A 72,089-nucleotide genomic window follows, 5' to 3' on the forward strand; every position below is an offset into this window, starting at 1 on the left:
ATAAAGTTAAAATTATCAATCAATGTAAGTAATGTTTAATTTTGAAAATAATTAAAATTATTAAACTTAATTTTGTTTTAATTTAGCCACCAATAAATACCCGTTCGTTTACTGTGTATAGTCAGAGAAAATTCTATTTACAATGTTGCTATTTTTAATTTAAAAAAGTTAATTATTTTTTATTTATTTTAAATAAATGGGTTTTGGAATTCTTATTGATTACGTAACTTAAAAATGTTTTTCCAACTTTAGAATATATTATTTTACTATTAAAAATTAACCAGACATCCCTTTGGGTAAAATTATAGTCTTTTGAGTTGCAAAAGTTAGTGTTCGGCAGTCGATTAATCCATGAATAAAATAAGCTCGGCTACATTTCAATATTTATTTATATAACCAATAGTTTAATAAAAATTGCAAAATGTTTAAATAATTGAAAGTGAATAAGACTATTATTTAAATAAAACAAACAATTACTTAAATAAATACCGCTTTTATTCATTGTAATTTGTTGTGTTTTTAAAATATGTATTGATTGTTTATTATGTCGTTATTGTATTATTTATTTATCTCCAAAAGTAAAGAAAGTTTCATTTCAACAGGGGTAAAACATAAGTTATTGGTCGGATATTGACCAATCAGGCCTATTGCAATTTGTTGTGTTTTAAAATATGTATTTTATTTCGACAGGGTAAGTTAAATTGTATTTTATTTCGACCGGGGTTATACATAAGGGGCTATATCTCGAGCGGATATTGACCAGCCCCATTGTAATTTGTTTTAAAATGTGTATACATAGTTTGCACCGAAGGGAGGGGCCTATGGTCTCCAAGGAAACTGGGAGGGCGATCAAAAATTCAAACCATTTCGCGCGTAGCTACTAAATAGGTAGCCATTTTGTTGATAATCTCGTCAAAGCTACAAAACTAATTAGATTTATGCTTTCAAATTTAAAATGGGCCCTAAACAAAGTCAGATAAGATTCTAAGGCCGGGTTATTTAAATAAAATATCAAATTACGACAGAAATATCTACGAAAAGAAGTTGACAAAGCTTATCAAAGTTAGGCCTTTGCGGTCATCCTTTTTACAATTACCTTCGCTATCGAATAAAATAAACAATTTTCGCTCTCCCTTGGTAATTGAACTACTCGAACAATTTTTAACCAGGCAGATAACCATTTTTAACGTTAAACTAATTTCTTAATCATTTGAAAATAATTAAAATCCGCAAACAGACGATTGAAACTGTTAACCCTCCCGTTTTACTAAGAAATCTACACCGGCAAAATGGCGGCATAGAACCTTTCATTCTAGCTCAAATTAAATATTTATTCTTGGTTCTTATATCTATACTTGGAACTGCGTCATTGATGACGTAGGGATGCAAACTATGTATTGATTGTTTATTTATTTATTTCCAAAAAGTAAATAAAGTTTAATTTTCAACAGGGGTAAGTTGGATATCACGTGATTGGGTGTGGCCAAAAGTTGCCAAGGCTATAAAGCGAAGGTTTCCCCATCTCGAAAATAACTAATTAGCATTTTAAATGTCGAAAAAACGAAAAAACGAAAAAAGTGACACCAAAAGTAAAAAAGTTGACGTAATCGGTGGGGTCTCATATTACCGCCGATATCTCGGGCCGACCTTGTCCGATCGTGACCAAACCTGTTGGGGTGATAGACCGAGGCTTAGAGGTTGTGGACAGTGTTCGAGCGTCGAGGTCAAGGATCATCTTCAAGGTGAAATTTGAGATTGAAAATATGTTTTTCGATTTTTCCAAGGACAAAAATTTTATTTTTTGAAAATATTTTGGGGGTGTCTTGGGGGGGTTATAGCGGCCATCGTGGCGGCCATCTTGGATTTACATGTTCATATTTAGTCCTTCTCTACGGCTTAGGGGTGGTAGACAGTGTTCGAGCGTCGAGGTCAAGGATCATCTTCAAGGTGAAATTGAAAACAAAAATATGTTTTTCGATTTTTCCAAGGACAAAACTTTTGTTTTTGGAAAATATTTTGGGGGTGTCTTGGGGGGGTTATGGCGGCCATCTTGGCGGCCATCTTGGATTTACATGTTCATATTTAGTCCTTCTCTGCGGCTTAGGGGTGGTAGACAGTGTTCGAGCGTTGCGGTCAAAGATCATCTTCAAGGTGAAATTTGAGATTGAAAAAAAAAATATGTTTTTCGATTTTTCCAAGGACAAAAATTTTGTTTTGCGAAAATATTTTGGGGGTGTTATGGCGGCCATCTTGGCGGCCATCTTGGAAAAAATGGTTCATATTTAGTTATCCTCTACTTAGGTATTTTTACTCGTGTTGTATGGTGTTGAGGAAGTGTAAGTAGGCTGTTAAAGAAGTGTAAGTAGGGTGTTGAGGAAGTGTAAGTAGGGTGTTGAATAAGTGTAAGTAGGGTGTTGAGGAAGTGTAAGTAGGGTGTTGAGGAAGTGTAAGTAGGGTGTTGAGGAAGTGTATAATAAGTGTTTGGGTGGTATTTAAGTGGAAGGTTGGTGTTCGAATGGTGTTATTCTAGTGTTAACAAGTGTAACATTGGTGGTTAAAAGGTGTTAAGATAGTTTAAAGTCAGTATTTGAAAGGTGTTGAATAGGTGTTTTTACTCGTGTAACTCACGTGGATAATAAATGGGTACACACGTGATTTAGGCGGACATGATCCATCGTGGACACACGTGGATGTAACACTTGAAATAAATTATTTCAAAACTCGTGAAAAACACGTGATTTTGCTACCGTGGTGGTGTGCTGTTTTGAAATTAAAGAACCAAGCACTAAATATAAAAGTTTCCAGAATGAATCAGAAAATAAGAAAATATATTAATGAGGATGCAGTTTTACTCTGACAAGACGATAGCTTGGAATTGGAAGAGATTCTTCGAGAAAACCCCTTTAAAGACCCTACTCAATTTCAGAAACTCCTATTAAACGAACAACTAAAGTTAATCAAAAACAAAAGGTCCAGGCCCCACAAATGGCACCCTTCTATCATACAGTGGTGTCTTTATATCAAATCGAAATCTCCCTCAGCGTATGAAGCAGTCAAAGAAGTGTACACCCTTTGTTGAATATTTGTACGATTTTAGGAAAAATTTATCATTATAATATTGACTCTAAATCAGTCTAAGAAAAATATTTTTGTTAGTACCCCATACAGGGAAATTTTACTTAAAATTGCTAGCTGGTTGGTATTTGCAAATCACCCCTTATTTGTACATGTACTCTTTCTCTCTAGTATTTTAAAAATTGGCCGAAATAGCGCGTGAGGGCGCGTGACGAGTTTTTAAAATAAGAATAAAAAAGGCCTAAAAGGAAAAAAGTTGTTATAAAAATTAGGCTCTGCAAATCAGAGTAAAATCTATAAAAAAACGCTGAATTTATAAACTCCAAAAGAGTTAAGATTGTATAAAGGAATTCTACAATTAAGATTAAATAGTTAGCAAAGATTTTCAGTCGTTTTTGATAACTTGATAGCTAAATCTCTCCCTAATTTAGTTGCGTATAGCAAAGGGCACAACACCCTTCCTTCACAACGTACGCTGTTTAATTAATCAAAGGAGCTGAATACTAAAAGTGGTTTTTCCGAAGAAACGCTGGAAGAGATGATACAAAAGTTGGATCCTACAAAGCTAAAAGAACATGAACAACATTTTTCACTCCTCATTGATGAGATAAGTATAAAGGAAGATCTGGTTTTTAACAGTACAACAGGAGATCTTGTCGGTTTTACTAACCTCAATTACTTTGGAAATGCTATAAAATATACAGAAACTAATTTAAATAGACCGAATACAACTGAAGAGCCAATAGCAAATTTATCAATAGCAAACCACATATTTCAATTGATGGACCGCGGTATAACGTCCGACTTTATTTCCTTATGCATTCTTCCCATGTTCTAAATTGCAGACTGAGGAAATCACGTCCATAGTATGGGAAGCGGTAGAAAATCTTTGTGGAGCAGGATTTAAAATCTTAACCGTTGTCTGTGATAAAGCGTCAGTAAACCAAAAGATAGTTCGAGATAGTAGTGGTAGAACTCAAGACCATTTTAATGATGAAATAGGCTATAGGTCTATTAATGTATTCAAAAGTTATGAGCCTCTTTATAGTCCAAGAGCCCATGACAAAATAAGCGACCGATAAGGCACACGATGGGTCTATATATGTTTGAATTACCATTACGAAGGGTAACCAATAAATGTTTGTCTTACGGGCCGGAGTGGGGGCTTTTGGAAGATATTGGCCATCGTCCGTCACTTTTCGGGACCTATTAGGCAACTTATTAGTACCTTATTTATTAGGAATTTGTGTGTATTTAACGAAACTATTAAGTCAGATGGACTAAGTGGGGCCATACGTCATATCAGACTGATTTCGTCACCGTCTGACACGCCAATTAAGCAAATTATAAGGTACAAAGCTGGAAAAGGTCTCATTCGATAGATCTCGACTTCTACTTTCTGAAAAATATCATTACGACTACCAAACTGGGGTCATATAGTAAATCTGACTGCTTTTATTGTACCCCACCTTATATTTTTCTTTAACGAAGCGATTTAGGAAATGGGGTTAAACATTCGTTCCATTTCTTCGTAATTATGATTAGTACCTTGATTTTAGTCAATTTGAGAGAAGCGATTCTGAATAAGAAGCTTTCCGGTTTCAAAAAAACTTCTTTATTTGACCAAATCTTATGTTTATACGGTTAATTTCATCATTTTCTTTACGCGAATTTTTATTGCAAATATGGTTAAAACAAACCAGATGTGATTAAAATTATTGACTTAAATTACAAATAAGGCTAGTTGTTGCCATCTACAACTTCAAAACCTAAAATATCAGAATTTTTATGATTGCGATACTATCAGTATGTCATACCTTTAGGGCCAGTTCCCACAAGGGCAAAAACCGTTTTCGCCGTATAAATTGACGCACGCGAATAAAATTTAATACGTAAATGTCCTATTGGTCGCTGAAAGAAATGGTAATTCTTCGGTGAAATTCGCCAAATGGGAACTAACCTTTACACATTATATTAATTAGTTCCTAGAGTTAACGTCACACTCCGTGCAACAGATTACAAAACTAATCGGGTTTTACGATACTGATTGGGTTATGAATTGATCTGACTACTTCAGAAGATTGTTACTTTCCTATAAATTTTTTTTTTAATATTTCTTACCAAGAGCTATTTGTAAACCTTAACATTTAGTGGTTAATAAGCGAAGCACCAATAACAAACTATGATTTTATTACACTACTTTCTAATCCTTAATAAAACAAAGGGTTTGAAAGTAACAAATTTTATTTTTCGGCTATTGTAACATGACACAAGAAACCAGAAATACCTATCAATCCTATTCTTCTTCTTCGCTACTCTCGGAGTCCCCATCTTCTCGATGAAACTCGTCTATTTCCAATTGCGTTTCGTCTATATCACTTGGTAGGTGATCTAGTGTTGAAGGAACTTGATCCCCGTCGAACCATTGGGGTTTAAATTGGCCTTTCTCCAAGCACCATCCATGAATGAGGGGATCTTTAAGCAAACTATCTACTTCCGTAGCTTTATTCCACTGTCCATAAATGAAATTAGAGCGCGTCAGCTTATTCTTAAGAACTGCTTTGCAGGGTGGTAGAGTACTAGCGTCCGTCCCTTTGATCTTTGAGAGAGGTGCACCAGATTTGGGTTTGTATATACTTATGAATTTCTGAAAACGAACGTCATTTATTCTTTTTAACTTTTTAAATCCATATATCTCGCAAACAAATTTTTCCAAAGTTTGTAAAGTTTCTTCTGAAACTGATTCGGAAAACCCCAATGAAGAAAATGCTTGTTGATATTCTTCATTTCTTTCTAAAACCTTCAGTGGCTGAATTTTCCCTTTTCGGGAAAACGACGCTGTATAATCGCACCCAGTGAAACTGTGAAACCCTGGAAGAGGGTCCGACAGCGAACTCCCCAGCTTTCGATAAAGCTTACAAACGTCGATATACCTTAAGGTATTTTTTGATTGAAGTCCCACTTCCAACCAAACATTTACACCCTTTTTAAAATATATGTAGTTTCCTAGAAAGATAACTAAGACGTCGGTGTCGTTAGTTCGAACAACGACATTTCCAGGCACCCTGCAAGCTAACGATATGTGATAAACAATTCGGGTGTCTGCTTCTGCTTGATAGCATTCAAACGACGAGTCTTCCCTCCTTTGTATTTTTCCATTTGTTGCGCTGTAAACGTAACATTTTTGTTTAGCTGTGAGATATAAAACTTTTGTACCAAAAACACAAGCTAAATCGTTTAACGTCCAATTCAACACTAAAAATTTAACCAACTCTTCCTTGAATTGATCGCTTCTCAGTGCTGCGATAAAATCCGAAGGTCTCTTCCTGTCTGGTCCTGTTATACTCCACTTTTGTTCTCGATACGTTGATAAATTCGCCGCTCGTTTGTTTCTTTCAGAATCTTTAATTGAAGGTGAAATTATTTGGTCAAAAATTAAGTGAATTTCCTTTCCGCCCATCTTGCACAATTTTATTAAAATCGTCCTTGCAACACCACCGAAAGTAGCGGGAAGGTCGAATAAGGTGTGTAGAAAAAAAACCCATCAAGGATTGTGAAATCAATAGTACGTGGTATCGAACTTGAAATTCTACTTTCGAGATTTCGCAATAAAATGGATTTTTCCGTACAATTCATCGTTCCATCCACGTGCACGAGAGATAATGGGACTGGGGTAAGAGGGTAGGACAGAACTAATTCCAAGTCAATTTTGTTATCAATAGCCAAGCATAAAAGCCTTCCAAAAAGGTTTCTATCCATTTTTGTTTCGACTATTTTGCCGTCTTTGTGTTTCTTACGATATTTGGTTCCTTCTGAAGCAAAAGTGAAATTTTCAATTCGTTTTATTGGACGATCGAACCGTGCTGGGTCTTCCGCACATTCTTGAATAAAATTTTGGCGTCCTTCATTTCCTATAGGGAAGACGTCCAACAAAAACTTTGCAGTATTGAGGGAAGTAGCCTTTCCGGTACTAATGTTATATAGATCATCTTTATCGATCCGTGCTTCAAAAAGGTTTAAACACTCTGCGTTGATAGTTTGTTCTAACGTCAAATCAATAGCTGTTCTCGAAAAGTTTTTACTCGTACGACGGATTGAAAAAGCTACGTTTTCAAACTGCTTTGTGATTCCTGGATGAGTTTCTTCCATTTTAAGGAAATTGTCTTCCAAACGAAGTAGCCATCTCGCGAAGTTTGGCTGATTGAAAGTAAAAAATAGTTTTGACATCTCAGCTATGCAGTGGATGAACAAATTGGAATTTCCGGTGTGAACACTACGTGCAAACTTCAAATAGAGGCGAATCATTTTTTTGTATATATACCAATACTGGGCAGTTTTACCGTGTCCTCCATTTTCGGTTATTTGACAGTAAGTCGCGTATTCTGTTATTATGGTTCGAACGTTTTCGCTGAGTTCGTGTATGTCAAAAATTGTGTTCAAATAATATAAGTCACTGATGTCTTGCGCCAAGTTATCTGGTATTTCAAATGTTGAACAAAATTGTCGAAAATGAAGTATTTGTAAGGAAGTTGCTAAAAGTAAATGGGCTCTTTTACATCTGTTGTAGTGTAGTCCTCCAATAAAGGCATTTAGAGATCCTTCCGCCAATATTCCAGACTCTCCTAAAATATGTGTTCCACCAGATTCTTCTAAATATTTTCTTACAGCTTTAAAATACGCCATACATATATGAAATGGTCCTAACATAATGAAAATGTTGTCGAACTTCGGACTCTCTTCAGCTTGTATGGTCAAGGCCAATTTCGCTATTGCCAGATCGTACGAAACGATAATATATTCTTGGTCGCATTCTTCTGCGATTTTCAAAGATCTTTTCATAGTTTCGACAACTACTTGAAGCGATGTAGGCGACTGATTTATCTGAGGTTAATAACTTATGACTTCTTCAGGCTGTTTATCAATGAGAACGTTAGAATTCCAGCCACACCACAGGGGCGCTCCCTTAATTTTAAAAGCTAACGAAATCATCCAAACTGTGTCGAGAACTTCGAATGTTTCAATGTCGAAAGGTATCGATAACCTCTTTTCATCGTTGAGAGGAATGAACCCGCTTGTTTTTTCACTCGAGGTGGTATTCGGTACGGGGATAGCTCCAGCCCAGTGCACTACTAACGATCTTCTTTTGCGGCCATTTTGTCAAGAATCTGCATTTATTATCTGCTCATTCTCAAGTATTTCGTCACTTTCGAACACAGATGTGTCGACATTCTGAAAGCAAATTCCAACGGTGTCATGTAGTGTAGACTTTCCATCAGTAGTATCAACGACTGCATCGTAGTTGTCCCAGGCTACTCCAGTTGATAAATTTCCAATTAGCTTTATACCTCTCGGAGTTACTCTTTTATCTTCAAAGGATGAAAACGCTAGTTCGGTTTCTATTTCTTCAGCGCAACTGTAGTTGACTGTTTCTCCAAAGCGGTTCATCACCTCAAGAAGTTTTCTACTCCCACTCAAGCTCTTAACGGCTAGACCTAACTGTAGATGTTTCGAAGGTTTGACGCGACCGTTTGTTACGGCGTAAATTAGGTCTTCGGAAATTGCAGATATTCTGAGATTATTTCAGCTCGTATTTCCTCGTCTATTATCGGGTCCGCTTATAAGAAAAGTTAAAAATTCTGTAAAAATTTCAGGAATTTTCGCTTCTCCTTTCAATACATCGCCTACTGTTAAATTTGAGGGTAACGGAGTCCTTTCAGTTTTTACCTCTCCGAGGGGACTTTGTACCCTAGGAGGGGTTATACAACCACCGTGTCTGTCTGTGGGTCTGTCGGTCGGGCCTGCGAACGCGTTCGCATTTTCGGAGCAAAACGTAATAACTGCGTACCCAGTTTCTTAGAATCAGGGAAAAGGTTTTTCCAAAAGCGCCCTCTTTTTTGTCATTGGGTGAAGTGTAATTTTTAATCGGCAGGGATTCGAACCCGAGCCCTCTTGCACGACTGGTGAGCGTTCTACCGCAGAACCACGGATACAGTTACGCTTCACTGAAAATTAAAAACTCTTCCGAGGAGAGGTATATTTTGGCTTGTCAACTTGTTAAAATTGCATTACGAAGTGCATACGCGACATCACGGATGGCCGATTTAGATTTGTATTTTTCGTTAAAATCCATTCTCAAAGCGTTCCGGAGGTCCATGCTACTATTATAAATAATGCTTCCTCTTCTTCGGTTTCCCTGGATATTGCGTCTCCAAAATGTTGAAACAACTTAGTTTCTAAAACCCGAATAGAACATTCTTCTGCTAAATCCAATGGGTCACCGTTATAATACTCGTTAACAAGTGCAGAATATTGAATGTTTAAATCTTTCAACAGGTGAACTTCTTCGTTCTCAATGACTGATTCTTGAATATATGTGCATAAATTCTCAAACGCTGCTTTGTGAGCCAATCTTAATAAATGACAGGTTGAGTTTTTTGGTTTTTCTAAATTGAATGATTCCGCTTTTTTTGATAAGTTGTCCTACACATTGCATGGTACTGGGCTCCTTTTGCGACTAAATAAATACCGTTTAATCTATCTTACATTTCCTTGTCATTTAATAAAATCGCAAATTTATTTATATTTTCTTGGAAGTTTGAACTTTCACATTTAATCAATTTCTGTTTCACTCTGTTGTGTTTTTTACCTATTTGTCCGCAAAATAAACAAGTATTTTCGAAAGCATTCGAACTTGAGTAAGAAGCATCTAAAAGATAATTTCCATTCAAACTTGTTGACGGTAATAACTCAGATTCCTGTTCTTCGTATTGAATTGCTAAATTAGCCGTTTTTACAGCTGTAAAGCGTTTGTAACATTCTCTGTGGAATCCATCTTTTTCGTTTGGAAAATCTGGTAACTTTACTGATATATACTTAGAAAATTTCATCTGCTGCCTTCTAATTAAACATTTTCTGGCAGTTTCTAATTGTCTCAACTGTAAAATTCCGTATGTTACCTAACTATCCATCACTTTCGAGGTGAAGAACGCATTTCTTTGAAGACTCCATTTGACACTTTAGGCTTAACGTTAAACCGTTTCAGAATGTGGTTTATGTCGATTTTATATAATAAAATGCAATTCTAATAAGATAAAAATCCTTAATTATAAATATTAACAAGCAGAAATTTTTAATTATAAGCATTTACCTTCAAAATCTACAATAATACTTGAATTAACAAGCTAACGAAGATTCCAAAGTTTTTGCGTCTCCTGGATCGAAACGCCATCTAGTAGAGGCTACATAAGGACTACGCACGCACGCTTATTTTCAGGATTACGAAGTATTGTGCGTATCGCGACACCTACGCTGCAACAACTAGGCTTATTTATAATTTAAGTAAATAATTTTAATCACATCTGGTTTGTTTTAACCATATTTGCAATAAAAATTCGCGTAAAGAAAATGATGAAATTAACCGTATAAACATAAGATTTTGTCAAATAAAGAAGTTTTTTTGAAACCGGAAAGCTTCTTATTCAGAATCGGATCTCTCAAATTGACTAAAATCAAGGTACTAATAAGGTGGGGTACAATAAAAGTAGTCAGATTTACTGAATGACCCAACTTTGGTAGTCATAATGATATTTTTGAGAACGTAGAAGTCGAGATCTATCGTATGAGACCTTTTCCAGCTTTGTACCTTATAATTTGCTTAATGGGCGTGTCAGACGGTGACGAAATCAGCCTGATATGACGTATGGCCCCACTTTGTCCATCTGACTTAATAGTTTCGTTAAATACACAAAAATTCCTAATAAATAAGGTATTTTTCAGTCATGTACTAAAAAGTTGCTAAATAGGTCCCGAAAAGTGACGTAAGATGGCCAATATCTTCCAAAAGCCCCACTCCGGCCCGTAAGACAAACATTTATTGGTTACCCTTCGTAATGGTAATTTAAAAATATATAGACCCATCGTGTACCTTATCGGTCGCTTATTTTGTCATGGGCTCTTGGACTATTACTTCATATCCGACATATGCCATCTTAAAAAAACTACCAGGAACTGCCTTGAGAACAGCGGAAAAATTATAAAACAGAAGAATGGTTTTCTAAAACCAATCAGACTAATAAGAAAGAAAGGGAAGTTCATAATTTGGAAGCACTTCTATCAATTGTTCCTAGAAGACAGTAGAGCCATTCTCAGAGGAGTTCCAAAACTCTCATATAACCATGTACATCTGACTGCATTTTCCCGAATGAGGGTAAAACTTGCCACTCAGCTTTTAAGTTCTTCAGTGAGAAGTGCAATGGAAGAATTGATTGGCGAAGAAGCTTCAGAAACTGTGAAGTTCATAATAATTTTTTATAAGTTTTTTGATATTTTCAATATAAAAAGTCTCCTGAAGAAGCTTATAAAAAAACTTGAGTTGGAACCCTTCAAAGGCTTAGATGATTGGCGGTTTGATGTAAGTAAAACTAAAAATTGTTGTATCTTATTAAATCTAATAATTTTTTATAGTGGTTAGAAAATGAGTTCCTAAAGTACTTATCAGATTGGGAGAAAGAAATTGCAAATTTACCACCAGATATTGGTTTTGAAAAAAACCGAATGATTCTTAGTCGGAACACACTGGCACACTGGCAGGAATTGAAATTACTGGTGTAAAAAAATTGTATTGTAAAACATGCACTTAAACCATTAAACTAAAACATTGCTATCTAATTTCAGTATTTTCAACTATGGCAGCCATTAAAATCTTAATAAAAAAGGCGCTCCACTCCTGCTAACAAGTAAATTCAACCAAGATCCACTAGAACAATACTTTGGTAAACAGCGGGCGGCATTAGGATCTGGAGAAAATCCAATAGTGAAACAGTATGAACATAATGTTAAACGACTTAAACTTATGGGGTCTGTTGCATTAAGTGCTAAGAAAGGCAACTGCACTACGATTAAATCGAAGAGCGGAAATGAGGCGTAGATTGAAACTTTAAAAATTGAGGAATATTTGACAAATGACGCAATATAACATTTGAGCAGTATCACAGCTTCGAAATACTTTTATGTCCTACAATTTCGCTATGGATAACGTTAAACTTCTTTTACTACTTATAACTTTCAATTCATTTCTGATTCCAGATGTCGTAAAATTGGTTCTCTTGCGTTCTTGAATGGCATACCTAATTTGGTTTTTAAAACCTTTTAGATAGCAGTTTAACAAAAAAAACAGGCATTTTTTTAAGGCTTGTTTGGATTTTAAGTTATCTCCCCATAAATTATTCCTAGTCTTTGAAATGTCATTTCAATCTAATCATTTCATTTCTGTTGTGGTTTTATATTAGGGCTTTTGACACCTTGTAGTGGGGCATTAAAATTATGTGAACTTTTCTAAAGAATTCAAAACCTTTCTCATTTAAATATAATAGGCCTCCCTGCTCTTGGATCAAAGACCATTTCTGATAACTCTTCTTTGTTTCTGATGTTTTGAGAAGAAAATTTTCTACTGGCTCGTAGCCGTACACTCTGTTTAAAAAGTCTTCGACAGGTGAAATTTTTGCCCTCTTTTTAATTCTGCTAAAAAACCATAATAGATAGATCGATGAAACCAATTGCAAATATTATTTATTTTCCAATATCTTTCGTTATTTATCGGTTTCGTCCACCAAAAATTAATAGTTTTGGCAGCTACCGTCAAAACTCATTTTTGACAACTTTTTAAATATTGGTTCTACGGCACTGACTCGATCGTTTTTTAATTAACAACGGTCGATTCATATTTAGAAAGTGGAAAAAATTTCCCTCTACAACCAACGGTTGAGAAGTTATCGCGTTTACAAACTTTCGTCGAAATTGGGAAACACCTAAAATGCATCAAGCGATTATTAATAACGCAACTTCGAATTCAAAAACGCGCGAGTCAGTGCCGTAGATCCAATATTTTAAAAGTTGTCAAAAATGAGTTTTGACGGTAGCTGCCAAAACTATTAATTTTTGGTGGACGAAACCGATAAATAACGAAAGATATTGGAAAATAAATAATAGTTGCAATTGGTTTCATCGATCTATTATAGTTTTCTAGCAGAAATAAAAAGAGGGCAAAAATTTCACCTGTCGAAGATTTTTTAAACAGAGTGCACAACCCTTTTATTTGATTTAATGCGTAGCCCGCAACATAATGTATAATTTGAGGGTTCTCCACATTTGTAGTTTCACTTGACATGTTCTGCCTTTGTAGATTTCATTAAAATATCGGACCAGAAATAGCTGGACAACGGTGTGTTGGCGTTTTTTGATAAAATTTTAAAAGTAGAAAGGTGCTTGAAATTTCCAATAAATAGCTGAACAAATTCTTTGCCCATTGCTCAAGTCAATCTGTTTTTGAAAAAATACGTTCTGTTGAAGGTTTCATTGCCATCTCCAAATATGCCTAAATATTCGGCAGATTCTTCGGAGATTGAAGCTATTTTCACCAGTCTAATTTCTTCTAAACAATTCTATATAAAAATTATAATAATTATTATTATTGAAGATAACGGTAGATAAATGTATAAAAGTATCTTACTTTGATCTCAATTGGCCGGCCAATTAAAGAGAGAGACTGTAAATTCGAGGCTTTGATTAAAATATCATGAACCTTAATTTTAAAGTTCTCCCGGTTATAGAAGACTGAAGAAAAAATTACTAAGAGATCTAGTTATAATTATTAATGTAATTGCTCTTCCTTTTTGAAACTTTGGCTTTAACGTAGCTATGGTTCATAGTCTTTTGAAACATAAAACCACAACGAACGCGTTTTTGTGAAATCAAATATCACGGACACGCAGTACAATTTTCGCAAAATAGATGGCGCTTAAATCGTTCTTGTTCCGTATTCTGTCCTCCTTGATTTTACCCCATTGTCGGCCCCCCGGAGTCTCGGTTGCCCTGCTTGGACATATTGAGCGCGTAATTTACAACTCCTTATCCTCCCTGCTCGGTGAAATCACATTTGGAGGACGAGTCGTTTCTGGATCAAACGTAATCGATCTCGATAGCTGTCGAATCAGAAACGCTGTCAACTCTTTACGTCACTTCAACCACGCCTACCCAACAAATTCCAAAAGTTGCTTTTCAATCGTAATTTGAACTTCAATTTTATTTAATTATTTAAATTTATTTTAAAGAAAATGGCCAAATTCTAATTTAGAAAGTATTAGTCTGATGTTCATTAAATATTGCGTCGGTAACTCTTTAACTGAATAGTGAAGGCTAAACAACGGCGCTTACCTCAAAATATAAAACCAACGTAACCATATTAATGAAAATGTATCACACATTTAAAGCTGATAAGAAACACGTTAAATAAATAACGAAGTTAGTAGTAAAGAAAACAAAACGAAAAAAGCGCATTGTATACCCCTGGCAAAAACTCCCAGGTCTAGTAAGGTAAGCAAAAGTTCGTATAGAGAATTTCCCCTAGAACTGTCACGCGCAACTAACGTAGCGCTACCTTCCGATATTTAGCGGAAATGAAAATGTAAGAAAATATTACTGCCTACCGACGTCGGGTTAGTTTGACATTACTATATTCAGCAAAATATCCTGCAGAGGTTTTTAAACGTATAACTTCGTATGTTTTAGTATCTGAAGGTCTGCTTGAAATGTCATTTATCTTCTTCTTCATTTAATAATTATTCTTTGAAATTGGGTTTCAAAAATATCTTCAAATTATAAATAACTTCGGCAAAGCTAGGCTTAAAGGTTAAAAACTATTTATTTAACTTAATCTTTAAAAAACTTATCAATGAAGTTAGTTTTTAACCATCTTACTTAATAAATAAGTATGTATGCTAAAATTGTTTTATAATAGTTCTAGCTAAAAAATCATTAAAATGCATTTACCATTTATCAATGAAACCTCGCTTACTCTTTTGGACGCGGCCATATTTATGTGGTGAATTTACAACTCCAGAGAGGTGCGCTAGATGGCGCGCTGTTCGATTAGCTAGATGAAAACGGGTCAATATTTGTATGCTTGCCTTATTTCTCGATGGTATACCACTTGAAATTGTATTCATAAATGACCCTAAACGGTTCAAAAGTACCGATTGACCAAAAAATACCCTTTAACCCTCTTATCTCTGCTGACTGCGCTAAAACAAGATTTGACCTTTAAAATTTCATACGTAACAAATGTAGACTTTAAAAACTATTAATAAACTCTTCCGCTTAAGCTGAGCTTATTATATCAAAGAACCGAAACATGTCTCATTGATTCTGTGGTAAGACACTCGCCTGTCATTCAAGAGGGCTCGGGTTCGAAACCCGCCCGATGCGATCCTAAAATGATACTATGACGTATACTGCAAACATTTGGTGGAAACCTTCCATTTGGACGTTTATTGTAACCCTCAGCACTCGGTCCGTCCCAAACGTCGAAGATTATTCACGTACATTCCCAATACACAAAAGAAAATTATAAATGCACCCAATGACAAAAAGAGGGCGCTTTTGTAAAAACCTTTTCCCTAATTCTAAGAAACTGCGTACCCAGCGATTACACTTTGCTCCGAAAATGCGAACGCGTTCGCAGTCCAGACAGACAGACACACCCACCGTCAGACACGGTGATTGTAAAACTCCTCCTAGGTGGCTATGTATCCTCGGGGTCATTCCAGGACAGATTTTCCCACTTGTTCACCCGACCATCGCCAAATTTCGTGAAAACTTCTATTTAGGGTTATTTTGGCCGTAGAAGTCGATTCTGAAATTTTCAGAAAGATTGGAGGAGTGGTTGCTGAGATACAGTGTAGTCACATTTTTGAAAATGACATTGAACCCATAGACATAATAAAGAAATAGACACCTTACGCGGAGTTTGATATGCCAAAAATATACGGGAGCGATAACTAGCAGACAACCGGTATTTGTTCCGTATTCCTGTGGTACCACGTTTAAGCGACGCCTGTCGATTAGGCGAGAAAATACAAAATCATCACGTGACACGTCACACATGTTCGTGTTTGTAATCTTTTAGGTACTCTGACGTGATTCGCGAATTTTTTGGCTGTGAGAATTTAAAATAAGGTAAATTTTTATTATAATTTTTAAATAAGTCAATTAATTCTTTCAAAACCCAAATAAAAAGCAGCAGATGATCTTATAATTAAAAACAAAAAATTCTATTTGCGAAATTATATTTTGTCAAAGGCTTAAGTAACTATCCGGTTTGTTGTGGAACTTGTGGTTATGGCTTGTTATGGGAATATTCTGAGATTCTAAATTGTAAACAAAAGTAAATGGAATTTTGATGAAAAGGATGATTCTACCTTGGATTAATAATGATTCTACTAAAGGTATGTAGCTATTGTCCTTGAAAAAAAATTAGCTTTGACAATTTAAGTCTGATGGCTTGACCCTTCATTTCTAGATTTTGGTCCTTCGCTAATTTGTGGAGTCTGAGCTTGCAATATAAATTAATAACTTTCTTAATGATGATGTTCGATTCCAACTTCAGGATCAAACATGTTCGTGGTGATCTGGTAAGATGTCCATGCCAACAATATTTCGTAATACAGCAAGTTCTAGCAAGACTACATTTCTTTTATAGAGAGAGGAATATCTCTTCATAACAACTAAACAAAATTGGCTAAAAACCAAGGAAATCTTACTCAAATTATAATAACATAATTAAACCTACACGAAATGATCCTTGGTCAAAATTTAAAGGTGAGAAGTTAGCATCACCGGTTTTTTCTATTTCACTTTCAACTGGATGTAATTTCTTTAAATTAAATAAAAAAATTATTTTGACTATTTTTACTTGTTTTAATTCTATGGAAACCAAACCAGAGTTGGAATGGCTTTTGGTGTGACCCACCTTTTGCCATTTACAATTTGTATATCCCGTTCTAAAAAGTGATCATTACAAATTAAATCATGATTTGAATGTGTCGCGATTTACAGCAATTGTCCATTGAGAAAGTATTGTAGGTTTAGATAAGGGAAACCTATAGTTATAAAAAGATTTTAAATAAGAATGAATATTCATTGAAATAATATGATAGTTTAATCCTACTTATAAAGCGCCACTAAACTTAAGTGGCGCTTTGGACTAGGCGCCCACTGGCTCTCTGTTTCGTATCCGTCCTGCCTTCCACAAGGCATTGTCTCCGTTACGAAGCAAAGGCTCGTGGAAGCCAGGACAGAGACGTTACGAGGAGTAGTGAGCGCTTGGCCTAGGCCATGTAGTACCTAACGCTTAGGAATATTTATCCGGTTTAAAATCAGACGCAAAAACTTTAGGGATGAATTTGATTAACGGGTAGTACTTTTATGTTAGCTAACATGTTTCATAATTCGTTTTGGTGATTTTTTTTATTAAAAAGTTATAGAAAAAGTGTTTTCTACTAAAAATCTTGTTTTTATTTGGTAAAAAAAGGTTAATTTTAGTGTTTTTACGCATTGCAATAACAAGTAAAACAATATCGGAAAAGGTTTCATTCCATAAGTAGGATAAAATTATCATATTATTTCGATGAATATTCATTCTTATTTAAAATCTTTTTATAACGAAACCTACAATACTTTCTCAATGGACAATTGCTGTAAATCGCGACACATTCAAATCATGATTTAATTTGTAATGATCACTTTTTAGAACGGGATATACAAATTGTAAATGGTAAAAGGTGGGTCACACCAAAAGCCATTCCAACTCTGGTTTGGTTTCCATAGAATTAAAACAAGTAAAAATAGTCAAAATAATTTTTTTATTTAATTTAAAGAAATTACATCCAGTTGAAAGTGAAATAGAAAAAACCGGTGATGCTAACTTCTCACCTTTAAATTTTGACCAAGGATCATTTCGTGTAGGTTTAATTATGTTATTATAATTTGAGTAAGATCTCCTTGGTTTTTAGCCAATTTTGTTTAGTTGTTATGAAGAGATATTCCTCTCTCTATAAAAGAAATGTAGTCTTGCTAGAACTTGCTGTATTACGAAATATTGTTGGCATGGACATCTTACCAGATCACCACGAACATGTTTGATCCTGAAGTTGGAATCGAACATCATCATGAAGGGTCAAGCCATCAGACTTAAATTGTCAAAGCTAATTTTTTTTCAAGGACAATAGCTACATACCTTTAGTAGAATCATTATTAATCCAAGGTAGAATCATCCTTTTCATCAAAATTCCATTTACTTTTGTTTACAATTTAGAATCTCAGAATATTCCCATAACAAGCCATAACCACAAGTTCCACAACAAACCGGATAGTTACTTAAGCCTTTGACAAAATATAATTTCGCAAATAGAATTTTTTGTTTTTAATTATAAGATCATCTGCTGCTTTTTATTTGGGTTTTGAAAGAATTAATTGACTTATTTAAAAATTATAATAAAAATTTACCTAATTTTAAATTCTCACAGCCAAAATATTCGCGAATCACGTCAGAGTACCTAAAAGATTGCAAACACGAACATGTGTGACGTGTCACGTGATGATTTTGTATTTTCTCGCCTAATCGACAGGCGTCGCTTAAACGTGGTACCACAGGAATACGGAACAAATACCGGCTGTCTGCTAGTTATCGCTCCCGTATTTACCCCCCGTAGAATCTTGGGTCTATTTCTTTATTATGTCTATGATTGAACCCTACCATTAACCATTTTTTATCTCAGCTTCTACTTAACACAAAAATTCGAAAGAGGGCTCATTTTAAAGAAATTGAAGAGCGCAATGTAAATAAGCACTTATAATAAATCAAGTTTTAAATAGTTGACCTTTGACCCTGAAAATAGCTCATTTTTAATTTTCAAAATTTAATTTTTTTCCGCATTCCCTATACGCGCTTTAGTTGCAGTCTAAAAACTGCGAGGGTAATATTTTTGTTTTCGAGAAAAAAAATTATTTCGTATACCCCTCCTTAAAAAATATATAGAAATTTAAGATTAGAATACGACACACGACCTTATGGTTTTTGGGCTAACATTTCTCGGCTTCCCATTGGTCAAATAAGATCGGTTCAAAGTTGCTTGGACTTAAAATTAAACGTAGAACACATTTCTATTTGGAACCATTTTTCTAATCCTAATGGTTCTCGAGATAAAATTTGAATGACCTTGAAGACCCGGTTCAAGGTCATTGAAATTTTCATTGACATTTGTCCCCCTGAACCCTCTTTGTAACCTGCAAATTTAAAATTCTAACTTAAAACACATGTTGAGTAATTGGCTCTGTATCGTTTTTTAGTTAACACCCTGCATTTATTTTTTTAAATTTCTATGTATTTTTTTAAGGAGGGGTATACGAAATAATTTGTTTTCTCGAAAACAAAAATATTACCCTCGCAGTTTTTTGACTGCAACTAAAGCGCGTATAGGGAATGCGGGAAAAAATTAAATTTTGAAAATTAAAAATGAGCTATTTTCAGGGTCAAAGGTCAACTATTTAAAACTTGATTTATTGTATTTTATATTATATATAGCATGAACCTTAGTGCTTATTTACATTGCGCTCTTCAATTCCTTTAAAATGAGCCCTCTTTCGAATTTTTGGGTTAAGTAGAAGCTGAGATAAAAAGTGGTTAATGGTAGGGTTCAATGTCATTTTCAAAAATGTGACTACACTGTATCTCAGCAACCGCTCCTCAAATCTTTCTGACAATTTAAGAATTGCCTTCTTAGGCCAAAATAACCCTAAATAAAAGTTTTCACGAAATTTGGCGATGGTCGGGTGAACAAGTGGGAAAATCTGTCCTGGAATGACCCGTCGGAGAGCTAAAAATCAATCCTTGAACACGTTCTTGCCACACTCTCAGGTATAAATGTTCAAAGATTAGAACGTGTTCAATTTAAATGTGTTCAAGTTTTGAACGTGTTCAGGACCATATGCGATCAAAGTGTGAACGCGTTTTTATTGGAAATATTCAGCAAATGAACATGTTGAAAATTACTCTCTTCACTGGAAGGCTTTCTTCTAATCTTCTGTTGTTTTGATGTATATTGCTTCATTGGTCTATGTATGCCTAATACTGCACAGATAACTGAAAATTGGCCTTTCAAACATTAATTAGCATTTAGAACAATAATTTTAACTCGACTGAACCTCAGAATTCTTGGTGAAGTAACATTTCCCAATAAAAAAAGTAGCTGTGGGAGGCCTTTTCAAACGTTTTTTCGCAAATATTTCACTCTGGAAGAATAATGTTCACAGGACTGAACATCCGAATTCTTGGTGGAGTAACATTTCCTACTAAATAACAATTTCACCACCTACTTCAAACAAATAGAGTTGTTCGTTTTTTAGATAGCGATGGCGCCAGGGTAGAAACGGACCTATAAGCAATTTGTTCGTACTTAGGTGGTTATGTTTGCCAGGAAGATAAGATAGTAGATTTTATTTAAGTATTTGGGGTAGAACTTCGCAAAAGAATGTTCCACACTGAGTCTCTAAATTAACGCCGCATCCGGTCAAGAGGCACGTGTGCTCCAAGTGCACTATTGTAAATAGTTTTAAGGGTGAACTAAATTTGGGACAAGAAGGTTTTCAGCGGTGGTTCATGGAAAGAACCAAGTTATCTCCGACCAAGGTACAATTTATTAAAAACTTGTTTGAAAAGTGGTAAGTACTATAATTTTACAAACAAGTTAGTAGTAGAGAATAATCATATTTGAACCATTTTTTCCAAGATGGCCGCCAATATGGCAGTCAAAAATAACCCCCCCCAAACAACCCACAATTTTTTTTCCAAAAACCAGTTTTTGACCTTGGAAAAAATCAACAAAATATTTTTGTTTTCAATCTCAAATTTCACCTTGAAGATGGTCTTAGACCTCGACGCTTGACCCTGTCCACCACCCCTAAGCCTCGGTCTATCACCCCAACAAGTTTGGACACGATCGAACAAGCTGGGACCGAGATATCGGCGGTAATATGTGACCCCACCGAATACTTACGCTTATTCACTTTTGGTGTCACTTTTTCGTTTTTTCGCCGTTTAAAATGCTAATTAGTTAATTGCGAGATGGGGAAACGAATTCACGACCTTCGCTTTATAGCCTTGGCAACTTTTGGCCCCACCCAAAATACTTTAAATAAATAAACTAATATAAATAAGTTTTTCATTTTTTTCGCAAATATTTTAATAGTTTTATTATTTTAAAACAATGCTAGTTTTAGTAAAAGTAATGAAAAACACAATTAGTTATTATAATATTTAATAACTATGATATTTCAAACAATATATTTTTTTAAACACTTAACAACATATGAAACACTACAAATATAACTAAAATATAATCTAACAAATTAAATTAATAAATAATAAAGAATTAAAGAGGGGGTATAAATAATTTGAAGGCTAAAAAATATAAAAAACACAATGTTAAAAATATTTTAAGTGTATAATTAAAAATAATTATAATTACATCAATTCGTAGAAGGTATTTTTCCTCTTCGGTACAAAACAACATGTCGGGTTGGAAATTCGGACTAGAATTTATAAATATAAATAAATTAATCTATTAAAAATGAATATATCTAAAAAATATTTACCACTAGAATTCTTTAACTTTTTTTGTTGCTCTACCATCGCACGAATAAAAACACTGGTTTTGGTCTTAATCGCTTCGGTAGTATACAGTTCGAGAATGTCTGAAATAATTAAAACAGATCGAACGTTATGTTGTACAGTGCCAACATGTTGAATTTGATCTAACACGTTAAGTTCAGACTCAAACTGTTTTAAATTCTTGTGATTCCACCACGAAATTTGACTAGTATTACAAAATATCTGCATATATTTGCTAGATAATTGAAGAATTTCGTAGCTAAACCAACCGATTAACATTACCCTACAATGGAATAATAAATCATCGTACACAATTCCTGGACGATAACATTTGAAACTTTTATCATGCACAGAAAAAGAACAAAAGTTTTGAGATTTTTCAATTCGCGTTTCGTAGGGTGCGACAAAAAATAAGGGATTTAACTTAAAGGAATATTTAAAAAAGGGGCATTTAAACTCAATCAAACCATTTGTTTCGATTATTGTTTTAGATTCTAGAAATACAGTTTTTAAACAACGCTCTTCGAATTCTCTACAAATTGTTTGTTTTTTAAAAAGATTATACATTCTTACTACTCGAAGAGAGAGAAATTTTAACGATCGGGGCAAAGAAACTACAGGCTTTAGATAGAATTCACCAGACATCTTGATTCTAGATTTCTCCTGGTAAAAATCCTTTACATTGAGATTTTATAGTTTAAGCCTGACCTATATTTTTAAATTTAAAAATATTGATTTTGGGAATAATTATTAATTTTATAATACATCTAAGGTTAACTAATTATCCCTATCCTTCTCAAACAAGTTTTTATAAATTAATAAAAAACAATTATATTTACTTTTAAACGACCTAGTACAAAATGTACTTATAAAATTTCATTTAATATATTCAACAATTACCAAAATAAACATATAAGAAAATCAAACACTATAGTTTAAGCACGATATTAGTATAGAAAAAAGTATATAGAAGACATGAAAAAAATCAAAAAAATAAGAATAATAAATGACCAATGGGTAGTTTGAAATGAGCAATAGATTGTATCCCAGATGAACTTTGTTTAAATCAGTTTTAAATAATAAGTTTTCAAGAAGTTTTTTAAATAATAATAATAATAATAAAATAAAATATAAAAAATTCTAATACTAATAAAACAAAAAAATATTTATATAACCCAATTAATTTAACCAATAAATTAGATACCTGTCAAAAAGATAAGAATAATACAATTTCTTGAAAAGATGAAAACAAAGGATGTTTAATATAGAAAAAAAGGGCTTTGCACCAATCCCAACATTAAATTAATAAAGCTAGTTAAAAAAGAAAAAGTAGATTATGAAGTATTAAAATAGCCTCCACCGCCTGAATTAAATTAATAATGCTAGTTATTTTCGAAAACATCTTTAAAAAACACTTAAACTCTTTAAAAAGAAAACATTTTGAATAAAAAATATAAAACATTTCAAAAATTAGTATCACCAAATAAACAATAAAAAAATAAAAAAACACAAATCAAGTTTTTTAAATAAAAAATGTCTAATTTACAAAATTAAAATTTTATGAGATTTGAGTCCTATTTTAAAAAAATAAATTTAATTTTTTAAAATAAATAAATAAAAAATATTGTAAATACCTTGAGTCGTAGTTGTAAAATTCGCCGACGATCGTTTAAATTCGAATTTGGTGGAGATAATTTGCAACTAAATAAAAATATTTATCTTAATTATTTTTTAAAATTAGTATTCCCTACTCTAAAGTTGTAATTTTTTTTTTCGAAAGAAAGAAAGTTGTTGTAATTGATAGAGAATTAAAAGGTCGTTTTGAAGGTTCCTACGATTTCTATGTTGTCGAAACCATGGGATCTTATTTAAATTTTGATACAATCGCATATGTTTTCCAATTATACGTAAAATTTCGTAAGGAAACCAGCCCTCAAGAGATGTTTGAGTGTGGAAAATTAAACCGGCAAACTCAAAACCATCGTGGGGACAGAAAAAATTATTAGAATGAACGTCAAATAGACAAGAATTGTTATTGATTCTTCTAGAAAAAACTGAAGCAAAAACGGATGGAGATAATTTTAAAGATTTTTTTATAAAGGGGCACGCAAAAACGATTTTTTAGAAGGTTCTACTAATGCTTGACACTCAAGAAAGACTGTTTTCATACAGTAATTTTCCAGTCTAATTGAAATATCACTAATTTTAAAAAGATTATAATTCTTAACTTTGCGTAATGCTAGATATTTGAGTGAAAAAGGGTTAATAGCGAGAGGATGCGAAATCTTACCGGAAAAAGTCAAAACTTCGCGAGATTCCATGGTTTATAAAACGAATACGGTAAAGACAGTCTTTTTATAAGAAAATTTTTAGAAATATTTAATTTTTTACATCCTGTTTTAACCTGTTTAAAATCAAGTCAAAGACAATTTTTTAATCAAATACACCCTGCAGAAATATAATTTTTATCCCTTCGCTTAAAATTTTATACCTCGCAGAAATATATTTCTTCCCATAGAATTTTAAAACATCCAACCCTGTAATTAACAAAATTCTTACATCTGTAATCGATTTTTAAAGCAAAAATATTAAAACCCTTAGGGCGTTTTCTTTTCTATCATGGAAAATATTTGATTCAATGATAAAAAACTGATAAAATATAAAGTCCTTCAAAAAATAATTAATAATATTATATTTTTATACATATCTATATTTAAATTGACATTCACAAGCAATTTTAAATACCATTTACATACCGATAAATTATAACTAGGTGCTATCCTTGTAGTATTAAACATTTTAATATTCAAGGTTTTATATTTTTGAAAAAAATTAATGAAAAAATAAATACTTTTGGTATAAAAGGGCAAAATTTTACTATTAAAACATAACAGACTAAAATGGCTTCCACAAGCGATAGTCAAAACTACGCGAGTCAAGCAGTTTCAGTTTTTGATAGGCCTGAAGAGGAGATGTTATTAGATTCGGACGAATCGGATGTAGATTTTATTCAAGAGGTACGTCGTATGTCAAATATCGAAGAAGTCGGTATCGAACAATCAGTGAAAGTGAAAAAAGAGGAGTTTCTTACGAAACTAAAACTCCGAGAAAGAAGGCGAGCGATAAGGGCATATATCTAGATATTCAAATATATTCGTATAAAAACATTAAGCATCTTCCTCAAGATGAGCTCTGGAAGGGAGATTATAAAAGAGTGAAATTTTAGCCAACACCCTATCCCTGGACGTTGTTCGAATCATAAACTCAACAAACAGGCTGAAAAAAATAATTGATTAGACGGAAGGAAAAATTGTTTGCCCACCCTCGAAGGCAAGTTAAACTCATTGCTTAATTATTCGTAATAGTAATTAGAATAACATTTTAGACCTGGAAACGAAATTAGAATATGGAAGACTCCAGTGATTACGATTCGGACTCTGAATTAGACTTTTCATCTATAAACAGTTTTAATTATAAAAAGTTTTATAAAATTAAAAAATTGAGTCCTAGAAATTCAAAAAAGTGGAAATGTAAAGAACTTGATATTGAATTAGAACTAATAGATTTAAACGAAATCCCCACACATTTATTTTTACAGCATTTGAAAAGATTCTGTCCAATATTATCAAATACGTAAAACAAGAGGCACCAGGTTTCGATTTCCTCAGATTTGCAATTCAATCGGAAAATTTAGAACATCCAATTAACATTAAATTTATTAAAATTGATCAGTTAACTGTTTCTCGAATATTTAGCCATATAGCTCGCATTGCTCAATCGAAAAAAGATTTCTTACTAGATGGAGAAATTATATTTAGTATAATTCTTTTAAAATCACCACAAAAATAGGTAAAATGTTTTATCGTTAAAAAACAGAGATATTATCGATCTTGATGCTTTTTTAAAAACTAAAACTAATTTTTACTATATAAACAACATAGATAATTTATGCGTAGCGAGAGCCCTCACAGTCGGACAAAAACTCTGTCAAATTGCCGAATACAAAAAGAATATCACTCCTTAACACTCTTTCGTAGTAAATTACAAACTAAAGCCGCTAAACAATTGCATAAGGATGTAGGAATTACACAAGGATCTGTAAAAATTGTTGATATAGCTAAATTTCAAATATTTTTAGCCCCAAAATATCAGATTATAATATTTAACGCAGCGGAAATTTTTTAAATTTATTTCAAAGGTTTTCCGCCTTCCGAAAACCAAATTCTACTTGTAAAAATTGGCACGCACGTTCATTTAGCTAAAAATCTACATTATATTTGGGGTGGCGTAGCTTCGTTCTTAAGACTGTGATTTTTTTTATTCCACCACACACAGAAACAAGCACCACTGCTTTGCCACTAGAAATATTAAATTAGAAATTCCTTTAATTTGTTGTAAACTTTGTAATAGATATTTAAAACAAGGTGAATGTTACAATTTTCATTTTAAAAATGAAACTTGCAAGCTTTTCCACAGATGCGAAAAATGCTGTGTTCAATTTGAAACTATAAAAACTCACAAATGTGAAACAGCTTGCAACTCTTGTAAAATTGAACATCCTCCTAACCAGCATTATGTTAAACAGTCGACCTTTAAAAAGAAACAACGTTCATATGTGTATTTCGATATTGAAACTGTAATCGAGCATGATATTCATAAAACTATTCTGTTAGTGGCACAAAATGAAATCTTAAATCAATCACCCTGTTGAAACCACGGTTTTTGAAGGACAAAATTGTGTAAATAACTTTCTCAATTTTTTGTTTCAACATGAAACTATTTTACTTATTGATGGGAAACGGAAAAGAAAAACAATTAGACCGAAATTTACAAACCTCATCGTAATGGCCCATAATTTGAGATCTTTCGACGGAAGGTTTATTATTTCTAAATTAATTAAACATGTCATCCCCGAGGTTATTTACGATAGAGCCAAAATTCTTACTATTTATATTAAAGGGGTAGACATTCGTTTTGTAGATTCTTTAAATTATATTAATGCACCACTAAGGCATTTTCCTAAAATGTTTTCCTTACCTAAATCTAAAGGATATTGTCCCTATATTTTTTGGACAAAAGATACTTTAAACTATTCAGGACCAATTCCGGACGAAATATTTTTTGAGCCCAATAAAATGAAAGAGTTGGAATACCGAGAATTTAAAAATTGGTATTCACACAAACAGCTCGAACCGGTATATTGTATTAAATCAGAATCGAGAGCGTATTGTCTTTTAGATTGTAATTTATTACGGTTAGCTATGCAGAAATTTCGGGTCTTATATAAAGTACTAATTGAAATTGATATTAGTAATTATGGGGGTATTTCTCTTTCTGGGGCACTTAATAATGTATTTATCGACAAGTTTTTAGAACCATGTACTATCCCGGCTATCGGTTTGGCAAGTAGACAGAATCAAAGTGAGATTGCATTAAAATATTTATCTTGGTATGAGAAGGAAAATAATTTAATTTTGCAAACAGTCAGATCCCCGGACGGGGAACAGGCTGTAGGTCCGTATTTCGTAGATGGTTACTGTGAAAATCCACCCATAGTAATTGATGTTATGGGTGATTTCTGGCACGGTTGTCCAAACATTTTTCTGGCTCGAGCTTTAATCCAATTATCGGAAAAACATTTAAAGAAATTAGAGAAAGAGAATTAGACCGAAAATAATTTATTGAAGAAAATTTACCAAACCACACATATATTCAAATTTTTGAATGTGAGATATTAGACTTGTTGAGAAAAAATAATGAAGCGAAAGCTTTTTTAATACAATTAAAATTATTCCTAAAATTAACCCTAGAGATTCTTTAGTTGGAGGGCGTGTAGAAACAATTAAGCTGTACCATGAAATAGACCCCTCAATTGGAGAACAAATCCGATATTTTGACTTTTGTAGTCTGTATGCGTATTGCTTACAAAAAAAAGAATATGGTTGTAAAAGTGTTAAAGTTATCACACACAGCTCTGATTATGCACCTGACGCCTATTTTGGAATAATTAGTTGTCGAATCCTCCCCCCAGAGACCTCTACTTACCCGTTCTTCCTTACCGATTTAATAAGAAACTTTATTATCCTTTATGTGGTAGTTGTGTGATAAATAATGATGAAAAATGTACCCATAGTATTGGCGAACGAGCTATAACGGTGGTTTTACCTTCGGTGGAAATCTACTACTCAATAAAAGAGTGTAAATACCAGCTGTTAGAAATTTTCGAAGTTTACCATTACAGTAATACCACTAATTTTTTCAAACCATATATTGACCATTTTTTTAGAGCAAAAGTTAAAAATTCAGGATTTCCACCTAATATTAAAACATATCAAGAACAAAAAGAGTATTTATACGCGATATACGAAGCGGATGGAGTAAGGTTAGAACCCGAAGAAATTGTTGATAACCCATCCTTAAGAACCTCAGCGAAATTGGCGCAAAATTCGTTATATGGAAGAATGGCCTTAAGAATGGATAAATCAACAACTAAAATTATCCATCGCTACTCCCAATTAACCGAGATTATAGCAGACACAACGAATACATTAACAGACTTTCATTTAATCAACAACGACGTTGCCATGGTAGGTTATAAAAAAAGTGAGTTGGCACCAACATTTCGCAAAGGTAATGTAATAATTGCCGCCTTTGTCACCAGTTATGGGCGTATTCATCTGCATAAATTAATTAATAAGTTGGGAAAGCGAGTAATTTATTTTGACACAGATGGTGTTAAATTTACACATCTACCAAATGAATGGCTACCCTCCCTCGGTGGTAATTTAGGTGAACTTACGTGCGAGACCCCGAATACATATATAACAAAATTCGTGTCCACCGGGCCAAAAAGTTACAGCTTTCAACTTGAAATTAATCAGAGAATTATAAAACTAAAAGGGATAACTCTTACCAGGGAGAATTCAGACATTATTCATTTCGACGCTTTTAAACAGATGATTTTTGTGCCAAATACCGATTTTAAGGTGAAAATTCCTTTTAACGTAATAAAAGATAAGTACAAAATGCTTTTACGTGTTGGAACTTAAGTAAAACTTTCAAAAAAACATTTTGTAAACGTGTGCTAAAAGAGAATATCTCTAGTGTGCCCTACGGCTATTTAGAATATGAAGATGGCGAATTGTAAAATAAAATTGTCATATTTTAATTATAAGTCTAAAAAACATGTAACAAAAAAACCCGCAAAACAGGTTTCATTCAACCACATAGTTATCGTAAATGAAATCTCTTCCGAAAATCGAGTAAATACTTCATTTTTAAATAACCTAAGATTTAAACTTTTAACTTCCAAAATTGAATTTTTACTAAAAACGGGAATTAATGTATAATTTTTTTATGATTTATTTTTTATTCAAAAATGTTATTTTTGTATGTTATTTTCAAAGTTTATATAATTGGTGAAGGAATGATTTTTGATAAGAAACATATTATACTTTAATAAAATAATTTTTTAAATTTAAAATGTGTTTGTTGATTTTTACATATATTCTATAAAACAGTCAATTTACTAACAAACTACGTAGTATGTTGTCTTTGTTTAAACAGTAATGTCTTATATAAAATTTCATTCACCATTTCGAATGATGGTGTCAGGGCCTACTATGTCAGGCAAATCATCATGGACGAACTCACTAATTAGAGGGAGGAATGAATTAATCGATAAACCTCATATTAAAATTATTTATTGTTATTCGGTTTGGCAATCAGGTTACCGTGATTTATCTCAGTTTTTAACCGATATAGAGTTTATTCAAGGACTACCTCCAATAGACCAGGGATTCATTGCTCCCGAAAAAATCGAACGGCCGCTAAGTCTTATTTTAGCGGTATCAATTTCAAAATCGTTTCAAATAATAACTGGTACCCAACTCCGAAAATAATATTGCCGAGCCCATCCGCATGGTCCCAACACTAAAAATTTTACGGATATTGCAAAACCCTTCCATTTACCTATATACCTTACAACGGATGTGTTAGTTACATAGTTAAGTAAATATATAATCAAAATAAATAAATTAACAAAATAAAAATAATTATCCATTGTCATAATACAGCTAGGGTGTTTTTTTTCAAAAACTATGTTTTCTAGAAATTTGAAATTTGTACTGTACATTATACGTGCCGGGGACACTTTCTACCAACATTGCATCTAAATCGAAAAATATTTTCACGTTTTAAAAAAAAATACGTTGTAACCGCTAGAAGCTACAAGAAAATTGTAGAGCATCACAGAAAACGTACAAATAGCGTTGGCGGGGGAAAAATATACGTCTTTTTCACTGAAAAAATACGACTTAAAAAAGTAACAAGTTGGGCAAACTAAAATAACTGTTTTTGAATTCCATTGGGAGAGTAGTGTAACTTTAGGAAAGTCAGAAATTTGTTTATCTGGTATTTAATGCAATAAACACAGCGGAAAAATCGAGGAGACAAAGGCGAAGAGGGTATTACACGATTTAATTTCTTAGGATGAAAAAAACAAAGACATTTTATTTATCTACTTACAAACAAAATTTATAAGTACGTTTTGAAAATACCACCTTCGGCTGCGACGAAGGCTTGGGCGCGAACAATCATATTGTCGAAGGCGGCTTGAATCTTTCCGGGGTTACTTCCCGGCAAGCGCTTACAATTCATTGACGCAGCTCTTCAAGGGTCTCAACCGGAGTGGCGTACACCTTGTCCTTGACAAAGCTCCAAAGAAAGAAATCCAACGGAGTAGATCGGGTGACCTTGCTGGCCCGTGTACGGGACCGTTTCTCCCTATCCATCGTTGTGGAAATTCGTTGTTTAGGTAATCTCTCACGGCACTGTGGTAATGGGGCGGGGCACCGTCTTGCTGAAACCAGTCTTGCTCGTTGCGCCAACGGCAGTTCGTAAAGTTGTTGTTCTAGCTCATTTCTCAAGAAATCTAAATATCTCTGGCCATTTAGATTTTGCGGTAAGAATACTCGGCCAATTAACCGGTTTCCAACAAGACCCATCGAAACATTGAAGCGCCGAAAATGAAATTGGTGACGGTGTTCATATCCACAGTGTGGATTTGTGTCTTCCCAAACAAGATTATTTTGGTGATTGTAAAGGCCGTCTCTTGCAAACGAGGATTCATCCGAGAATAGCATATTGCGGAGGAATTGCGGGTCGTCGTGCACGGAATTTAGCAGCCAGTTGCAAAAATCCAGCCGTTGTTGAGCGTCTCCATCTCGTTAACCGTGTTGAAACGTTGCTCTGTAAGGATTTGAGTTGGTATGTATCCCTATTTTGGGCATGATAAGCACTAACTTCACGTATAATTTTCAAGCCAGTAGGTCTTAATTTATAAGGTTTGTAGATTTACAGTCAATAATCACCAAAGATAAATAAATGGGCAAACGACCGACCTTAACATTTCAGGCAAAAATAAAAACGACATTTATTGCAATAAGATAATAAAAATGATAACAATTAAGGAAAAAGTATATCAAATAGCGTACACGCAGAAACCATATTTTGGAAAATACAACAGCTGTCGTTAATTATTCATTAATTCAGTAAAATTTACGCACATTAAACATCCACAAATTCTTCGTTTCGAATTTTTAATATCAAAATGATTAGCGAAAATGTTTGATACGTTGGGTGACTTGTATTCAGAACAGCTGTGGCTACATTTGGTCGGTTGCTTCACTTCACCTAATTTTTAAAGATCATAACTGAAATTATTTTTACCCTTTCTTCTTCGACGTGGAACTAAACAGGCCACAAAAAATAATATTCTACCTCAAGTGTCTACGAAAATGTCTCAAATATAATTCAAAAATATCCAATATAACGGTTCTATTTAGTTTAATTACCAAATTTATTTAAAAAAGTTAAATATTTTTTCGAGTACGTTTAATGCACACACTGAGGCAGTATGCCGAGCAAATAGCAAAAAGAATTTCGTTTAAAGAAAGAAATTACCAAATATTTTAATTTATTTTGAATAAAAACATGTTTTTAGTCAAATACGTTATACTTGCAATATGAAATATCTTTAATCGCTTACCGTGAAGTTTTAATTAATACATTAGTAAACTTTGATTTTCTATTAAAATATGTAATATTTGTATCACTTTATAAATGATTTGAGAGAAAGGTATCTTAAAACATTGTCATTCAGTAATACAAAATATTTATTATTTTAATTAAATGTAGTGTTTGTGGACTATTTTACAGCTTTGAAGAACACGCCATTAATACACGCAATCGAGAACGATGAATATAATGAAAGTCTCCAAACTATTTAAAAATAATACATACATGTACTGTTTAAATCCGATTCTAAATATTTGATAATTGAACGATTTCTAGATATAATCAATTGACTATTTGATTTAGTATGTAGCTGAATAAACGTTTTGAAAAATTAAATTTATAATACAATGATGGTCGAATACTTGACTCGATGAATCGAATATTAGATTAGCTATTTGATAGAAAATTTATTATGTGAATTAAATATTCTATAAATTATACGTTCAAAATATTTGTTTTGAGATTTTTAATTCTTTTGTAGTTTAATATGCTAGAACTATTTCTTCTAACCTTTATATATACCGCAGCAAGTCTTATGACACATTTTGCTTCCACACCAACAGTTCTTTTCGGAGTCTTCTAATGCTTTATTATCCGAGCCCTTATTTTGTAAAACAACCAGTGATTTACAAGATTCCTCTTCGGCGTTACTACATCGAGAAACACTTTGAAGCCCTTTTTATATTTAAATGGTATAGTGAGAATGGGCCCCACGTGGAATATTAAGAAAAAAGACTGAAGTAAAACAAAAAAATCATTTTAAAGAATACAACTTACTCCGAAATGTGTCGGCATTTTTAAAAGAGGTCAAAAAAACGCCAAGTGAAACCAAAAACGTTATAGTTGTTTTTTTCATTTGGTTGATATACAGTGCTGTTATAAGAAAAGCGCATATAATTCTACAAGCAAATAAATAAAAAAAATTATACCATATTTTCCAAATAGCATATCACGGGTCCGCTTAAAAATTGTACAAGTGTTTACTGTTGGAAATAAAACGTTTTCAATTTGTAAACGAAGTAAGAAGTAAACTATACTTGAAACACAGTTGTATAGTATCTTGTTTCAATAAAATATTTAAAACTCGTCCGATAATAAACAGGGAAAAGATTTTGAAACAACACAGTGGCTTAAACATTCAATTTGAATTTGGAACGCCCTTTAATTACTTACCTTGTTGTTTTTGAACGAATTTGTGGTCCTTTTAAATTAAAAATCATCTACACCTTTTTAGAACAACTTGTTCTCATGAACTTATTCCGTTAGATGTGGAACTAGTTATGAAGTTTATGATGCAAAGCCCGTATTCTTTTAGACGTACTGATGTTAGCATTTTATTGTAAACCAACGCTTTACACGGTCTAATTATTTTACATTTACACATGCAGTCTTTGTTTTAGTCTAGTTTAACGATGACGTATGGCTACTGCGTCGACTTGTCACAGGGCCGTCTAGACAAAGCGAAGCACTTCAGATACAGCGCCACTGCGCTTGCGCTCAAAGACAACTACTACATTCTTCTGTTTTTTCGTTGTTGCTCTACAACTGACACGTTTTATCGTACATGTAAGAGTTAAAGCTTGTTAGTTTTTCGGACTTATTTTGCCAAATTGTTCTCATTTGTGCTCAATCTAAGACACCTGACTACTAAATTTCGTGAAATATAGAAAAGATGATGGCGATGTTACGTGCCCTTGCAAAAATTATCCGTAATTTATAAAAAAACAAACACAAAATGATTGAAATGGCAAATTTATATTACCAAACAATAGTGCTCCGCAGATCCGATATCAGCTGCGAGGAGGTGTCAAAGCCGGAGCCGGATACAAAATCCTAGAGCCGGAGCCTGAGCCAGGAGCCAGCTCCGATTGCACTAATTATTTTTAAGCGCATGTAAATATTAAGAAAACACTAATATTTCGGTGAAAGAATACACTATTGTGTTTCAAAAGCTAATCAAAGCCTTAAGTAAACTTCACAGCATCATCATTCATCAATACTAATAATAACATTGTATTTTATTTTATTTTTACACAAGATAGAAAACAAAGTTACCAGTGGAGTGTCCCACTGCTATTTCTAGGACTTAAATAATTAGTATTTACCAAATTATCAGTGGAGTCTGCTACTGCTAGCACTCGTAAATTCATAACAAAAAAGGGAGCGTCCCTTAATTACGGGAGGCGATTTTGGTGATTTTTCAACCCCCCTCCTGCCTTGGTGAGATGTCGTGAGATTTGGCTTACCCCCTCCCTCACTCCTAATATCACTTGAGATTTTACAAAAACGTATTTTTAGTGTAAATACGTTAATCTGTGTTTGTTTGTGTTGGATTTATTTAAGGAAAAAACATAATTTGCTTAATTATTTATATTTAAGACTAGTTAAGACTAGTATTTTAGACAGAACGTAGTCTAGAATCACTGAGAAAATCGAACAATAAAATACTTAAATTTTAAGTATTAAGGAACTACTAAATTTCGTAAAAGAATATTCATTCTAATTCAATCCACGGGGACTCATGTGTGGTCTCAAGAGTGACTACTGGAACCAACATGTCCATGTGATTTTCAGTAAAATCATCTGCTCCTTCAACCTAGCTCTGATTTAGCCACTTTAAACCGTTGTTACTTGCACACAGAAGCTCACTAATTAATTAATTTATTATGGAAAAATGTTAATCAAATATTTTTTCTAAAAACGATTTGTTGATTTACTTAAGATCATCGCTACATTTACATTAGCGTCAACGGGAATTGTAGTTTAATTTTAAACAAGTTACTCGCGAGCTCGCCCCTAGAATCGCTGCTCATCAATCGCTCGTACTTGTTCTGTGGAGTTAGTTTCTCTTGAGAATTAGTCTAAATTAGTTCAAAAACCAGGTATCTCAAAAAGTGAAATTAAAATATTGAAGAATAGCATTATGCATACCAATTTTTTCACTTTTTAAAAAGTAGATATTTTTTAATAACTTTTGGTACTGTTTTCAATATTTTTATTGGCTCTTATGTTTTTTTAGAGCGTATGTTTTGCTTGGACTACTCCTTACTCTATTGGACATTACCATACTTAAACTTGAAAACCAGGTATCTAATTTTTTAAATGTTGGAAAATTGCATTACGCCTTAACTTTTAAAAATTGAAGAAAAAAAATGTAATTTTAAATCTCTTTGGGAACCATTTTAATATTTTTATTGGTTTTATTACGTTATTTAAATCTTTGGAATTTCTTTAGTTTCAAAACCAGGTATCTCAAAAAATGAAATTTATAAGTTATTTAAATTTTGGAAAATGGCATTGAGTAGTACTTTTCGAAAATAGTAAAAATGCGTAATATTGAATATCCTTTCGAAATATTTACAATCATTTTAATTTTAATTAAGGGGTAAAAGTTCTTTTAAAACCCAAGCCAATAAGCGTATCTTGATTTATCTGGTTTTGTACTAATAAGGTATCAATTAGCTTTATTTACAGTTAAGATGGATAATATTTCAAATACGATCTCTGTGTGAAATCGGTTTGGAAAGAGTTGAGAAGGAAAATGACAATTTAGGGTCATCTTCGGGTTTATGGCTAGTTCAAAATTAAATGATTGATAACTCCATCGAACCACTACCACCTCCAGCTCCACCAAATAATTTAGAGTTGAATCTGATAGTCACGATAGTAATACAAGTAATAGTGATTCTAGATTTACTAGGGATGTCAGCTCTGTAACATCAACAAGCTCTTCACAGATCCAGCAAGACCTTAATTTATCAGCTGATATTAGGCAGTGGGCTTTGGAACACCGTGTATATGCAGTAACGTTAAATGGTTTATTAGGTATTCTTCGCCAACATGGCCATGATTTGCCTAAAGATTCACGGGCATTACTTAAAACACCCCGAACGACTGAGGTAAACAAAATTCAGAACGTTGAATATTGGTATGTAAGATTTACTGATGGCATCAACAATATTTTAGTGGAAAAACCAGATTATTCAGAAATATATTTCGTAATAAATATTGATGGTTTACCTCTATACCATAGTTATGTCACAGATTTTTGGCCAATTTTAGCGTCAGGCTTCAGTTTTAAGGAAGGAATGATCGGTGAACCTCTTGTAGTTGGGGTATTTTGTGGAGACAATAAACCAGGCAATTTAGTAGAATTTTTAGGGCCACTTGTAGAAAATTAAAAGACCATGGTCACAATTTCAATGGGAAAAATTATCCATGCAATTTTCGTTGCCCCTTAATCCTTGATACACCTGCACGTGCATTTGTTAAGCATACAAAGGGTCATACTGGCTATCATTGCTGTGATAAATGCACTATTTGCGGGAAGCGAAATAAACACACAACACTATTTTGAGAAGAAGATGAGGACGATGAAATTTTTTAAAGAACTGATGCGTCATTTAGAGCGCAGGATAACAAAGAACATCACTTAGTGGGTGATTTATCCCCATTATGTAAATTAAATATTGAAATGGTTCAGCAATTGCCGCTGGACTATATGTATTTGGTAAATCTGGGCGTAACTAAGAAGATGGTTAAATCCTGGTTGAGTGGAAAGCTAGCTGTTAGGTTGAACACGCATTTAGTAAATAACCTTTCTAAAAATCTAGATGATATTAGAAAGTATTTTCCCAGTGAGTTTTCTAGAAAACCTCGATCAGTTAAGCACATTGACCGTTGGAAGGCTACATAGCTACGTCAGTTTTTATTGTACATTGGTCCAATTGTGCTAATAGATATTCAGATCCCAGATGAACTAAATCATTTCAGACTTTTTAAGTGTGCCATTTATATTTTGACACACCCAGTTCTACATAAGACCCATTATAACTACGCGGATCAGCTACTTAAAATTTTCATAAACACATCTTGTGATTTTTATGGAAATAAATTTATGGTAATAAATGTACATGCTCTTTCTCATGTGGTGAAAGATGTAGAGGTTTTTGGATCATTAGATGCCGACAGTGCATATCCCTTTCTTTAAAAACCATCTACAGTACATTAAAAGAAATATTTAGAACCCCAAATAAACCACTACAACAGCTCATAAGCCGAATGAGATAATTAAATTCTTTAAAAAAGGAAGAAATTGCCAAATATTTATCTTAAAAAACATTTAAATCTAATGAAGCCCATATTCCACCAAATACTATTTCCTACAAAAAAGTGCACACTCCAAAATTTGTAGTTGCGATAAATTCTGCTGATAGTTGCTTTAAACTCGAGTCTGGAGAGGTGGTGGTGGTTAAAGGAATTTATCAGATTCCAAATGAGGAAGTTTTTGTGACCGCGAATACTTGTAGTTTTCATAAATATCTTTTTGGATATCCGCTTAAATCTCACAAATTAGACATATTTGTAGCAAACGTCTCTCAGCAAATCAAATGTTATCCTCTTTCTATCCTTAAACAAAAATGTTTCCTCACACCAGCTGATGGTTCTTACTTAAAAATAATTCAACTGTTACACTACTTATAAATTTGCAACTGCTTTCACAAGCAAATTATAACTTAAATTCAAATCTAAAACAAATTTTATTGCTTACCTCTAGAAACCTAATTGGGCCAAAATAAATGAGAAAAACAAATTAATCAGTAAATTTTAACTGTAATTGAAACGAAACTTTAGATCTTCCCTTTTCATATATTATTAATGCTTATATAACTACTATTTTCTTGTTATGTATATTTTGTGAATGTCCCAGTATAATTTATTTACACAAATATAGTCGGAAAGATTCTATATAAAGTCAAAAAAATGAAAATAAAATAAAATTTGTGTGGATAAGATTTGTAAATATCATTTTGAAACTAATAATTTTCACGCTTCATTTAAGTCAAGCAAATGGGTCAATCCATGTCAAATCGAGAGGTTGGGAGGTACTACCTCACCGATTTCTACATCAAATTTTGGTGCGTAAGTAGCCTTGAAATAATGACCATTTCCAAAATTTTGGCCCTCTATCGATAAAATTGGTCATTTTATGAACAATTGAAATTTTCCCACACCAAAGGCTCCACCGACCCAAAAATCAACATGTTTGGCCATATCTTCCAGCGAAATACCTGTAAACTATCGTAAATTTGTTTTCTAGGTGTATTTTGAAAATTTGAATTATATGGCACTTTTAGTTTCCGACTTATTATACCTGAAGTGTTTGGTCATAGACATTATTCATTTAGAGTTAATATAATTTCGAAATAAACTCTTTACATTGAACATTGTTCAGTTTATGATAAACAGACATGGTCCAAGAAGACGCACTTAAGGGTCAATGAAACTTTCCGGGCACATTAACCATTTAAATCCTCAGCGATAATGTAAATTTTGATGACCTTTAACACCTTTTTCAAGGTCATTCACAAATTATATCTTTTATCAATAGAATCAAAAATGCAATTCGAACTAGAATTTTTTTATAAATTTTTAAACAAACATTTCTCATTGTTGAAACATTAAATGTGTGCTTCTTTGGTCAATAGCTAAAAAATATAAAAAAATGAAAAATCGAAGGTGACGTCATTTCCGTTTTTTGGGGGTTTCTTAGACCCCCCCGAAAACGTTAATATCTTCCTAACCAATATCTGCAGGTAATTTTTGAAGCAAGAATACGATTCCTTGTCAAAAATATACCTAGAAAACAAATTTGCGATAGTTTAAAGGTATTTCGCTGGAAGATATGGCCAAAAATGTTGATTTTTGGGTCGGCGGAGCCTTTGGTGTGGGAAAATTTCAATTGTTTATAAAATGGCCAATTTTATCGATAGAGGGCCAAAATTTTGGAAATGGTCATTATTTCAAGGCTACTTACGCACCAAAATTCGATGTACAAATCGGTGAGGTTGTGCCTCCCAACCTCTCGATTTGACATGGACTGACCCAAATACATTTTTAAAAATGAAAGACGTAAAACAAACTAAAATTTTTTAGATATTGTAAATATTTTTAGACAATCTGTAAATATAATTTTAAAACTAATAATTTTCACGCTTTATTTAAGTCAAGCAATTACATTTTTAAAAATTAAAGACGTTAAACAAAATAAAAAAAATTAAATATTGTAAATATTTCAAGGCAATAAAGAAATTAAGAAATGTTTTAATTAAAATATAAACGAGAGTTTCCCCTTCTTGTGACGTAGTTGGATCCCAGCAAACAAACGTCGCGGGAAAATATGCTTTTAGCTCGGCTGCAGCAAAGTGCCAGGTCTAACTTTGGCTAATATTGTCCACTTGGGTAAGAATATATCTTATTTTACACCGAAAGTAGTTAAAATTAAATGTGTATTAAAGTTTCAAAGTTAAAAGTATTAAGATTTTATATCCATATAAATCTTATTGTATTAGTAAGTTTTTTAACATTAAATTTTGAGAGTTCATTACGAAATGATTTTGTTTTCATTTGAAATAATAGTTAAACTACTTAAGTTTACTGAAATAGTATTATCAATTTATTTTTAAGGCTTTTAATCATTCCACAAGCCAGTGTGATATTTTTGTATTTAAAGCAACTACATTTTTAATTGTTAAAATAATATATACGTTTCTCAATTTATTAAATCAATACTTAATGGACCTAACTTTAATTTTAAAATTACTCCATAAACCACTTTTACATTTCATGGAAAAACGTGCAAAGGGCAGACAAAGTTTTGAGCTATGTAAGACTCCCGTATTTCGTCGAAGTTGGGATCCAACTACGTCATCCCCTGAGGCACGTAGAGGTTTCGCTTTTTTCTGTGGAGAGAGAAAAATATTCCCGCGAATAATCCCCCCCTTGAAGAAATACTACAAAATTTAAAAAGGTGGAAAAATACTTCACATTAACCATTATGAATTTAATCTTATAATAAATAATTACCTATACGTCCATATGAACCCTCAGGTACCCTAATGCTTATATCCGTTTCAACTAAAATTATCTCTCCGGCGGGTTCATATGGACGTATAGGTAATTATTTATTAATGGTTACTAAAATTATTCCCCTTTAATTTACTCTATAGTACATGTATCTTTAGCTCCACGTTCAGATCTAGCAATACGCAACGGCGTTGACGTTATGGCCTAAAGTCCATTTTTCAGGTATTAGTAAGTATTTCATACAAACTAACTTCTAAGTTTGAAGAAAATATGTATTTCGTTTGTAAATAAAATAATTTTATAGTACTTTGAAGGACTCTTAATACGTTTTGAACTTGAATAAAATTTAAAACAATAATCTAAGATACCCTTTAAAGTTGAATTCCTTAAGAGTTTATCAGTAAAACCACTTTCTGTAAGTATTTTTTCAATCCCTTTACCTATATTTACATATTGGAATTGTTACAAAAGGTTCTTTTAAACGTAACTTATGTTCAGAAAATTAAAAATACTTAATTAATGTACTATGTTTTACATTTGGTTCTACAACGTTTTCACATACACCATTTCAATACATTTTTAACTTATTCCATACGCTATTTAAAACACATGAGATAAAGATAACGAGGAAAAAATTAAAGACAGTTCTTACCTTTTCTATGTCATTTCCTAGGTTATAGTCCTTCAAAGATAACAAATGTGAATTTTGCAACTTTAAATAAAGTACAAATGGCCGAAAAAATCCAACCGTTAAAAAGGCTGCTTCGAACTTTCTTGAAATGAGACAGCGCTTTCGTCTTATACGTAGAAGATCAAGTGAATCTTTTAAGAAACCCCGGATTGGGTTGAATGTTTTAAATAACACCCAAATACACTTAAAAGTGACTAAAATTGTGTTTTTAATTTTAACTAAGAGTTGGGTCGTATATCTTGCTACAAAAGGTTTGCCCATTTTAAAATATCTAATCGACAAAACCCAAAGTTTAGTTATTTTTTACTAGTGATGGGTTAAATATATTTTAACTATATTTTTTAACCCAACCATTTTAAGAGTGTACGGAAAGGATGTTGTAAGATTAAATTAATAATGGTTAATGTGAAGTATTTTTCTACCTTTTTAAATTTTGTAGTATTTCTTTATGTATCGGAAACGTATTTTAACGAATCGAACGTAGAGTAAAGAGTTTTTTAGTATTTTCTGTCTATATTTGCGTATCGGAGTTGTGTTATGCCGTATTAAAAGTGGAAAAAGGAATTTTTATATTATTATTCTACTTATTAACATATCGGAAATGTATTTTATCAAATTTAAAAAGGGATAAAATCCATTTTTCAGGTATTAGTAAGTATTTCATACAAACTAACTTCTACTATTGTAGATTTTAAAAGATATTTTAATTAAAACATTTCTTAATTTCTTTATTGCCCTAAAATATTTACAATATTTAAAAAATTTATTTTGTTTAACGTCTTTCATTTTTAAAAATGCAATTGCTTGACTTAAATAAAGCGTGAAAATTATTAGTTTCAAAATGATATTTACAAATCTTATCGACACAAATTTGATTTTATTTTCATTTTTGTGATTTTATATAGAATCTGTCCGACTATATTTATGTATAAGAATGGTATTTTACCGTATTTAAAATATAGGTAAGTTGTTTTTATCGTATTTTTACCGATATTTACACATTGAAATTGTTATTATATAAATTGGCATATCATTTTCGGCTCGTCTTACACAATAGGTATATATAAATTTATCAGGTCCTCATACGTGTACAATTACAATACTTGAGATATTTATTTTAACAAAATGCTTGTGATGTTGGCTAAAGCACTACTTTGGTATATAGGCACTTAATGATATTAAATGGAGTTTATAATTAATTTGATTCACTTTAACAAAACTCTTGTGACGTAGTAGAAAGAAGGGTCTTTCAGACGACCTAAATTTTAGCATTTCTGAACTTTTTATATTATGTTTTATTACTTATGACCATATGGATTTCAATACAAATGAAGAAGCGGGTAAAATAGTGGAAGAGTATAATGAGACGTGGTTAGATGTGCAAGACATAAGAAAGCATTGGGAAGAAATGGAAAAGCATATTGAAGAGTGGAAATTTAAGCTTGATGAAGCTAGTCAAAGAGAAATTGTACTGATAAATAAAGTTAAAGATATAAAAACAGATATAATTGGATTGAAAATATTTGAAAGAGAGCAGAAAACTACAAAGCGTGTTTACAAAAGGTTCTTTTAAACGTAACTTAGTGCATTAATTAAGTATTTTTAAATATTTGAATATCGGAATTGTATTTTGTTGCATTAAACGTATTGAACGTAGAGTATATACATAAATATATATTTGTACATTGGAATGCAATTTAACGTATTCTTATAGCCATTTGAAATGAGCTAGTCAAGAGCTTTTTTATTTTTATCAACCCCTCACACGTCTTGTAACCAAAAATGGACCAAAGCGGACCGAAAGTACCCTGGGCAATCCGCGCCTCCCAGGTTATCCACGCACGCGTGCGCGAACACTATCTTCCCGCCTATGTTATCACTTTTTACATCATTTCAACTTATTCCTTACGATAAAACGTGATAAGATATACGTTTAAGTGTCAAAAAAAATTCTACGTTACTTTAACAACGAATATTCCGTGACGTCAAAACACTCCCGCAAAGTACTTAACGATTCTATCTTATTGATTAAAATAGACACTTAATGACATTGAATGTTGTTTAAAATTAATTCATTCTACTTAAACAACGAATATTCCATGACGTCAAAAAACTCTTAAATTCAAATTAACCGCGCCTCCCGGGTAATCCGCGCGCGCGCCGCCTAGGTTATCACTTTTTACATCATTTCATCTTATTACGTACGATAAAACTTGATAAGATATACGTTCAAGTGTCTTTCGAGATAAGCGGAGATAAATGAACAATCTGGCCTGAACACTATGTTGATATACGAAAAACAAATCGTCGCGAGAAATATCATAAATACATTGTCTTTTTGTCGATTTTACCCCCATTTCACCCCTTAAATCCCAGATCCTGACTATCCCGACGATCCCGATCCCGGGATCAGCGTCTCGCCCTCACTTTCCTTCTACTTATTAAGCTTAAATATTTCAATTAGTGCGGTGATATTAAATAGTATTATTCTCAATTTTATGGTATAATGTTGATACGTCTAAAATTGTACAGATGTTTGCTGTGGTGCTTTTCGTAAATAATGATGGGGTACAGTTTGTTCCATCTTCCTGGCTTGTCGGAAAGTTTTGTCTCTGGCCCAATGGACTTAAATCAAATGACATTTGTAAGTTAATTAACCCTTGTAAGCCACCGGAAAAAAATGTACAAAGTTCAAAGTTAAAATTTTGGCTTATGATAGTGAGGAAACATTAAATTTAATCGAGTTAAAGCTTCAAAGGGTTTATTTATTCTGAAAACCTTAACAGTTGAAGATATTTCAAGAGCTCGATATTTATGCAAAAAAGCTGAAGATACGGATGATTTAACCAGTGAAATTGATATTAGTAGACGAAAAAGAAAAATAAAAAAAAAGGAAAATAGATGAAAGCCATGAGTGTCTTTCAGACAGTACTGAAAACTCAGAGGGTCCATCTTCCTGCGACACTGATGATTTAGTGAATGGCAATTTGGAATTGACTTAAACTGGAGCTGTTTATTTTATAGACAAGAACAATCCAAGAAAGAAAAAATCCAATAAGAAAGGACCGAAATCACCATCTACAAAACCAAACCGCAGTAAAACTTAAAACTATAGCTCTTCCTGATCCACCAATCTTCGTTTCAAATGATATTGCCAAAAACAATAATACCGCCCCAGTTGATCCGCTATTAAACGAAAGTGCATACCCTAACTCAAATGAGCAAAGCGTCCAATGTTCAGGTAAAAATAAAATTAAATGAGCATGAAAACCAAGTCCGTTTTAACTCATAATATTAATAATAATCAGGCCAAGTCATCTAGTGACTTATAAGGCTTTTTAACCCGTGCCAGGGTTATAATGCGTGGGAGGGTGGTGGCAGGCCTGGCATGCCACGTGAGCTAACCGTCAGCTCCTTAAATACCGTTAACATCAGTAAGTTTCTAAGGGAAGAGGAAACCGAAGATCTTAGGGGAAACCCCTTTAACCAGAGCGAATTGAGCCTAACTGTGATACTCCCCAAATTCCTCGATCAGTTTATGGCCCCTGAAAGCCCAATGCTGTTTGCAACTCCAGGTATATGAAATTGTGAACTTGAAATAATGTCTGTACTCATTAGGGGACCTAATACTTTCAGAGACTCATCGAAACAAAGATATCCTTTTCAAGAGAAACGTGGTAATTCATCTACTCTTAATTTATTCGGCGATGATACTAATAGCGGGAAGGGCAGTTCTCGTACAATTGAGCCAACAAATGAATATGGTAATAATTAATAGGCTACATCAACATAATTTACGATTAATTCTAAAAATTGCTTAAAATACTTGTTTAGAAAATAAAAAAATTCAAAAGACAGTCATGATGATGCTATCCGACTTAAACTGTGAAACAACAAAAATTTTACAATGTTTAACGCAAACCAAGACTGTAGATATTCAAATAAATGGAATGTCCTCTTTGGCGATATAATCCAAAGCCAGTTTAGGTGAATTCGAAACCAAATTGTAAGTTAAGCCAGAATTATTAATAGTTCCATAACAGTAAATAAATTTTAAATCTTTAGGTAACGTTAATGGGATCATGGGGAGGGAAAAATATAAATGACACCACAAGAAGAGTTCTAAAAAATACCATTGCCCATGATTTGGCCCAGCAATTAAATTGGAATGGAGCAAATGGGAAAATAGCATTCAGAGATCTAAAACTGAAGCCTGCTGTTATTGGTAATACGTATTATTCAAAATTATGATGAAAATTTATTATATCTTGTTCTCTTGCATTTCAGACGCAGTGCGACGCATTCCTAAGCTTAATTCTGCAAAAGAATATGATATTGAGCATGTTATAAAAGCGTGGGTCAAACATGCAAAGGATCGGGAAGGAGGAAGAAATGAGAGAAAAAAAGCGACAACAGAAAGGGAAGAGATTTGATTAAATGCGTAAATACCAGTCGATCTATAAGACAAGACTTAAACATCATCTCAGTGCTCAAGGTTGCATTTTGATTTCATATTTTTAAACTTTTCATTTTGTTTTTAAACTCCAATTTAAAAGTAAGTATATAAGAAAAAACTTTAAAATCTTAAATTGTATCATTGTTAAAGATATTTTATTCGTTTTTGTATCAATAAAAACACTTAAATTTTACAAATTGTTTTCCAAATATAAGTGTTTTTTTTTAATTTTAATTACACCTGTTATATGCAAACTCTTCTAAAGTTTAGAAGAAATTAAAATAATTTTTTTAATAATTAGGGATACTAACAATTTGTGAGTTCCTAATTTTCAATTGACCTTTAAAGTTGAACATGCGTTATATAAATACCTAATAGTTCATATTTTAAAACTACAAGGTTGCATTTTGGTTTTCATAAACTTTTTGTTTACTGTTTTTTTCAACTGCAATTTAAAAATGAGTGAAGAAGGAAAATTCACTTTAAAATATTAATTAGTTTCATATTGTTAAAGGTTCCTTTTTAAATCAGTTTTTGTATAATTAAAAACCCTTAAATTTTGAGAAAAAAAATTCAAAATTTTTAAGTTTTTTTTTTATTTAATAACACCTGTTAAATGTTAACTCTTTTAAAGTTTAGAAGAAATTTAAACTACATTTTTTAATATTTTGTGATACTAAGTTCCTAATGTTCCTTAAAGTTGAACATGCATAATGATAACTTGGATACAAATGTAATGTTTTTAAAATGATTACTCCAACCAACGAAAAAATATTCATAGCCCATTTATGATAAGTTTTTACTATTCTATTTCCGCTGCATATTTTGAAAGCTAGCTAATTCAAATATTTTTTGTTGTGATATCGAGAGACAAGACAATCTTATTTTTATATATATCTAATAAAAGTATTTTATATTAGAAAATGTTATTTCATATAATGTACGTAAATGTACGCTAAGAATTTAATTCTAATTATATAGCTTACATTTTAGCTAGAAAATGCCAACTTTCAACTGCAATTCGAAATAGGGTCGGTAGGTAGTCTGGTCATTTTCAATAATTGAAAAACATCACTCAAGAGGCCCCAGAACAAAACGTCACCTCTACTAGTACTGTAGGCCGATATAATAATTGCTAGTTGGAAAGGCGACTTTTAAAGGCGACTCTTCGGAGTCAGCCAACTAGAATTCCTATTATTGATATTTTTCATACTATTTATTTGGTCAGGAAAACACGGTCGGGTGTGGTGTCCAATTAATAGCAAATAAACAGTCGGGATGTCCTACCGAGCCTACAGTTGGGAAGACTATTTTAAGTCATACAGCTATATGGCTTCTTTTGCGACTAACCATTAGTATGTCTGCCCTACAGTCAGAATGAGCCTGTTTATTTACCTTGAATGAATAGCTTCCTTCCGACTGTAGGGCCGACGTACAAATTGTTGGTCAAGGAAGAGACCATATAGCCGTCGGCCGGCTGTATGACTTACAATAGTCTTCCCAACTATAGGTTGGGTAGGACATCCCGACTGTTTATTTGCTATTGATTGGACACCACACCAGAACCCGCCTTCCCGACTAAATTCGTAGCAGTCAGGCCGACTGATCTGTGCTTCATGGGCAGTTTAGCATTATTTACTTTACGACCAACTGGTTTTAAGTGTGAAATTTTTCGCCGTAGTAATTCCGACCTAAAATATGATGAGGAACAACTTTCTAATTGGAACGGAGTTTCAAAATCTAACGGTTCTCGAGATAAGTGTTCAAGGTCGTCGATGTTATCATTTTTCACAGTTTACCTAACACGTGTTAAGTGCCACAAAAATTTGAAATTAGTACAGGAAACGGTTTTGGTGTTATCGCCATGGATAGTTTTTAAATTGCACACCCTTTTTATTTTCATATATCTATTTAAAATCTGTACAAAAAATAGAAAATAGGCTAATATCGGCAACGTTTTTATCGATATTGTGATAAATGATGAACATACTTAAATCAAAAATTTTAACTAAATCTACCTAAATTCATAACTAAAAGTCACATTAATTCTAAAAGGAATATACTAGTTGAAGACCATTAACTTCGTTTTCCAGAATTCACACTATTTGATCTACGCGCCTTTGTATAATAGTTTCATAATCTACTTGGTATTGATATTTCCAAAACTAAAGACTGCAAAAAATATCTTTACCTTTTAAATCAAGCCTGAATGTATACCAAAAACTATGCAAAAACGACTACTTAAAATTTAAAAAAAATCTATTACTTGGTGGAAAATAAAATTTAGCAGTCAAAAATCAAACACCGTTTAATTATGCGGTTGTTTAAAAAGAAATATTATAAATTAAAATAAAATTCATACCCGCGAATTATTATTTTTTTAACTTTTGGTCAGGTTTGGGCTCTGTTTGCCTCACTGTGCGTCGTCAGCATCTAATAGACCTATTACTCTTCTATATTGCCTGAAAAATCTGTTTGCTAAAATAATAGACAACCGTCTTAAATTTGCATTAGAATCCTCTCATTTAATCGGCTGTGATCAGACTGGGTTACGCAAAGGCCGTACGTCCTTGCTGAGGGCCGTTGCTGAGGGGTGGTATTTTTGGATCTCAAAGACGCCTTTGGGAGCGTAAGGCCCAAAGTGGTATTGGAACAAATCCGAAATAAAGGTTTCCATGGTCACATGCTCTCTTGGATAAAAAACTTCCTTCCCCCCGCAAAGTCCAAGTCCTCCTAAATGAAGTCTGGTCGAATTCGTTCGTTCTCAAAAAAGGACCTCCTCGAGGAAGTCTCTTAAGTCCGACACTTTTTATTGTCACTGTTGAAACCTGGGACATGATTTTCCGTCATCCCTACAAAAAGGAAAACACGCCGATGACGTCGCCCTTTGGACAACTCAAGCCACAATCAAAGACACAGAGATAACTTTACAAACGGGACTCAACCTCACTTTCTTTTACGTAGAGAATCACAATCTACACCTACAGACGAATAAATGCCACTATCTCATATTCTCCTCCAAACGGCGAAAACCTGAAAACATCTTGCTCCATATTGACGGAATCCCCCTCTCCAAAACACAGCAATACAAATACCTGGGGTTGTGGCTCGATAATAAACTTAGTTGGAAATATTACATAACCCAAACGACCACCATATGTAGAAAGCGACTTAATATTCTAAAATAAATTATGGACCAAACATAGAGGCCACTAGAAAAGCCGGCCTCCTTATCTACACTCAAGTTACCAGAAGAAAGATGGACTATGGATCGATATTGTACTCTACTGCAAGCACTTCTAACCTCAAGCCACTACAAAAACTTCAAAATGTGGCCTTGGACTCCCGAAATCAACAAACATAGACGCCATGCACGCTGAAGCCGCACTACTCCCCATCCTCGATCGATTTCGAGAACTATTATATATACCAAATTTATTATTTTCCATGGTTGAGATAAAACTTAGAATTTAAAGTTTAATTGAAAATTGAAAAAATTTACACATGGATGAGTATTTATTTTAAAAACCTTTAATTATTAAGGTTGTCTAAAAACATAGGAGCTTTCAAGCTCGTGGCTCTTTATCAAGTTGATACCAACCCACTTAGAAGTGCGATCACACACCTCTCCTTACACAGACTTCACAGTACCCAAATAGTTCGCCTCCATTGTCGTCGTCTGCAATTTAGGATACTTCCCGACTGATTCAGATATAGATTTTATGTAACAAGATTAACCACGGTCAATTGATCGTCTTAACAAAGATCTTTGTGACTTAAACATTCCGTAATTGAGTCAGATGGAGTACGTTTCACCAAATGTGACATAACTACCAAAAGTATGCTAGCTCCTATATTTTTGGATTTTTTTTTTTTGATTTAATGAATGCTGCTATCGAGATAGACCACATAGAAGACTAGACTAGGGTGGACGATGCACACCCTTTCTGGTTTGTTCTTTCGTAAATAGATGACGTTTCCGTCGAGTGAGAAAAAAATCAACAAACCTGCTAGAATTCCCTAGTGTTCACTTTCTTCTCAAAACATTGACACACTTTTGGTTTCACCAAAGCATAGAACGTATGAAAGGTTAGAAATTCACGAACAATATTGATGCTCTAATTCAACAGGTTATGGAATTTGCAGATGCTTCAAAAATCAACAAGAAAGAAGTCGCTATATTACTAGCAAAAAACTAAGATTTAATAAGAGATAATTTGAAAATATGATAGAATCTTTTTACCCCACGATACTAGAGGACCAAACGATGCAAAAGAATTTTTAAAAGAATAACAATTAATAACAAATATCAACATTTTGTTCTTTGCGTGGCAAGCAATTTTCAATAATTATTCCCCTTTAGCTCGTCAATTTTCAAAACCATACGTCATAGATGATTCGTTTTTAACTAACCATAGAGGAGGTGTATCTTTTGGATATAAAGCATTTTAAGTTTAAGATATAACGTTAAAATTAATTTTCGCCCCATAATTCCAGGATTTTTATAAAAAAAATTAATTAGATTTTATTGTGACTGATTTTTAAACTACCGCTTATAATTGCTTATAGAATGAAACTTAGGCACTAGAACTGCTTAATTATTAAGAAGATGATAATTTATTTATTAACAAACCAAAAAATATTATCTTAATGAGCAATTTTAATTACACCCTGAATCCGAATGTAGACCGTGTCAACTGTCTGCCTTAAACGCACAATTGGAAATGTTACACCATCTAGAAGAAGCAAATTAAGTCAAATATTCCTGTCTACAGTTTTTAAGTACCCCCACTTTAAAACTTATGGGTACTGCAAAATGTTTGAGCCCCTTAAAAAGAACTTTGTAAACTTCAAACCGAAGGAATTTTTCTAACAAATCAGAAAGTTCTTGTGTTTGGATGTTTAGCAACCATATGTGCTGACAATCTATCAAGCAATGGGCTAGGGGGAAATACTGTTAATTTTTATAGTGATAGAATTTGTAGAGTTTGCATGGCAACAAAACTGGAAATATCTGAAAAATTCAAAGAAATAAGTTTTGTTTTAAGAACTGAAGATGTTCACAACTATAATTCGACCAAAATCAGGAGAAACCCCCTGAATTTTAAGGTATATGGTGTAAAAAGTGAATCGCCATTTTTAGATTTACCCCATTTCAAAATTACTGAATCACTACCCCAGATCTTTTTCATGACCTTTTCGGAGGAATTATCCCTATTATATTGAGGCTTGTAGTAATTAATTTGGTAAAAGAAGGCTGCTTGTCTCTTGACCTTCTTAATTGGAAAATAGAACACTTTAATTATGGAGAACTTGAAAAGGCAAACAAACCTGTACCAATTAATAAAAGTGTATTGACAAAAAGGGGAAAAATCATAGGTAGTGGCTCCCAAAAGAAATGCTTATTTTATATTTTACCTTTAATCTGCGGGGACATTGTTCCTGATAGCAATAAATACTGGCAACTACTTTTGATTTTGACTGAAATAGTTCAGATTTGTATGTCCCCAGTAAACAGTGGCTATCTCATTAAGATAAAATTGTTACTGACTTTCATGAGCTACTTTCCAAATTCATTTATACCAAAAATTCATTCTATGATTCACTATGCCAGGCAAATTGAAGAGTCTGGACCCTTAGTTAGGCTTTGGTGTATGAGGTAAGAAACGAAACATCAATATTTTAAAAATTTAGCTGCCAAATCAAGAAACTTTAAAAATATTTGCAAACCCTTGCACAAAGAAGATGTAGCTAAGTGCACTGCTTATCAAATTGGAGACTCTGGCTTATGGCATATTATATATCCTGATGATAATATTCAACACATTCCTCTGAATTCGTATATGTGCGGTAAAATTGATCTAATTAAACTACAGCACTGGCTTTTCAGAGAAAACTAAACAGTGAGCTATACGAGTAGCACAAAACATGTGGCCATTAAAAAAATATTGGCTATTGATTAAACCACCCTCCTGAATTAAAGGCTTCACAAGTCGCTTGATGACTTAGGCCTAAGGTGGTGCCTTGGGTATTAGCCTAGCTGACTATTATTATTATTATTAATCCACCATTCTTACTCTGCAAAAAATAATGTTTGATTTATTTGGGAAACCAATAAAAATGTTGCAAGACTATCATGAAATGGGGAAAGACTGGCTTGATATTGAAGATAGTATACCACCAAGTGGAAATATGATTCGTGTCATTGAGGAAATGGAAGGTGTATCACAGATTACTCCAATAAATGTAGAACCTTGAGCTTCCATCAGGTGGGTTCATTTATTTCGGGATTGAAAAACCAATTCATATTTTTTTAAATAGTTCCAATGATATAGCGACACTCGCAGAACTGCAGTTTCAAGGGACTGAATCTATAGATATAGACACTCTAGATGATGAAGGGCAGGGCCTACCACTTGATTATGATGTACCAAAATTTTCACCAGATATTGAATTGTTGATAAAGAAAAAGGATACAGATGTTTTTGGGAAAAAATATCGCACAATGATATTATCTACTCTTTATGAAGATCTAAGACGATTTATATTGCATGTATTTGTTTCGAAGTTTTGCTACCTCTAACAAAATTGTACTTCCAGGATTCCATCGAGTGATGAATATAAGAGTGTGTGTTTGGATTTGATTTAAAAAATCCTTTCCAAAGATTTCGCCACGAGAGACCTACCCTTTAAACATGTCAAGAAAGTTACTGAAAACCGAAAACGATACTCATATTAATATAAAAACCGTAAAACAAATCAGATACTCTCAAATAGCCGATTGGTTTAAAAGGAGAACCGTGAAAAGCAGTTGAAAGTAAGACTCCTTATATTGTGAATGATTCTTTGACAATGAGATTGTTTCGAATATATCATTTTAATATTCAAGTTTGACAAGAGTTTTTTTGCGGAAGATGAAACCAGCAAATATGCTCATATTGAAGCTCTTAGCAAGGAAATGAAAAAGGCCAAACCTGACAGGAAAATTGTGAAAGAAAAAACGGTCAAGACATTTTTATACAGACAGAACCTTGCCTTCCAAGTAGACACTTCCGCAGTTTTGGAAAAATTCCCGCCCCTGGACAAAGAATATGCAGTTATTCTTATTAGGTTTAAATTTTTTTAAATTAATATTAATTGCAATAAATTTAAAATTATTCCAGTTGCTAGATGAATTAGGATACGTGTGTCAGAAATCGTCATGCGAGATTGGAGAAATAATAATGTCCCACTATAAAAAATATGCCAAGACGATTCTTCGACTTAGTGCTGAAAAACTTTAAAAAAATCTGCTGAAAAACCAACTGAGAAAAATTGCTGAAGTTCTTGGATGAAAATTTTGAATTCCCAATTTATAATGTATTCCAATTAATTAAAATTCGTATAATTTAGATTATGAAGCCATGCGGCGATACTTCTGTTGCCATATATTTTATCAGAAAAATTTTCCGTTTTTCACTGTTGAAGAGGAGGGGTTATACAATCACCGTGTCTGTCTGTCCTGCGAACGCGTTCGCAGTTTCCGTGCAAAGGTTAATCATTGCGTACGCAGTTTCTCGAAATCTTTGCGTTCGCAGTTGCTAGGAATTAGGGAACGAAGTCGAAGGGTTGGCAAAACCAACGTGCGACGGTGAGCGTTAATGGATTAATTTGCGGTTGGGTTTGGTTTGGATGGTGTCGCGAGAGTTTAAACTCAGTTTGATTGGATATTCCGTTATGGTAAAGTTTATGTGTAGGGTGTGATTGTTGAGTTTGTGTTATGATGGTTGTGGGTGCTGAGTCTGTTGTTGTTGTGTTTGTGTTTGTTGTGTTTGTACGGGCGTTTTCTCTTCTACTTCATCTTATATTTAATTAATTATTTTTAAATTATATTAATCTTATATTTAATTAAATATTTTTAAATAATATTAATCTTATATTTATAAATTATATTAATCTTGTTGTTCACGGTATTCGTCTCAGTATCAATTTGCGATTTTTTGGCGCCGGCTGGGAATCGAACCTGGCTCTGCTGCGTGCAAGAGATTTACTCTAACCACTCAGCCACCAACGCTTGTTAGGTACTATAATTTATTCTACATCATATTAATCTTATATTTAGTTAAATATTTATAAATTATATTACTCTTATATTTAATTAAATATTTATAAATTATATTAATCTTATATTTAATTAAATATTTATAAATTATATTAATCTTATATTTAATTAAATATTTATAAATTATAATAATGTTATATTTAATAAAATATTTTAATGTAAAATTTGAAAGTGATCAGGAATTGAACTCGGGTCGCATTGTTACAATGCGGATAGTTCACCGCCGAGCCATTGACTTCCTTAGAGAAAATTATAAAGTAAAGGAACCATTATGATAAGGTGGGTTTTTTTACTAAACGTATGAATACAATATCTGTAAATATTGTTTATTGAACTTTGTTTTTTAATTTTTGTGAACTTGTTAAAGTCTAAATATTTTTCGTATGAAAATTTAAAGGTCAAATCTTGTTTTAGCGCAGTCAGCAGATAAAATGGTTAAATGGTAGAACCCGTTAGTTTTTTGTAATTTATTTCGTTTTTCAGTCTTTTTTTTAATCTGTTGTGTGTTTAGCGTATTATTTCATTTATGAAAAAAAAACGAGTTGTTTACATAGTGGTCTGGGTTTTTAACTGGGTCGTCATTACTTGGTAATTTATTTTAAACGTTTTATCGACTGATTAAGATGTTGAATGCAGTTCATCAATTGGGTTCGTTTGTTTTATTTATAAAGAGCCCTAACTATTCCGTCTACGGTCATTGATTGATATACGAGCTGTCGTTTAGTCAAGGGGCTTTCTGTGCTTGGTGAATGGTAAGTTTTTCGCTTCTTGTTAATTCATTGTTATTGGTGTGGATATTTGGACATCTACGATTCCTAATGCAGTCATCGATTTCCTGGGTGTGCGAGTCATTATATGATATTGGAAATTGGATGGTATTGGTCTTTTTCATGCGGCATGTGTCACAACGTCAACAGGAAGTCTACTAGTCGTCCACTACCAGATGTCGAATATAGCTATGCTACGGTATCTTCATCAAAAGCGAGTGTTGAAATAAAATGAGCGTTAAAGATTCGGCAAGTATGTCGTAAGCGAGAAAAATACAAATAGCGCTGTAAATATTTCTTTAATTAAAATTTGCTTCGTTTTATATTTAAATAATAAACTTGTTCTGTAAATATGGTTAAATTCAATTATGCATTGTTTTAGTACGTCTAACTCGCTGTTGTAACTTCTTAATTTATATTATTCTGAATAAATTATATCGGTTGTTTCGTCTCAATTATTTTAATTAAAATTAAAATTTTATACTGGGCGGGATTGAACCGGGATTACGTTTTTAGTAAATAACTCTGAATTGCGGAGATATGTTTAAGGTTCATCTCGAAAAATTAATACCACTAGGGATAATTCTTCCGAGGAGAGGTATATTTTGGCTTGCCAACTTGTTCAATACAGAATCGAGCATCGTATTGTTCAAAAGGCAATTCTGTGTTTATTCAGCTGCTATTTTACGTTCCAAATAAAATATGCCAAAAGCCTAAACAAGAAATTGGAGTATCTCCAGAAAGTGGTTTTTAGCATTGATAACAAAAAAAATTTCGGTGACAAACTTAGTTAATAAGATTTTTTATAACGTGTTTTCTAATGCTTAATCGAATTCTTAATTGAAATCTTAAAGATTAAAATTTAAAATGACTTATTTTTTGTAATTATTGTTAGTGATACTATAAACTTTGTGTATATATAAGCCTATAAAGTATTTGGTAGACCAGAACGATGTTCAACAAGTGAACATTAAAGTTTTAATTCGCACAATCGCAAGTTCTTTGTACAACTGTTATTGTTCACCTTCGAACAATTATTTTATTTTATTAAAAAAGTATTTGGTCTTTGTAGAACAGAATAATGTTCAACGAGTGAACATTTAAGTTCTTTTTAGAACTGTTATGGTTCAACTTAAGTCATTTGTTTGTGCCCAAGCAGAACAGGTCTGTTGTACTTAGAACACAATGCTGTTCGATTTGTAACAATAAATAGAAGAATTTATCTAATTTTAAAGCCTAGTGCGATGGCATGCCTAACAATTTCAAATATACTCATGGCCAAATTGAAAATGAACTGATCAATATAAGTGGAAATTTAGTGAGGAGGATGATTGTACAATGAATCTAATAGGTTTTATTCAGTAATTGCAGATGAAACTAAGAGACAATTCAGGGGTGGAACAATTAAGTGTTTGTATACTAGAAAAGAAAAAGGCGTCGTAGAAAGATTTTAAGGGTTTACAGATTTTCACAAGTTTGATTTTTAAACCATTAGTTTGGCCATAATTAGCCTTCTAAGGGAAAGCGGTTGGAAATTGCAAATAGTATTGCGCAGACGTATGATGAGGCTAGCGTAATGAGTGGACATATAAATGGGGTCAGGGTGAAAATAGAAGCGTTGGTGGGCGGCGATTGTCCATACGTCCACGGCTACGCTTACCGTTTAAATTTATTTAGGGTTGACTGTTGCTCCAGCATATTGCCAGTTCGGGAATTGCAAGGTTTAGTTCAAGCCATCTACAACTTTCAAAGCAATTCAGTTCTTAGACGTGAATATTTTGAGAACTCCCAGAAAGATTTAAATTATGACGTCGTTCTTAAAATGCCGCAAAGCTGCAACACAAAGTAGTGGAGCAAAAAAGGGCCTCCATTATTTTAGAAATAGTTTGAATTCGGTTGTTTTGGCACTAGAGAATTTGGTTGTAAACGGGAAATCTGAGGAGGAAGTTCAAAGTCGTGGGTTAATTTCTCAATTACAAAATTTTTGCAACTTCATTTTGATTTAGGCTCTAAATGAAGTATTTGGTGCAACAATTCTCTCTCGGAATATTTGCAAAGTCCAAAAGTCATTTTCACGGAAGCTACTGTAGCTAGGTTAGAAAATGTAAGAAACTCTGAACGATTTGAAAACATTTGGCAAGAAGCTTCAAAGATGGCCGTGCCTGATCGTAACAGCGAACCTTTAAGTTAACGAAAGCGGAAGATAATTCCTAACTAGAGGCTAACTCATAGTGTCATTACGTGCCCGACAGGGAGTCGATAAATGAAGCAAAAACCTGTTTTGTATGCATGATACCAAGTAGATTACAATAAAACGAGATTTATTTACAAACGTTTACGCACGGATATACATGATAATACAGGACTAATTCTCCGGCCTTTAATACAAAGAGTGTGACGTCATATAGCTTAAAATCATCACAGTTAAAAATATACATATATTTATTGATAACATATTAGCCTATAATATATAATTATGGCCTTAATATTACATCCCCCTTTTAAGTTTTCTTTGTCCCTCGATTCACAAATTTAGCTTGACCATCGGTTTCGAGATTCTACCCGATCTTGTTACCGTATCTGATTTGTCTGTCCTGGTTGACTCCAAACTCTGTTGTCAATTTGGTCCAAACCCAGTTGGTCGCGAGACTGTGAATTTGTTTATATCGCTTTGGACACGTTCTGGATCTTCACTATGGCGACAAGGGATAGTTGGCCAGCTTGGTGGTTGAACTACTGGGACTGCGTTGGTGGCGCGTCCAACGGGAGGCCCGATGATAGGTACCGATTCAATGATCTCCTACGGTCCAATGTTAGACTGATTTACCGGTTTTGTCCACTCGACCCAACTAGGTATGAACGGGGTTCAACAGTTTTTTTTTCATATCTACTTATTCTCTGCGTAGATCTGTTCTCCATACTCTGTCCCCTACTCGTAATTCCGTCAGTTCCCTGACTCCATGATGGTGGTCGAACTGACGCTTCTGATCTTGATTCTGCGAGTACTCTCTTTGACGGACGACGTCTAGTGGTGGAATAAATGGCATTAAAAGATTGTGCTTATTGGTAGCATCGTTCTTAAATGTCGATTCATCAAAAGTTGCGACGGACTCTAGCCATTTTTCAACGGCGTTGATAGGTAAGCCAACAGTCCAGAAAGCAAATCTTTCGACTTCTTTAAAAGGGCTTTTACTATCTTAACCACTGATTCAGCTAATCCATTGCTCTGAGGATAATTTGGGCTACTCGTGATGGATTGAAACCCTTGTTTCTTAGCGTACGTGGCAAACTCAGTCGTCTTCGTGGCTAACAGACTACTTCCATTGTCACTGCGAACAATTTCGGGGATGTCATGTCACGAGAAAACCTCATCCATGATTCCCATGACAGTCATCGCCGTCTATTTATCTTGAGTAAAAGTCAATTATTAACAAATACCATTTTGCATCGTGATATAGCATATCCACTGCGACAATTTCCCATGGTCTTCCCAGAAGTTCAGATGGTAGCAACGGCCCTCGACGATTAAGCTGCTCCCTCAGGCATTTCTCACATCTATTTATTTATTTAAGATATCAACAACCAAGACCACAAAGGCACAGTAGGCTTATGTGCGGTGCTAAAGTTTTTAGTTACATTTGTATAAAAGATTGATAGAAGTAAATATACACTGAAAAATTGAGCTTATTAAAAATTAAATATGAATAATAATAATAAAAATTAACTAAAAATTTTGAGAAATAGAGGAATCGGGGTTGGAGAGCCACATTGTGATGGCCTTCGGAAAGCAATTTTGGAAGACGATTGTGGAAGTCTGACAGTATCGAATTCCAATCGTTTATGACATGGCTTGATAAGTGACGATAACGCATAGAGCGTTTCACTAAAGGTTTAATTAATTTGGCCTGATGACCCCTTGTACGCGCATAAGTAGATAAAACAAATAGGTCAAAGAATGAAGCGCTATCCGGAGTCTTTGGGTAACGCTGGTAGAGGTCAAACACATAGACGAGGTCGTTAACTCGATGTCGCATTATTGGGTCCACAATTCCTAAGGGGTCGTTTCGACGAATCGGTGGAGTGTTGTTCAGGCCACGCGTTAGTTTCTTAAAACGATTATGGGAGTTGGTATCTTCTATTTTATCACACACCAGAGCGGGAGTTTCGACCATAAAAGCAAAGTCCATATTTGGTAGGATTAAAGAATTGTTAATAGTTTTTAGAAGTGTTTTTCAACGAAAGTAGAAATGTCGACGAGTCAAACCAGAGATTGAATTAATGCGTTTGCTAATAGTATGTGTATGCGAAGAATAAGTTAATCGAGAATCGGTGAATACTCAGAGGTCACGAATTTCCGTTGAACTTTCAATATTTGAACCGTTGAGTGTATATTGGTGTTTAAGATTATTATTGCCAAGGGGTACGACTCCGCTTTTGGCCGGATTAAAGCTCAGACCAAGTGTCGACGCCCAAATACGAAGGCTATCGAGATCACGCTACAGGTGAAGGCAGTCACTTTGATCAACAATCGGAGATCCTATTTTCGGGTCGTCAGCGAAGAAATAAGGCGTCGCACTAGCAATTACCGACGGGAGATCATTGACGAGGACAGAAATACAAAAGTGGACCAAGAACAGCGGAAGAAACTCCTTTAAATACTACCTTTTGTGAGCGATTCGTTAATAATTCTCGAATCCATTGAAGAGCCAATTCAGTTATTCCGGCAGATTCCAAAGCGGTAAGTAAACTATCGTGAGGGATCGTGTCAAACGCTTTACTTAAATCGAGAAGAACTACATCGACAGCGTTACCCGATTCGATCCATTTAGTCCAATCATTGGTAGCTGTGAGATAGTTACTAGAACAGGATTTTCCAGAAAGGAATCCGTGTTGGTGGGGAGTGAAAAATCCAATATAATTTAGAAAATCTTCTAGTTGCGGTTTGACTATGCGTTCCGCGGTACGAGAAACTTGACTAGTTTGGGCGATACCTCGAAAATTTCCAGGTTCAGTACGAATTCCCGATTTATGTATCGGAGTGAGATTTGATATTTTCCACGAAATCAGAATTGTTCCAGTATTAAATCTGTGGCGGAGAATGCGGTGCAGAGGATCCACTAGCGGAGCCGCGAGAGTTTTCAAAAGGAAAGGATGAAGGCCATCGGGACCGGCCGCCTGATTAACATTGAGTTGACGTAGAAGCTTGAAAAATAAAGCACGGCCACAATTAAAAACTGGAAGAGTCTAACGATCTTGGGTAATTGGGAACGTGACTGCAACATTCGGTCGATTTGATGAAACCTTGGCGAAATGAGAACCGAGAACCTGGGCAATCTCAATAAGATCAGTTGTCAACACTCCGTCGCTTGTTTTCATCTCGGTAATAGAAAATTTGCTTTTGCGTTATTTATTAACATGACCGTAAAAGGCTTTAGGGTGGGAAGAAATTCGACTTGAAAGTGTTTATTCTGTTCTTCTTTTCTTAGAGCATTGGGTAAGTCCATTTCGAGTACGTTTGTATTTTTCATAAGCAGCGTTAATAGCATTATTATCAGCACATTTTTTAAAAAGATTTACGTAGGTATTCCAGAGTTTAAGTTTATATGGTCTGGATATAGAAAGGCGACATCAATGCGAGGAGTATGAGGTGAATGTAAACGGCGAAATGATATAAATAACGAATTTCCAGTATTTATAATGTTCATAAAGTTCTTCCACCAGACATCAATATCGTTAGAGTCTAAAATTAAGGTCCATTGTACAGGGTTCAAAAAGTTGCTGTAGCTCTCGTAATCACCCTGGAAGAAATCACGACAAAGTCTTAGGGCAGGGAGTTTCGAATCAACGTAAACAGCAGTTTTGAACAAAATAATATGATGATAACTTTTTCCTATAGGCGGTAGCTGGAGAGGATCATAGGCAAGGTCAGGATCCGTTGTTAAAATTAGATCAAAAATATTAAGGTCAGTATCCGTACGAATCAGAGATGGTGTCATTATTATTTGATGTAAATTTAAAGTAGAGAGCGTATCAACAAAGAGACGGGTTGCTAAAAATTTGCCAGTCAATACGTGGATAATTTAGATCTCAAACGATAAGTAAATTAATACTTCGAGAATCACTGTATTTCGTAACGGTAGTAATTAGTTCAATAGTTTCGCTATGTTTAGCGTACGTGGGAGAACGGTAAATTACACATACTAAAAGAGATTGAGTAGCAGTTGCACAAAGTATAGTGAGGAACTCCAAACCGAGAGTTGAGGACCATAAGTCGGATATTGCTTTGGTAAAAAGAGTCACAGCACGACACTGAATTCGATTCGAGATATAAAGAGCAAGACCACCTCTGCGTAAGGGGGACAACGATCACGGCGGTAAATAGTTAAACCTGGCAATGGTATTTCGCAATCCAAATCATCTTCGGTTAGCCACGTTTCAGTTAAAGCGACGAGATTTACATTGTAATTCGAGCAAATACTTTGAATTTCAGAGAGTTTATATACGCTAAGACCACAAATGTTAGTTTAAAGTGACGAAACATAAGGTAATTGTTGAGGAATAAAAATATGTGCATAAGGGTTTAACTTCGAAGTTTGGAGATTATAATTGAAAGCAGAAGGTACTTCACAGATTGGTGAATGGCGAAATGGTATAATTAAGCGTTTTTTGAAGGTGCTTCAGCGCTCGTGGTAGAAGGTGGAGAGTCATGACGCTGAGAAAGTTCAGACTGGGAGAACACTCAGCCATCACGTATAACTAAGTTCTTCTCCCTTTGGAGTGTTTAGATTGGGGCAATTTGTTACGGTAAATGGAGCATGAGAGGGACATTTTAGGATCCGATGCGCGAAGCTTCTTCATTCCCGAGATAAATTTGTATTTCAATTGAAGTGATGGGAAGGTGAGTTTCACGAGACGTGGATACGAATGCTGTTGTCCAAGACGCTGAACCAATACATAAGATAAAGGCTCATTCACACTTTCCAACTTTAGTCAGCTGACAAGCTGCCCGATTTTTGTCTGACCGACAAGTCCGGTAATGTGAATGCTTCACCTGATAAGATTTTTGTCGGGGAAGCTTCCGACTTTGAATCGGGAAGAGAGGCGATTAAAATCAGGCAGACTAGCTAGTCAGGTGGCAGCAGCCAATAGAAACCGAGAACACGAGACTTCAATGCGATAACGTGTTAAATCGCAGTGAGTGGACGACGTTAAATTTAGGTTTTTTTTTATAAACTTGTCGACGTATTGATCCTTGTGTGGAGAAAGTTTGATAGTAAAAGAAACCATAAGTTCTATAACTATTTCTTTCCCTTTTTAATTATAACAGAATTAATCTAATTGGTCGTTCTTTTTTCACCCCTTGTTTATTTACTATCAAAACAATACCTAATAAAGCAATTTTACTTTTTCTTCAGGCTCCATATTTACTCTCACTCGAAACAATAAATTTAACCAGCCACAATATTGAGCCAAAGCCAACATTCCCAAGTCAGAAAAACAAGCAGACAGTCTATATATAAAATGTTCAGGTAGCCGGTACGCATATAGCGCCCTCTGTCAAGTCCCATACCATTTCCCCCTTAAAGTCTTATTTATATTTTAACTGGTCCAATCTTATAGTCTTTCACCCAGGCTGGGTTTGTTCTGCGTGTACTGGGTCTCAGGCGGGGTAGGTGTTCTTCAGTGGGCGTTTGGAGTCGTACCCGCACATCTAGCTGTGTGGCTGGGACACCTCGTGTTTTCGTTGCTTGGACCTCGGGTAATTGTTCTTTATGGATTTCTCTGTTGGTTACTTGGACATTGGACAGCTACGCTTGTTCCTGTTGGACATTCATCTGTTGCGGTTGGACATCCCTCTGTTGCGGTTGCATGATCTCCGTCTGCTCCTCACTCCTTACCGTGGCCGGTCCCTGGAGTTCACGCTGTTGGTACTCTCGTTCTCTCTCCATTGGCAAACGGGTTAAACGTGGTGTATGTTGCAAGCTCTGTAACAGAGGGGTTGCTATTAGCTCCCGCATAGCCTGTGCTGGGTTCGTACCTTGGTATTGGCTTATTTGGTGATCTAGTGACTTTTGAACTGTACTATCTGTAGTTGCTCGAAGAAATTTTCTGTTTCTTCTAACCAATGAGCCTTTGCTTCTTTTCACTAGATACGATCGGGGACCGACTTGTTATATTACTATGGCCTCTGTCCATGAAGCATGGGATTTGTGTGGATCGACTCGCACTTGTTGCCCGGGCACCAGAGGCGGTAGTTCAAATGTTCCTCTAACATAGGATTGTTTAATCTTACGCTGTTTCTGTGCGATGTGTTCCGGGATACCTAGAACGACTTGTGGCATTAGCCGTGAGTTTCACATTAGGAGCAGGCCTTGCGTACGTCTGGAAAAATATTCCTGTGTAGGGCTTTTACCATCTTCCTCTGGTGTGTTCCTCCATTCCAAGATAGCGAAGCCAATATCCTGTTTGGTGCAAAAAGCTTTTTTTACCAGCCGTTTCGCAATCTTCACTGCGGATTCTGCTTTCCCGTTGGACTGGCTATTATACGGTGAGGTAGTAATATGAGTGAACCCCCATTGGCGTGCAAAATTAACAAACTCCTCACTGATGAAGTGTGTACCATTGTCTGGTACCAGAACTTGCGGTACACCGTGACGAGCGAAAAGCTGTTTCGTTGCCAGTACTAGTGCCGAGGATGTGGTAGACATCAAAACATCCATCTCCCAGTAGAAACTGTAATAGTCTATTGTTATCAAGTGGTTTATCCCATTCCAGGTAAACACATCCGGACCAATCATCTGCCATGGTCGTATTGGTATCTCGAACGGCTTCAGTTGCTCCCGGCGCTGTTTAGCTATAAAGGTGTTGCAGGCACTGCAATGACTAACATACTGATTAATTACCACCGCCATACATGGCCAATATGACGTCTTTCGCCTTTCGGATTGTCGCCTCTTCGCCCAGATGACTGTAGTGAATTCGCTTAAGGAAGTCTTGTTTGATTGATTGTGATAAATTATCCTCTGCCCTTTATTTATAATCTCGTCTTTTACCACAATTTCGTCACGACTGTCCCAGTAGCCTCTGATTTCTGGTGAAACTTGGGGCTCTACTCATTGGCCAACCTTTTGCTGCAACCTTCTTCAACTGTTGAAGAACCTCGTCCGTGAGTGAAGCTTCTCGAATGGCTGTTAACCCCTCGGTTGTGATAGGAAGATACCGTTGTTCCTTCGCGGTTGCTATGTCTTCCAAGATAGACTCGACTGCATATACTACTTCTTGCTGTGGTCTCTCTGTTTGTATCTCTGGTAGATATGCGCAGCTGAGCATGAGTAGAGATGGACTAAGACTTTACCGATTTTTTCCAAAAACCACCCACAGGAAGGTCGACAAAGATATTATGGTTTGATCTGAAATTTGACCTTGAAGATGACCTTTGACCTTGATGCTTGACCCCTGACCACAACCCTAAAGCCTCGGTCTATCACCCACGATCGGACGAGATCGGACCGAGATATCGGCTCCAGATAGAAATCACCAGTCGACATGATTTTAGATTTCTCCTGGTAAAAATTATCTACATTGAAATTTTGTAGCCTAAGCTCGACCTAGAATTTATAATTTAACAATCTTCTCTTCGGGGATAATTATCAATTCTGTAATACAATTAAGGTTAAGTAATTTTCCTTATCCTTCATTAACAAGTTTTTAAATTTAATAAAAAAGACAACTTAAAATGACCAAGTACAAAATGTACTGATACAATTGTTGTTAATCTAAACATCCCATTTAAAAAATTATTATATATAAGAAAAACAAGTATTATAGTTTAAACCCAATATTAGTATTGACATGAGTACATAGAAGAGATGAAAACCCAAATAGATATTAATAGACAGTAAATTTATACAAACCAAGATCATCTTTAGCTATAGGATGGGATTGAGTAGACAGCTCACCATTTTAAATTTCATATGTGGTTATATATTTTTTTAAGTGGTGAGCTATTGTTTAGATCTTTAAAAATTTCCAGCGCGGATAAAAAAAAATGAAACCAGATGAAAAAGAATGAAAAAAAACTAGGAAATTTAAACAGATAATAAGAACCATTGAAAAGCCCCTTAACTGCATGGATTAATTTAATAAAGCTAGTTATATTTAATAACATATTTAAAAAACACTTAGGATTTTTAAAAGCAAACCCTTTAATTAAAAAATATAAAACATTTAAAATTATTAACTTTCACCAAATAAAAAAATGTTCATACACTAATTCACAAAATGAAGATTAAAAACATATAAAATTTAAACCCAATTTCAAAATAAATAGACTAGTTTTTTTAAATAAATAAATGAAAGATTGTAAATACCTTAATACGTAGTTGGAAGACTTCTCTATGAATACAGAGTGAAGGGTCTAGAGTTAATTTGCGACTAAATAAAATATTTAGTTTAATTATTGTAATTACTTTTTTTAAATAAATATTTCTTGCTCTAAATTGTTAATTATTTTAACCTCCTGTTGGATAATGTTATTAATAAAAGTTTAAACGATTATATCCAACTCCACACGTATAAAATGTTTTGTTACGCGAAAGTAAGTTGTTATTGATAATTGTTTTTTACGAAAATATGAAAATTGCTGAAAGAGAAGTAATAGTTCGCGTTGAAGGGTCCTACGATTTTTATGTTGTTGAAACCATGGGATCTTATTACAGTTTGCATATAATCGCATATGCTTTCCTATTAAGCGTAAAATTTCGTAATAAAACCAACCTTCAATAGTATATTGGTGTGAAAAATTAAAACGTCAACAACGAAACCTTCGTGGCAGCAGGTGAAATTTACAACGTAGCGAACGAAAGGCAAGCATAAATATCAAGAATTAGTTCCTAAAAACGATGTAGGTGGCAGCATTACCTAATCACGGGACCATTTCAACCTCCCGGCTTTAAAGTTTTCTTTCGTTCACGCAAAACGTACCCGGCTTGTTTATTTTATTTATAAGTGCATATATTGTTTAGATCGAAATATATTATCTACACTGTTTAGATTTACTCTTTTACCTTAAAAGCATAGTAAACGAGTTTCAATAATCAGAGTCAACATAACTTGGTAGTGAAATAAACGTTGGTACGTGTTTAATTCTTGTCTCGCTCAAAGTACCACCTTGGCCAACCTAGACCAAATAAAAACACTCCATAAAATTACTGAAGCTATCCGTACTAGTGGTACTCGAACATTTCTGTACATTATCGATAGGTGGCGGTGCGACTATTGAAACTGGCAAATTACTGAAAGCAGACAAGTTGTTGACTGCAGTGACATAATTACTGCAGTCAACAACTTGTCTGCTTTATTTAATTTTGGTTTTAAGGTAAAAGAATAAATTTAAACAAAGTAGATAATATATTTCGATCTTAATAATATATTTTATTCAATGTGATTATAATATTAGCCATTTTCTTTGAAATGTTTTATGGTTGTACAAAGGATTTTAACTCAGTAAAACACTTAGGACGCGCAAGGTCTAGCATATTACTTCAGAGCACATCACTTGTCGATAAATAAGTCCAGTTTTGACGTTTATCGGAATATATATACAGATCTTGCCCGTTATTTGATTTCACTACTTTTATGGCTTGGAGTAATATAGGACGTGACGTTTTTGTTTAAAGGACCTTGCAATTTTTAACCGAATGGTTTTGGGTGGATTTTACGCCTTTTTGTTTATAACAATAGAAGTGAAGGTATTATAATACCTTCAAACGTAACAAAGCGGAAATAATATTTATAAACAAAATAGGAAAGTGAACCTTCAGCTATTTGGAATATTGAGAACTGCCTAGCTCTTTCGCCAACATTGTGTACGTTTAGATATTGTTTACTTTAATTTTTCGAAAATGTGACGTCATTATGCTCCTTAATTAATTTTTTAATGTTAATAAATAAGCTTGTACGATTGTTATTAAACTTAACACGTTTTGTACTGTGTTTATTACTCATTGGCATCGATAACCGCCCTCTGGCGAAACACTTCGAACTCACTGCACCTCTTTCCCTTAGAAACAACCTATAAATCAGTAGCATTCGAATGTTTAATATATTTCCCTAGGACAAGATCTGTAAATATATTCCCATAAACGCCATAAACTGGACTTATTTATCGACAAGCCCTATAGCGGACAACCCCCACCCTGACACTCGCAGGACTATTGTTGTCGAACTCAGCACCCATTTATACCTACAATCCACTTATAAATATGTTGCATACATAGTTTCCAAGTAGATCCGTCATAGCGGACTATTTTTTCGAACACAGCGTCACTTTTTCACCTAGAATCAACCCTCAAACCTTTCGCATTATTTTTTTAAATCACTGGTCGCTCCGGTATAGTGCTTCGTAAGTTCTTATGTGTTTTTTACTCCATGGTTTCGTTACCGACTCGCTGAACTGTACATTTGTCACCATAGCTCAAGAACTATACCAGATATGTGTTTCTCCTTTGGAAGGACACAATAAGAACTCCATTTGAAACTGCATACCAAATTTCATTTAAATTGGTTCAGTAGTATTTGCTGTAGAGCGGTCTGCGAGGAGAAGATGGAAGAAGAAGAAGAAGAAGAAAATTAAGCCTTACTTTGCCCCATTACTACGAAACGTCGCCTCAACCCTGTTCGATGGAATTCGTATATGTTTGTCGCATTCCTGTAACCTTTCAAACGATACATCACTTGTTTTGATACGACCTATAGTTTTTGAGATACGAGGGGGTAAAATCGGCTTTATTCTGACTCGAGATAATATAGCAAGTGCTCGGGTAGGTGCTCTACTCTATACCTGGACCTTGCATACCGTCCCTTTTGATAAAATTGTCTAACTTTTATTCAAAAGTCTCTGTTATGTTCCAACAATTTGTTTCCATTGGCTACTAAAAACTTAAATTTAAGATATAATAATTTCCTTCATACCTCGTATGTAAACACGTCTAAAAAACGAAACTATTTTCTACGAAGGCATTAAATTATATAACTCCCTTCCGCTCCAAGTCGAAAGCTTAACTAACCTAATCTCATTTAAAAAATATGCCAAGCACTTCATATTAGATCTCTAAAATCAAGTTCTTCTTTTAACGTGTCTTGTTACCTAAATTATACTTTGTACTTTTTAAGCCTTTTTTTGTTTTTGACTTGTATTTAAATAAGAAAAAACTGTTCATGCAAGTTGCGAGGCCCAATAGTCTTTTGAGACTTGGAGAACATCAATGCTTATAAAGTGTTTTTTGTTGTAAAATGAAATCTGATTTGATTTGATAAGAGGTTTTTATGAAGGGGCACGCAAAAATAATTTTTAAAGGGCTCTTTTTAAGCTTGACACTCTATAAAAACGGTTTTAAACCATAATTTTCTATTTTAATTGAGATATTATTATTTTCAAAAATATTCAATTCAATTCAGTTCAATTTTTTTTAAAGTTTTTTGTATGTTATGGTTTCTAACCACCCGTAGAGCCTTATATTTTAAAGGAAAAGGATTTATGGCAAGTTGATGAGTAATCTTACTAGAAACGTACAGATCATCACGAGAACCCATGGTTTATAAAAATTGTGACTTAAGTAGAGCCTTTTATAAGACGGTTTTAAGAATAATTAAGCTTATACAACCTGTTTTTAACTTGTTTTAAAACCAATCCGGATAGCAACCTTTTTTTATCAATTGGACCCTGCAGATATATATATCACTTCCCATAGAATTTTAAAACAACCACACCCTGTAATTAACAATGATATACCCCGTTAGTGATTTTAAAGCAAAAATATTAAAATCTTAGGGCGTTTTCTTTTTTTGTCACGGAAAATATTAAATTCAATGATAAAAATAGTGTTTAAATATAACAGACTTCCAAAAAATTATTTATAATTTTATATTTTCATACATGTTTTTTTAAATTGACATTTACAAGCAATTTTAATACCATTTACATACTGATAAATTATAATTAGTCTTTATCCTTGTACTATTAAAGAATTTAATATTCAAGGTTTTTAGTTGTAAAAAATATTTACAAAACATTAATAAATAATTGAATGCTTTCAATGGATATAAAAGATCGAGATTTTAGTATTGAAATATAAAGGTCTAAAATGGCATCCACTAGCGACAGTCAAATCTCCGCGACCCAGTCAGTTTCAAGTTTTGATAGGCCGGATGAGGAAATGATCCTTGATAGTGACGAGTCTGATAAAGAATATATTGAAGAGATCCGCCGTTTGTCGAATATCGAAGAAATTGGTATTGAACAATCGGTAAAAATCAATAAAAGTGGCATATCTTATGAGACCAAAAACTCCAAGGAAAAAGGCTAGTGATAAAGGAATAAACCTAGATATTCAAATATATTCGTACAATAACATTAAACTATGCCCACAAGACGAGATTTGGAAAGCAGATTATAAACGAATTAAATATTTGGCTAACAAACCATCTTTAGACGTTATTCGTATTGTGAATTCAACAAACCGATTGAAGAAACACATTGAGCTGATGGAAGGAAAGATTGTTGTTCCACCATCAAAGTTAGGAAAATTACATTGATTAATTATTCTTAATAGTAATTAGAATATCATTTTTTAGAAGTGGAAAATAAATTAGAACATGGGAGACGAAAGTAATTATGAATCTGACAGTGAATTAGATTTCCCCTTTGAACAATTTTAATTCCGAGAAACTCAAAAAATGGCGTTGCAAACAACTTGATGTTGAATTAGAATTAATAAATTAAAACCAAATTCCCACCCATGTATTTTTTACCGCATTCGAAAAGATTTTGAGTGAAATCATCGAATATGTTAAGAAACAGGCATCAGGTTTCGATTTCCTCCGATTTGCAATTCAATCGGAAAATTTAAAGCACCCAATTAACAATAAATTTATGAAAATTGATAAGTTAAATGTCTTCAGAATTTTAAATCATATATCTCGCATTGTACAATCGAAAAAAGATTTCTTATTAGAGGGATAAATTAAATTCAATATAATCTTATTAAAATCGCCCCAAAAATTGGGTAGAAATTTTTAGGCATTAAAAAACAGAGACATTATCGAGCTTGATGCTTTTTTAAAATCTAAAGCCAACTTCTAGTATACAAACAATGAAGATTTTCAATGTGTTGATCGAGCTATTGTAGTGGGACAGAAGCTGTGTGAGATCGTAGAGTGTAAAAAACAATCTTCCATTAACAAAGGTACGTAAGAATATCGGGCCTTAACATCATTTCGTGGTAAATTACAAACTACAGCCGCTAAACAATTGCTTGACGATGTAGGAACTGCCCAAGAAGATGTAGAAATTAAGGATATAGCTAAATTTCAGACATATTTATTACCTAAATATCAAATAATTAAATTTACGCGGCCGAAAATTTTCAAATATATTTTAAAGGTTTTCCAGCTTCCGAAAACAAAATTCTACTTGTAAAAATTGGAGCGCACGTTCTCCTGGCTAAAAATTTACACGATATTTGGGGAGGAGTTCCTTCGTGCTTAGACTGTGAAAACGTTTTTTATTTGACCGATCGAAGAAATAAACATCATTGTTTCGCATCCTCATATATAAAATATAAACGGTGTTTAGGTCCAAATTTTCAAGAAATTTTAGAAATTCCTTTAATTCGTTGTAAAGTTTGTAATATGTATTTAAAACAAGGTGAATGTTACAATTTTCATCTTGAAAATGAAACTTGCAAACTTTTTCATAGATGTGAAAAATGTTTCTTTCAATTTGAAACATCAAAACCACACAAATGTGAAACAGCATGCAAGTCTTGTAAAATTGATCATCCCACCAATCAACATTATGTTAAACATTCCACTTTTAAAAGTAAACCTCAATCGTACATATATTTCGATATTGAAACCATAATTGACCAGGATGTTCATAAGAACGTCTTGCTTGGGGCGTAGACCGATATGTTAAATCAACCGGTTGAAACTATAATTTTTGAAGGAGAACGAGGTGTGGATAATTTTTTTAATTTTCTATTCCAAGTTGAGACAATTTCAGTTGAGGAAGGAAAAAGATAGCGAAAAACAATGAGGTCAAAATTTACAAATGTTATCGTAATAGCCCACAATTTAAGATCGTTCGATGGAATGTTTATTATTTCAAAATCAATTAATTGAATTGTTCCAGAAGTTATTTACGATGGGACAAAATTCTTACTATATATATTAAAGGGGTAGACATTCGTTTTGTACACTCTTTAAATTATTTTAATGCACCATTAAGGCATTTTCCGAGAATGTTTTCTTTGCCCGAATCGAAAGGATATTTTCCCCATGTCTTTTGGACAAAAGATACTTTGAATTATTCAGGAAAAATTCCAGACGAAAAATATTTTGAACCCCAAAAGGTTAAGGAACCTGCATATCGAGAATTTAAAGCTTGGTATACACGCAAACAGCTTGAACCATTATATTATATTAAGACGGAATCAAGGGCGTATTGTCTTTTAGATTGTAATTTATTACGCTTGGCTATGCAGATATTTCGCAAGTTATATAAAGATCTAATAGAAATTGATATTACAAACTATGGGGGATTTCTCTTTCTGGGACCCTCAACAATGTCTTAATTGACTTGTTTTTAGAACCATACACTTTTTGTACTATCCCGGCTAATGTTTTAGCAAGCAGAAAAAACCAGAGCCAGATTGCTTTAAAATTTCTAGCTTGGTATGATAAGGAACACAATGTAATTTTGCAAACAAAAAGAAGTGCGGGGGAGAACACCCTGTAGGGCCATATTTTGTAGATGGTTTTTATAACAACCCGCCTAAAGCTATTGACGTAACGGGTGATTTCCGGCACGGGTGAGCAAAACATTTTTCTGGCTCTACCTTCAACCCTTCGTTAGAAAAAAAAACATTTAAGGAAATTTACGAAAGAGAACTAGACCGAAAATAATTTATAAAAGAAAATTTGCCAAACCACCCATATATTCAAATTTTCGAATGGTTGATATTAGATATGTTAAGACAAAATGCTGAGACGAAGGCATTCATTAATAATATTAAAATTATTCCTTAAATTAACCCCAGAGATTCTTTAGTCGGAGGGCGAGTAGAGACGATTAAATTATACCACGAAATATACAATTCAATTGGAGAACAAATACTATAGTTTGAAGACTTTTCTATGAATACACAACAAAGCATCTGGAGTTCATTTGCCACTAAAATAAAAATATTTAGTTTAATTATTGTTATTATTTTTTAAATAAATATTTCTTACTCTAAATTGTTAATTATTTTAACCTCCTGTTGGACCATGTTATTAATAAAATAAAAAACAATGGTATCCAACTCCAAATGTATAAAAATCTTGTCACGTGAAAGTCGGATGTTATTGATAGTTTTTGTTTACGTATGAAAGAAAATTGTTGGAGTTGGAAAAGAAGTAATAGTTAACGTTGAAGGTTCCTACGATTTTTATGTTGTCGAAACCATGGGATCTTATTATAATTGGCATATAATCGCATATGCTTTCCAATTAAACGTAAACTTTCGTAGGAAAACCAACCTTCAATAGTATTTTTAGTGTGAAAAATTAAACCGTCAAAAATGAAACCGTCGTGACGACCGGTCAAATTAATAGAGTGAAATTCGAATAAACAAGTATTGTTATTAATTCTTTTAGAAAAAATGGCACTTAACAGAGGGGTTTAATTAAAACGCGTTTTTTACAAAGTGGCAGGCAAAAATAATGCGTTGTCGTAGGTCGTCAATAATGCGGACTTCAGTCTTGTGTACCAATTTTTCAATATGTCCCCATAAAGGAAAGTGGTTATGGGTTGAAATTCGTATTCTTTGAGTGACAAGGAGTAAAAACAACCGTATGATATTAGTGAATAAGAATGTCTACTAGCAAAAGCGTTTTAAGCGTTCGCATCTAGAAGTATGCCATCGTTACGATTTACAAGTTGGCAAGCTAAAATATGTTAAAAATATAAAGCAAAGAGCGCGCTTAAAATATATACATATTGTCATTTGTTTGGTATAATTAGTGTGTTGTATATTGTAGTTGATCTGCGAATATTATTAAAAATGGAAATTAGATCATTGTTATTATTAGAGCAATGCCGCAATTTGCATAACCGAAAAGATCATTGCCGCAATGTGCATAGTCGCAAAGAGCAATTCCGCAAAGTGCATAGTCGCAAAGAGCAATGCCGCAAAGTGCATAGTCGCAAAGAGCATAGTGGCAAAGAGCGATGCCGCAAAGTGCATAGTCGCAAAGAGCATTGCCGCAAAGTGCATAGTCGCAAAGATCAATGCCGCAAAGTGCATAGTCGCAAAGATCAATGCCGCAAAGTGCATAGTCGCAAAGAGCAATGCCGCAAAGTGCAGGGCCTCAAAGTGCCCCTAAACGACAGCGCGTATCTCAATATTCATAAAACCAACGTAACCACCATAGAGCAACCCACTCACATAGAGTGGAAGGCAATCAGCGAAACTTGTAAAAACTTTTTGTAGGCAACGTCTTGTTTTCGAGGC

The 72,089-nt window shown here is 33.7% G+C and overlaps 1 protein-coding gene across 1 annotated transcript; it reads right to left on the reverse strand.

Annotated features, from left to right (window-relative positions):
• Nucleotides 1-31,109: 31,109 nt before the first annotated feature.
• Nucleotides 31,110-32,844, reverse strand: LOC149933752 (uncharacterized). The gene is made up of 4 exons (XM_090157538.1): nucleotides 32,828-32,844; nucleotides 32,432-32,527; nucleotides 32,165-32,329; nucleotides 31,110-31,270 (listed from the first exon to the last, which is right to left on the reverse strand). Exons 2-4 carry the CDS (start codon nucleotides 32,508-32,510, stop codon nucleotides 31,110-31,112), a joined length of 405 nt encoding a protein of 134 aa, XP_090013664.1. The 5' UTR covers nucleotides 32,511-32,527; nucleotides 32,828-32,844.
• Nucleotides 32,845-72,089: the final 39,245 nt, after the last annotated feature.

The sequence above is a fragment of the Leiobunum rupestre genome, chromosome 8 (genome assembly GCF_980474605.1).
Source record: "Leiobunum rupestre chromosome 8, qqLeiRupe1.1.hap1, whole genome shotgun sequence".
Taxonomy (NCBI): domain Eukaryota; kingdom Metazoa; phylum Arthropoda; class Arachnida; order Opiliones; family Sclerosomatidae; genus Leiobunum; species Leiobunum rupestre.

Bases quoted from the DNA above. Each gene is read 5' to 3' on its own strand.
- LOC149933752 (XM_090157538.1), bottom strand. From the start codon at position 32,510: ATGAAAAAAACAACTATAACGTTTTTGGTTTCACTTGGCGTTTTTTTG. The intron at 32,330-32,431 runs GTAAGTTGTATT...AAATATAAAAAG, and splicing joins AAATGCCGACACATTTCGGA to GGCTTCAAAGTGTTTCTCGA. The intron at 31,271-32,164 runs GTTAGAAGAAAT...TTTAAAAATTAG, and splicing joins TTGCTGCGGTATATATAAAG to GTGAAGTGAAGCAACCGACC.